Source organism: Gossypium raimondii, chromosome 10, assembly GCF_025698545.1.
Source record: "Gossypium raimondii isolate GPD5lz chromosome 10, ASM2569854v1, whole genome shotgun sequence".
Taxonomy (NCBI): Eukaryota; Viridiplantae; Streptophyta; class Magnoliopsida; order Malvales; family Malvaceae; genus Gossypium; species Gossypium raimondii.
This window is the reverse complement of record NC_068574.1, coordinates 18,283,738-18,355,826: the sequence shown is the minus strand read 5'-3', so window position 1 is coordinate 18,355,826 and position 72,089 is coordinate 18,283,738. Positions and strand designations below refer to the sequence as shown.

Sequence of the window (72,089 nt, the reverse complement as noted above, 5' to 3'; positions counted from 1 at the left end):
ATCAATGTCGTCAATATGAACAGAACTATCATCGAAGCAATCGCTTCAGACTCGCCTTTTATCCTTGATTTTTCCTAAAAATAAATCACATAGTTAAGAACGCAACATATATTAACAAAACAAATGCAACATAACTTAACAATATTTGCATTACAAGAAATGTAATAAAAACATTAGAAAATAAACAAGATAAATAATTAAAACAAGTCAAGTTGTATTAAGCAAACGTACCATAATTTCTGCACTTCAGAGTCATAGGGTTTCCATCTTTCTTCCTATAGTAATGTCAAAAGTTGAAGGCGTCCAACTTTTGACCCGACAACACTTCCTACAATACAATAGTAAAAATATTATTTGATAGAAAGTAATAAATATCGCCAAGATTAAAAATTCAAAATACCTCGGCTGAGCTACACACGCAAAACTTCTCGACCCAAATTGTGCGTGAATTTTGTTTCGCCTACTACTTGTTCCAACTCGTTCACGATCCTACGTTATGAAATTATTAGTACGTTAATTAGTAAATACTATAAACCAAAATAATTACAAGATTTTTGTAGTAACACATACCTCTCCTTTCTTCGAAGTCCAAAATCTAACGACTTCTTCCCACTGGTACCTCAGCATTCCCGGCGTGACATTTTGTAATCTCTCGTCGAGTGTTGTTTTTGTCTTAAAATAGTCTTTCTTTAAAGTGCTCTTATGGTCTCTCCATCTTTTTCCCAATGCCTTCTTTACATAAGCATCGGAGACCTCTAGAGCAAATCTCCCCTACAAAAAACACAACTTCAGAAAGTAAATGTAAACGAAACTTAAACTCAAGTATTATAAATGATATACACATTTTGTTACCTTAATGTTATCGAGAGCTTGGTTCTTGTTACTCTCGGGCACTTTATGCCATGACTCGAAGTTAATTTGCAACATATTTGCATTCTGTGCTAGAATGCCTATGTATCCTGCTACAATGCCTATGTATCCTGCTACAATGATCATTGTACTTAGGGATGAAACCAAAAAAAAAATTTGGGAGACAGAATTAAATTGTATATTTTTACAATAATAAAAATACAATTTTACTATTTTAATAGTCATCTTTATAATTTTTAAAGAAATAAATCAATTTTTTATCATTTTATGGGAAAGTAAAATTTTAAATTTTATAAATTATAAAGGTATATAAATGGAAAATTTTCTATTTTAGGGGGGCTAGATACTGGTTGTACTTCATTCCTTCTTGAGTTAAAGAATTTATTGAGAGCATTTACTCAAACACCTTGTATGCATTATTTTCTTGTGTCTTTTCAATTCTCTCATTGCTCTTTCGTTTCAAGTTACTTCCACTATATTTTTTGCTAACATAAAGAATTTTTAGGAGAATTCTCACTTTTCGAGTGTTAGGTTGATTTAGGTAAATTTAACGAAAAGAAATCACCACAATTTATCAAATTTAAGTTCTAATCCCGTAATAATAAAGTTAGACGTATGTTTGATGAAAATAAAAACAATGAGATTCACTCCTTACAATAAAATTTCTATGTTGCACCTAATTTAACATATTTGGACAAATGGTGGATGTTGTGTAAGAAGTTTACCATTCACAATATGATACTTATAATTAAGATGGGTTTGTCTTAATGTAACCTGAATAAGAAGGTAACATTTTTAAATAAAAATAATTAGAATCTATTTTATTAGTTCTTAATTTTCAATATTTTACTAGTTTGAAACGATTTTAATTATTATCGCTGATTAAATTTTTAAATTTAAATTCAACCGATGGATATAATACAATTCTAACAACATTGATGTATAATTTTGTGTTATAAATTCTTAAGTTTGTGAATTGTTTATTTTACACAATAATTTTATAATAAACTATATGCTAATGAGATAATTTATTTTACTAAATTATCATTAATGCTCCTGATTAGGAATGTGCATACCAATTTGAATATCTCATTAGCATATTCAAACACATTTTGAATACCTCATCATAAATTTCATTATCTTAGAATCTAAACACATTTTATATAAAAATGTTATTTTAAATTTAAGTGATGTTTTGATTGAAATTTTAAACTTAAGTTTAAATCTTATTATAGTATTTTTTATTTAAAATATGAAAAGATAAAACACCCTCGTATTAATATTTTTTTACTTTATATTAAAATTATTTAGTAAATTCTCAACTGAGTTAGTACCTAGTTGACTCTTGACTCCAACTCAAATAAGGCTTAATATAAGTATAGATAGATGAGTAAATTTTGAATATTTATTGTTAATGTAATTGTAAAAATTTTCCTTTACGGTGTAATGGATTTTAAAGGGTTTATTCTAAAATTTGACTCCAAATTTGCCATCGAGCTTTGCTCTAACAACACACTTAGACCATGGGATCTCTCCAACATTTTCGGTGAAATTAATTTTTTTTGCTACAAGTAACCAACGAGGAAAGGGTGGAGGAGAAGAGTCTCGATTCACCTATGATAGGATGAGAGTTCAAGATGATGAGTTAAGGAGGGAGAGAGATAGGGTGCATGGGGGTCATTTGTGAGCAATCCTAAGCGAAAGATCACAACAAATGGTTCTTAGCGAAGAGTCGTATGCAAACTGCTTCCAAAAGAGAGTTGTTTACAGATTGCTTCATGTCTTGCAACGTATCGAGATGGAAATATAACAATAACATTAAATTTTTTCACATGGCCTCAGAGAGGCTAATACAATCCCAGACACACTAGTTAAATCTGGCACCCTTAGGAGTCATTTATTTAATGTATTTTGGGATAAATTTGTGGTGCTCTTGTATGTGTTTTTTTTATAGTAGTGGTATGCTAGTGCAGCATTTGAACATGCCTTGCACGGATGCTTTTTATGAAACTGTAAGCCGACTAATAAAAACGAAGTTATAAATAAACCGTACATCTATCTACCCACCGTCTTCCCTATACCATTTATCCCCGCCTTACTTTGGAAAACATTTAGGAGGGTTTCAGATTTTAAATTTTAGATTTATATTTCAAAATCCATAATCATTTTTTAAATTTATGGATCTACTCTATTTAGTTGGATTTTTAATAAATCTAGAAATTCAATATATTTATGCTAATATACTCATTTCATTCATTAATTTAAATATCAAATGAAATTAAAATATACATGTTCTAAAACATATCATCATTAGGCTCATCATTTATAAATATTATTTGTGAGTTCAAATTTCATCTTCAAAAAATTTGGTTTAAATCTAAATATATTTCTGTTATAGTTAGTTATATTTATTCTATTTTAATTCATCAAATATGTATTACTTTTATTGCACTTGTAAACTGTTATTATTATTTCTTTTATTTGTTTGGAATATTAAAAGTTGAAAGCCTTTTTTTAACACTCCATATTCGTATAACTTTTTTTAATATTAGAACTATTTTATACAGGGCGAAATTAGAATAATTGTTTAGGGCAAATGAAATTTTAATTTTTATAGTTTATAGTTAAATTAATATTTAATTGGTTGAAGTTTAAGCGTTAATAACTTATTTTAAATAGATATAAAACATTCATATATTTGTAAGTGTTCATAATATTTTTATGCCATTTAATGTATGAATTGATTTTCCATATTTTTTTATTGACTCTAAGTTGTCTTTGTATTTTGTATAATTTTTATAATTATTTAAATTTAACACTAAATTTATTTTTTTTACAAAACGTTAAATTTTTATACCTATATGATATTAATATAAAAAATAATTTAATTTTCAAAAAGCTTTGAGCCGACATATTCAAATTAGTCAACAACCTAACAAAACAAGTGGTTGAGGTTGTTTGTTGGGGCCGATATAGGTCCGACTCATGTCGTTCACTTCGAAAATAATGGAAAAGACCGCCTGTGGGGCCAACAAGGTAGATATAACATGAATTGAATGACATGTGGCTGGTTGTAATACCCCATTGCATTCATTGCTTCATTCACCCCGTATTGAATGTGATATATTTTTTCTTTTAGGGAGATTTAACTTACAAATTCATACTTATTTTTTTTCATAAGCGGCGAGTAAACTTTTTTTCAGTTGGTATTTCGGTTTAATCAAATTATTAAGCTAAAAAAATTAACCCATCAATTAGTATCTAAGCTACATATTTTTTCAAATTGATACCTAAATATTTTTATCATAAATGATACTTAAAATATTTTTTTATTATCCATTTAACACCAAAATGTTACACTCATTAAAAAAATCTAATCAATAATAGATTGACATGTAAAATTTTAAAAAAATTAATTATTCTCTTCTCTCTTTTTTTCAATAATTTCCCTCATTTTAACTTTTTTCTTTCTTTTTTCTTCCTTTATAATGTCTAACAATGACAACAAATGCAATGCTCAAAATTCACCCTCCTAAGGTTGAGACTATGGAGATTAATTTTCTTTTCAAAATATCACCTGTTTGTTAGACCTGTCGCCATCGTAAAAGTTCTTTCATTGATCAAAACCAATTTTTTTCAGAATCAGACCAATCGGTCATACTTTGTAGGGGTGAGCGTCTAATCGAATCAAATGAAAAAACTTCGAGTTAATCGAGTTGACGAGTCTTATTTTATCATCCTAAAATGATTTCAAATTTTATCGAATCGAATCGAATATATTTGTTTCCAGTTAATTGAAAAAATTACTTTGGATCCTTGTAGCCACTGTCACCCATCATTATCAAATTTGTCCACCGTAATCAAATGTGTTATTAACTTTCATCCCTTCATAATTTATTTAATCTTTTATATACATGTTAGCTTTTTTACTTGCTTAGTTGCTTCAATTATCTTCTAATTCTTGTCACCATATATTTTGAAATTAAAAATATATTAAATGTAAAAAGTAATTTTTAATAAAATTTATTTTAAAGATAAAATGTGAAATTGATACCAATAGAAATTTTAACACAAATAATGTATGACATCATCAATGATACAGCTTTAATGAAATTGATAAAGATTCAAAATGATTAAACAATTTAATAATATAAATAATAGAAAATGTGAAATTTAATTTATAATATAAATAGTAGCCATAAATAAAATTATTACTATTTAGGTTTAAGGATTTTTTTGGGAGGATTTTGATTTTTGATTTGGGGGTAAAAGTGGGAAGTAAAAGTTTTGGGGGAAAAGTAGAAGGGTTTGGGAGGGTGAGCGAGAAAGAGAAAGGGTGGGGGAGTAAAAGTTTTGAGGGGAAAGTTTGGGGGTTTTGGGTTGTAACACCCCAAACCCGACCTAGATGTTAGGACCAAGCTTGGAAAGCTACAACAAATCATTTAAGAAATTCTCACTTTTAACTAATTAAAGTTTAATTGTCAGAAAATGTTTAAATAGTTGAACTAGTGTAGAAATATAAATTTGAAATCTGTAATTCAAGATAAAACAACTATAGCATAAGTTTAATTTAAACAGAAAATTACTAAATAAGGATGACCGAGCTCTCGCCATGCCGACCCGCCTAAGTCGATGAGTTACCTGAAATTCAGTCAACAGAAAAAATGAGTCAATAAACATAATGTAATGGCCTGAATTTTCAGTGGTGTCGGAATGGTAATTCTAGATCACTAAATCTGACAAATGAGTAGAAAATATTATTAATTTAGTGAGTATAAGTTAAATGCGAAGTTAGGAAAATTTTTGAAATAGTGAATAGTGTACTAAGAATAAATATTAAAATAATTAGAATAAAAAATGAGGTATCGAAACCTCAAACTCATCAATCAAGCCATAAATATTTTTAGAAACATTTATAGAGTGCCATTGAATTGATATTAAAGTTTCGTTAGAAAATTCTAACGTTTGGGTGGTTAATTAATTAAAAAGGACTAAACTGAAAATAATGTAAAATTTGTTAAAAGTGATTAAACAGCTTAAGTGGCAAATAAGGAGGGACTTAAGGCATAAATATGCTAATATGGAATAGTTGAGACGGCATAAGAGAAGAAAAATCTGAAAAAGTGATGTAATAAGGGCAAAATTGGAAATTTTGTAAAAGTTAACAAATAAAAATCTTAACTAAAAGAGTTTCTAGGCAATTCATCATATTTCTCAGCAAAAAACGCCATTGAAGAGTCCATCCAAGCTGGTTTTTCATATATTTGAATCATATTGAGAACCCGAAACAAGTCGAGGAAAAGAAAAAGTAGCTGATTAGTCCCTGAACTTTTACAAATTCAATAAATCGACCCAGGTAAGTTCATATGGCTGAAATTTAATGATTAAATGTTAATTTCATGAATTATATAATGTATGATGAAATATATATATTTATTGATGAAATGAGAATAAAATAAAAATGTGAAAACTGAATAAATGATCAAATTGAGCGGAACACCGGATTAGAGTACTTCTGATCAAGTGACAAAGTGATAAGTGATAGCTTAGCTACACTTATCTGATCAAGTGACAAAGTGATAAGTGGTAGCTTTAGCTACACTTATCTGATCAGGAACAAGTGATAAGTGGTGACAAAGTGATAAGTGGTAGTTTTAGCTACACTTATCTGATCAGGAACAAGTGATAAGTGGTGATAAAGTGATAAGTGGTAGCTTTAGCTACACTTATCTGATCAAGTGACAAAGTGATAAGTGGTAGCCTAGCTACACTTATCTTATCAAGGACAAGTGATAAGTGATCATACGTAAGACCATAGTTATACTATGGCAAAGTGAAAGTGAAGTACTCAATTTTCCGTAACCGTTCCTTAATTTTGATCAAGGATGGTAAGTGACAAATGGGCCCAAAGGAATTATGGTAAAAGAATAAGTAGTAGTGAGTTTATAACAAGGAACTCACCAAAGATTGTGGTTGACAGGTAAACTTAGTAATGGTGTATAATGTATAAGTGTATAAATGTTTGGTAAGATTTATGTTTGGTGCTTATGAACTTACTAAGCTTTCTATAAGCTTAATTGTGTGTTTATTGATTCTTGTAGATTGACGTATTTATACATTCAGAGGATCGGATCTACACCAAGAATCACACTATCTAGATTTACTCTGGTAGATTTTGTTAAACAACTTTTTGGATTTATATGGCATGTATAGGGAATTGAAGTAAAAAGTAATAGAATGAATGACTAAGTATGCAAAGTAAATTTGAATGTGATGGTTGTGTTAGACATTGAACTATACATGTTTTTAGTTTGAAATGGTTGATTGGTTGAACTTCATTAGTATTTAAGTGAAGTAGGTGAAATACTGAAATTGGTTGTGATTTGAAATTTGCAGGGAAGGTTAGATAATTATAAAGGGGTTATATTGAATTTTTTTAAAAAATTTCAATGGAACAGTTTTTGGACAGCAGCATTGATGTAACTGTGAAAAATCACCAAAAATAGTGGAAATAGAATTATAAGTTAAGTGAGATATGAAATTAAATCTGAATGAGTATACTTTCACATGAAAGCAATAGAGTAAGCAAAAGAGTTATATACTTTTAGATATTTGAATTTTAGTGAGACAGGGTCAGAATGATTTTGAAGTCCTCTGTTCTGACTTTAGAAATTCAATAAAAATTGTAAAAAAGTAATTATGAGTTATAAATTATATTTTTAAATTCCTTAATGAGTATATTTTAAGTAAAAATAATTGGAAGCACCATGTCAAGTCTGTATAAGGAGATAATTGAATTTTAGTGACGAGAGGTCAGGGTAGTCTATTAGTGAAACAAGGGAGACTTAAACTAATAAACTATACTAATTGGATAAACCAAAAATTCTTAAAAATTTATGGTGAATATTTATATGAGTCTAGTTTTAGGGAAAATTTACGGATCTAAATTTTGAGTTTCGTAGCTTGAGTTATAATTGATTTAGTGACTCCTGCGCAGGTGGACAGCTTTATTGTGAATGGTGAAATTAATTTTGAAAGTAAATTTTTATGCCCTGAACTTTTAAGTTAAGTCAAGTAACGCCTCATGCTCGACTCGGGCAACGGTCTTGGGTAAAGGGTGTTATATTTTATTGGTATCAGATCCCGGTTTAGCCGGTTCTCGGAATATGTGTGAAGTGTAAAGTGTTTAGAAATACATGCCATATAAATCTGTGATAGTGTGATGCGTATGATCCGATCTAATCTTTGTTATTTTCATATATATTCTCCAGTTATAAAGATGTCAGATATACCTGAACGAACTAAGTAAGAAGAAGTTAATAGTAGAATACATAATTCTGAACAAAGAACAAGCAGTGATGTTCCGATCTCCCAAATGCAAGAGCAAGAATTAAAGAATATGATTTATGAGATTATGAATCAGTGGTATATTGAAATGAGGCAGGAAAGAAATCAGGCTGAACCACCTCCTCCCCCTACTGCTCCATCGATGGTACCCCCGGTTACTCCTCCACCTCCTACAACGACTGAATCTAGTAAGCGTTCTCTATTGGAAAAGCTTAAAAAACTTGGAGCCGAAGAATTTCAGGAAGGACTGATGAAGATCCCGTCAAAGCTGAATATTGGTTACAGAGTTTAATAAGAATTTTTAAAGAAATGGCTTGCTCACCAGATGATTATTTGAGATGTGCTGTGTCCCTATTGAAAGAAGAAGCTTATAGTTGGTGGGAGACGATTGAGGTCATGGTTCCAAAGAGAAAATTTATTGGAATTTTTCCAAAATGAATTTAAGAAGAAATATGTAAGGCAGCGGTATTTGGATAAAAATAAAGGGAATTTCTCGACCTCGCCAGAAATAAATCGATTGGTGAATCTGAAAGAGAATTTGTTTACCTCAGCAAATATGCCCGAGACATTGTACCTACTAAAGAAGAAATGTGTATCAGGTTTGAAGAAGGGTTAAATGATGAAATTAGAATGATGATTGGGGGTAATGAAATCGAGAGTTCGTTGTTCATCGAATCGTGCTCAAAAGCTCGAAGAAGTATACAATAGAAAAATGCAGCGGGATCGAAAAAGTAAAGAGCCATTCAAAAGAGGTGCTTCTAAGTCATTTTTAGATTTGCCAGTGAAGAAATCTAGAGAAGAAATTAGTCGAACTACATTAATGTTGGGAAGATCGGGTAGAGATAGACCAAGACAATCTGATTTCAGGGTATTCGATAGACCTGCAGCAAGTGTGAGCGGTGTTCAGAATGCTCCCCGGCCTAAGTGTCAATATTGTGGAAGATATCATTTCGGAGAATGCAGGACCAAGATGGGGGCTTGTTAAAAATGTGGGGCTACTAATCATCTTATTCGAGATTGTCCCCGACTGTAAAAAGATGAAGTGGAACAGAAAGAGATACAGAGAACCATTCCCCAAAGAAGTAGACATTCGGGCGGAAGCGATTACTACGAGGACTACCGTTCGGTGCACGGGGAATCAGTTGGTCGATCAAAGAATAGAGCACCAGCACGTACCTACGCCATTCGAGCAAGGGAAGAGGCTACGGCTCCTGATGTAATTGTTGGTAGTTTCTATCTTTATGATGTTATTGTTTATGCATTGATAGACCCTGGATCTACTCATTCATATATTTGCACTATGTTAGCATCTGAAAAGAAATTATCTGTTAAGTCCACTGAATTTGATATACAAGTCACAAACCCATTAGGTCAAAGTGTGATGGTTAATTTGATATGTCGTAATTGTCCATTAAAAGTGAAAGGCTATGAATTCCCCGCTGATTTGATGTTGTTACCTTTTCGAGAATTTGACATTATTCTTGGGACGGTCTGGTTAGTGAGACATGATGCGGTAGTGAATTGTCGTGATAAACAGATCAATTTGAAATGTCAAACGGGAGATATAATCTCAGTTGGGTCTGAAAATATGGGTGATACAGTCAGAATTATTTCAGCTCTCCCTGCTCAGAGGTTATTACGCAAAGGCAACGAAGCATTCTTGGCCTATATCATGGATACTCAGGGTTCTGATTTGAAGCTCAAACAAGTGCCAGTAGTGAATGAATTCCCTAATGTGTTCCCTGAAGAGTTACCCGGTCTACCACCTGATAAAGAAGTTGAATTTGTAATTGATGTGATCGCCGGAACAACTCCTATCTCAATGACACCGTATAGAATGGCTCCAGCCGAGTTAAAAGAGTTGAAGGCGCAGTTACAGGAGTTATTAGAGAAATGATTCATCAGACCGAGTATGTCGCCCTGGGGTGCACCTGTCTTGTTTGTGAAAAAAAAGGACGGTTCTCTAAGACTGTGTATAGATTACAGGCAGTTGAATAAGGTAACAGTAAAGAATAAATATCCTTTGCCTCATATTGATGATTTGTTTGATCAGTTGAAAGGTGCTGCAATATTTTCCAAGATAGATCTTCAATCTGGGTATTATCAGTTGAAAGTTAAAGAGTGTGATGTGCCGAAAACTGCCTTCCAAACTCGATATGGTCATTATGAATTTTTGGTGATGCCATTTGGTTTAACCAATGCCCTTGCTGCTTTTATGGATTTGATGAATAGAATTTTTCAGTCATAATTGGATAGATTTGTGGTTGTTCATTGACGATATATTGATTTATTCAAAGACAGAGTCCGAACATGCACAACATCTAAGGATTGTATTACAGACTTTGCGAGAGAAACAATTGTATGCCAAATTCAGCAAATGAGAATTTTGGCTCCATGAAGTTGCATTTTTGGGTCATATTGTATCAGCTCATGGAATAAGAGTGGATCCAAGTAAGGTAGCGGCAATGGTAAATTGGAAAGTTCCGAAGAATGTTATTGAAGTGTGGAGTTTTCTACGATTGGCATGTTATTATTGTCGATTTATCAAAGATTTCTCAATGATTACCTTACAGTTGACTCGATTGCTACAAAAGAATGTTGAATTTATATGGTCAGATAAATGTCAGCGGAGTTTCGATCAGTTGAAAAAGATGTTGACAGAGGCTCCAATGTTGACTCAACCAGAATTGGGTGTACCATTTGTAGTATATAGTGATGCATCTGTAAATGGGTTGGGCTGTGTACTTATTCAGTCAGGCAAAGTGGTGGCATATGCTTCTCGGCAACTGAAACCGCACGATAAGAATTATCCTACACATGATTTTGAATTGGCAGCGATCGTGTTTGCTTTGAAGATAAGGAGACACTACTTATATGGTGAGAAATGTTACGTGTATACTGATCATAAAAGCTTAAAGTATTTAATGACTCAGAAAGAGTTAAATTTGAGATAGAGACGATGGTTAGAGTTGCAGAAAGATTATTATCTTGTCATTGACTATCACCCAGGGAAAGCAAATGCCGCAGCAGATGCACTTAGTCGGAAATCATCATTATTTGCACTACGGGCATTGAATGCTCATTTATCTATTAATGAGGATGGTTCTGTACTAGCAGAATTAAAGGCTAAACCCGTGTTCTTTCAATGGATTCAGGAGTTACAGGATGATGACCCAAAATTGATGATAAAACGACAGATGGTTCAAGATAAGTTAAGCTCAGAATACTCCATTGATGAAAATGGTATGTTATATTATCGTAATAGAATATGTATTCCGAATAATTTAAACTTGAAAAATGATATTTTATCAGAGGCTCACAGTAGTATGTGTTCTATTCACCGGGTTAGTATAAAAATGTATTGTGATTTGAAGAAAATGTATTGGTGGCCCGGAATTAAATGGGAAATCTGTGAGTATGTAGCAAGATGTTTGATCTGTCAACAGGTGAAAGCTGAGCATCAAGTGCCGACAGGGTTGTTACAGCCCATTATGATTCCAGAGTGGAAATAGGAACATGTTGCGATGGATTTTGTATCCGGATTACCAGTAACTTCGAAGAAGAAAGATTCGATATGGGTGATTGTTGATCGGTTAACTAAATCAGCATATTTTATTCCAGTCAGAGCAGATTATCAGCTTGAAAAGTTAGCGGAGTTATATGTGTCTGAGATAGTGAGGTTACATGGGGTACCGACATCTACTATTTCAGATCGAGATCCGAGATTTACCTCGAGATTTTAGAGTAAATTACAGGAAGCTTTAGGCACCAAATTAAATTTCAACACAGCTTTTCATCCCCAGACAGATGGGCAGTCAGAGCGAGTGATTCAGATTTTAGAAGATATGTTAAGGTGTTGTATACTTGAGTTCGGCGGTAGCTGAGAAAGGTATTTACCTTTAGCCGAATTTGCTTATAATAATAGTTATCAAACTAGCATTAAAATGGCACCGTTTGAAGCTTTGTATGGAAGAAAGTGTAGAACTTCATTATATTAGTCTGAATTAAGTGAATTGAAACTGGTGGAAGTGGAATTGACTCAGGAAACTGAAGAAAAAGTTCGTATTATTCGAGATTGCTTAAAAGCTGCCTCCGATCAGCAAAAATCATATGCAGATTTGAAGAGAAGGGATAGAGAGTATAATGTGGGTGATCGTGTATTTTTGAAAGTGTCACCGTGGAAGAAAGTTTTGCGGTTCAGCAAAAAAGGAAAACTCAGCCCACGATTTATCGGGCCGTATGAAATCATTGAAAGAATCGGTCCGGTAACATATAGATTAGCTTTGCCCCCGGAACTTGCAAAGATTCATAATGTGTTTCATGTGTCTATGTTGAGACGGTACAAATCAGATCCATCACATGTAATTCCTCATACGGAAATAGAGCTTCAACCTGACATGACTTATTCAGAGGAACCGGTGAAAATTTTAGCTTGGGATGTTAAAGAGTTAGGGAATAAACATGTACCACTAGTTAAGGTGTTATGGAATCGACATGGATCTGAGGAGGCAACCTGGGAAACAGAGGAATTGATGAGATTTCAGTATTCGAATTTATTTTCAGGTACGAAATTTCGGGGACGAAATTTCCAAAATGGGGGGAGAGTTGTAATGGCCTGAATTTTCAGTGGTGTCGGAATGGTAATTCGAGATCATTAAATTTGACAAATGAGTAGAAAATATTATTAATTTAGTAAGTATAAGTTAAATGCGAAGTTAGGAAAATTTTTGAAATAGTGAATAGTGTACTAAGAATAAATATTAAAATAATTAGAATCGAAAATGAGGTATCGAAACCTCAAACTCATCAATCGAGCCATAAATATTTTTAGAAACATTTATAGAGTGTCATTGAATTGGTATTAAAGTTTCGTTAGAAAATTCTAACGTTTGGGTGGTTAATTAATTAAAAAGGACTAAACTGAAAATAATGTAAAATTTGTTAAAAGTGATTAAACAGCTTAAGTGGTAAATAAGGAGGGACTTAAGGCATAAATATGCTAATATGGAATAGTTGAGACAGCATAAGAGAAGAAAAATCTGAAAAAGTGATGTAATAAGGGCAAAATTAGAAATTTTGTAAAAGTTAACAAATAAAAATCTTAACTAAAAGAGTTTCTAGGCAATTCATCATATTTCTCAGCAAAAAACGCCATTGAAGAGTCCCTCCAAGCTGGTTTTTCATATATTTGAATCATATCGAGAACCCGAAACAAGTCGAGGAAAAGAAAAAGTAGCTGATTAGTCCTTGAACTTTTACAAATTCAGAAAATCGACCTAGGTAAGTTCATATGGATGAAATTTAATGATTAAATGTTAATTTCATGAATTATATAATGTATGGTGAAATATATATATATATATATATTTATTGATGAAATGAGAATAAAATAAAAATGCGCAAACTGAATAAATGATCAAATTGAGCGGAACACCGGATTTGAGTACTTCTGATCAAGTGACAAAGTGACAAGTGATAGCTTAGCTACACTTATCTGATCAGGAACAAGTGATAAGTGGTAGCCTAGCTACACTAACCTGATCAAGGACAAGTGATAAGTGATCATACGTAAGACCATAGTTATACTATGGCAAAGTGAAAGTGAAGTACTCAATTTTCCGTAACCGTTCCTTAATTTTGATCAAGGATGGTAAGTGACAAATGGGCCCAAAGGAATTATGGTAAAAGAATAAGTATTAGTGAGTTTATACCAAGGAACTCACCAAAGAATGTGGTTGACAGGTAAACTTAGTAATGGTGTATAATGTATAAGTGTATAAATGTTTGGTAAGTTTTATGTTTGGTGCCTATGAACTTACTAAGCTTTCTATAAGCTTACTTGTGTGTTTATTAAGCCTACTTGTGCGTTTATTGATTCTTGTAGATTGACGTATTTATACATTCAGAGGATCGGATCTACACCAAGAATCACACTATCAAGATTTACTCCGGTAGATTTTGTTAAACAAGTTTTTGGATTTATATGGCATGTATAGGGAATTGAAGTAAAAAGTAAAAGAATGAATACCTAAATATGCAAAGTAAATTTGAATGTGATGGTTGTGTTAGACATTGAACTATGCATGTTTTTAGTTTGAAATGGTTGATTGGTTGAACTTCATTAGTATTTAAGTGAAGTGGTTGAAATACTGAAATTGGTTGTGATTTAAAATTTGCAGGGAAGGTTAGATAATTATAAAAGGGTTATATTGAAATTTTTTAAAAAAATTTCAATGGAACAGTTTTTGGACAGCAGTATTGATGTAACATTGAAAAATCACCAAAAATGTGGACTTAGAATTATAAGTTGAGTGAGAGATGAAATTAAAGCTGAATGAGCCTACTTTCACATTAAAGCAATAGAGTAAGCAAAAGAGTTATATACTTTTAGATATTTGAATTTTAGTGAGACAGAGTCAGAATGATTTTGAAGTCCCCTGTTTTGACTTTAGAAATTCATTAAAAATTGTACAAAATGAATTATGAGTTATAAATTATATGTTTAAATTCCTTAATGAGTCTGTTTTAAGTAAAAATAATTGAAAACACCAAGTCAAGTTTGTATAATGAGATAATTGAATTTTAGTGACGAGAGGTCAGGATAGTCTATTAGTGAAACAGGGGAGACTTCAATTAATAAACTGTACTAATTTGCCAAACCAAAAAGTCTGAAAATTTTGTAGTGAATAGATATATGAGTCTAGTTTTAGGTAAAATATACAGATCTAAATTTCGAGTTTCGCATCTTGAGTTATAATTAATTTAGAGATTGCTGCGTGGGTGGACAACTTTATTGTGAATGGTGAAATTAATTTTGAAAGTAATTTTTTATGCCCTGAACTTTTAAGTTAAGTCAAGTAACGCCTCATGCTCGACTCTGGAAACGGTCTCGGGTAAAGGGTGTTACATTTTATTGGTATCAGATCCAGGTTTAGCCGGTTCTCGGAATATGTGTGAAGTGTAAAGTGTTTAGAAATACATGCCATATAAATCTGTGATAGTGTAATGCGTATGATGCGATCTAATCTTTGTTATTTTTATAGATATTCTCCGGTTATAGAGATGTCAGATATACTTGAACGTACTGAGCAAGAAGAAGTTAATAGTAGAATACATAATTCTGAACAAAGAACAAGCAGTGGTGTTCTGATCTCCCAAATACGGGAGCAAGAGTTAAAGAATATGATTTATGGGATTATGAATCAGTGGTATACTGAAATGAGGCAAGAAAGAAATCAGGCTGAACCACCTCCTCTGCCTACTGCTCCATCGGTGGTACCCCCGGTTGCTTCTCCACCTCTTACAACGACTGAATCCAGTAAGAAGAAGTTAATAGTAGATATTCTCCGGTTATGGAGATGTTAGATATACCTAAACGTACTGAGAAAGAAGAAGTTAATAGTAGAATACATAATTCTAAACAAAGAACAAGCAGTGATGTTCCGATCTCCCAAATGCGAGAGCAAGAGTTAAAGAATATGATTTATGGGATTATGAATCAATGATATACTGAAATGAGGCAAGAAAGAAATCAGGCTGAACCACCTCCTCCCCCTACTGCTCCATCGGTGGTACACCCGGTTGCTCCTCCACCTTTTACAACGACTGAATCCAGAAAGCGTTCTCCATTGGAAAGGCTTAAAAAACTTGGAGCCGAAGAATTTCGGGGAAGGACTGATAAAGATCCCGTCAAAGCTGAATATTGGTTACAGAGTTTAATAAGAATTTTTAAAGAAATGGCTTGCTCACCAGATGATTATTTGAGATGTGTTGTGTCTCTATTGAAAGAAGAAGCTTATAGTTGGTGGGAGACGATTGAGGATGTGGTTCCGACAGAGAAAATTTATTGGGAATTTTTCCAAAATGAATTTAAGAAGAAATATGTGGGCAGACGGTATTTGGATAAAAATAAAAGGGAATTTCTCGACCTACGCCAGGGAGATAAATCAGTGGCTGAATACGAAAGAGAATTTGTCTACCTCAGCAAATATGCCCGAGACATTGTACTTATTAAAGAAGAAATGTGTATCAGGTTTGAAGAAGGGTTAAATGATGAAATTAGAATGATGATTGGGGGTAATGAAATACGAGAGTTCCCTGTTCTGTCAAACCGTGCTCAAAAGCTCGAAGAAGTATACAACAGAAAAATGTAGCGGGATCGAAAAAGTAAAGAGCCATTCAAAAGAGGTGCTTCTAAGTCATTTTTAGATTTACCAGTGAACAAATCTAGAGAAGAAATTAGTCGAACTACATCAATGTCGAGAAGATCGGGTAGAGATAGACCAAGACAATCTGATTTCAGGGTATTCGATAGACCTCCAGCAAGTGTGAGCAGTGTTCAGAATGCTCCCCGGCCTAAGTGTCAATATTGTGGAAGATATCATTTCAGAGAATGCAGGACCAAGATGGGGGCTTGTTAAAAATGTGGGGGTACTAATCATCTTATTCGAGATTGTCCCCGACTATAAAAAGATGAAGTGGAACAGAAAGAAATACAGAGAACCATTCCCCAAAAAAGTAGACGTTCGGGCCAGAGCAGTGCTACAGGGACTACCCGTTCGGGTACGAGGGAATCAGTTGGTCGATCAGAGAATAGAGCACCAGCACGTACCTACGCCATTCGAGCAAGGAAAGAGGCTACGGCTCCTGATGTAATTGCTGGTACTTTCTATCTTTATGATGTTATTGTTTATGCATTGATAGACCCTGGATCTACTCATTCATATATTTGCACTATGTTAGCATCTAAAAAGAAATTATCTGTTGAGTCCACTGAATTTGATATACAAGTCACAAACCCATTAGGTCAAAGTGTGATGGTTAATTTGATATGTCGTAATTGTCCACTGAAAGTGAAAGGCTATGAATTCCTCGCTGATTTGATGTTGTTACCTTTTCGGGAATTTGACATTATTCTGGGGATGGACTGGTTAATGAGACATGATGCGGTAGTGAATTGTCGTGATAAACAGATCAGTTTGAAATGTCAAACGGGAGATATAATCTCAGTTGGGTCTGAAAAGCTGGGTGATACAGTCAGAATTATTTTAGCTCTCTCTGCTCAGAGGTTATTACGCAAAGGCAACGAAGCATTCTTGGCCTATATCCTGGATACTCAGGGTTCTGATTTGAAGCTCGAACAAGTGCCAATGGTGAATGAATTCCCTGAAGAGTTACCCGGTCTACCACCTGATAGAGAAGTTGAATTTGTAATTGATGTGATCCCCGGAACAACTCCTATCTCAATGACACCGTACAGAATGGCTCCAGTCGAGTTAAAAGAACGGAAGGCGCAGCTGCAGGAGTTATTAGATAAAGGGTTCATCAGACCGAGTATGTCGCCCTGGGGTGCACCTGTCTTGTTTGTGAAAATGAAGGATGGTTTTTTAAGACTGTGTATAGATTACAGACAGTTGAATAAGGTAACAGTAAAGAATAAAAATCCTTTGCCTCATATTGATGATTTGTTTGATCAGTTGAAAGGTGCTGCAGTATTTTCCATGATAGATCTTCGATCCGAGTATTATCAGTTGAAAGTTAAAGAGTGTGAAGTGCCGAAAACTGCCTTTCGAACTCAATATGGTCATTTTGAATTTTTGGTGATGCCATTTGGTTTAACCAATGCCCCTGCTGCTTTTATGGATTTGATGAATAGAATTTTTCAGTCATATTTGGATAGATTTGTGGTTGTGTTCATTGACGATATATTGATTTATTCAAAGACAGAGTCCGAACATGCACAACATCTAAGGATTGTATTACAGACTTTGTGGGAGAAACAATTGTATGCCAAATTTAGCAAATGTGAATTTTGGCTCCATGAAGTTGCGTTTTTGGGTCATATTGTATCAGCTGATGGAATAAGAGTGGATCCAAGTAAGGTAGCAGCAGTGATAAATTGGAAAGTTCCGAAGAATGTGACTGAAGTGCAGAGTTTTCTACGATTGGCAGGTTATTATCGTCGATTTGTCAAAGATTTCTCAATGATTACCTTACCGTTGACTCGATTGCTACAAAAGAATGTTGAATTTATATGGTTAGATGAATGTCAGCGGAGTTTCGATTAGTTGAAAAAGATGTTGACAGAGGCTCCAGTGTTGACTCAACCAGAATCGGGTGTACCGTTTGTAGTATATAGTGATGCGTCTGTAAATGGGTTGGGCTGTGTACTTATTCAGTCAGGCAAAGTGGTGGCATATGCTTCTCGGCAACTGAAACCGCACGAGAAGAATTATCCTACACATGATTTGGAATTGGCAGCGATCGTGTTTGCTTTGAAGATATGGAGAGTACTTATATGGTGAGAAATGTTACGTGTATACTGATCATAAAAGCTTGAAGTATTTAATGACTCAGAAAGAGTTAAATTTGACACAGAGACGATGGTTGGGGTTGCTGAAAGATTATGATCTTGTCATTGACTATCACCGAGGGAAAGCAAATACCGCAGCAGATGCGCTTAGTCGGAAATCATCATTATTTGCACTACGGGCATTGAATGCTCATTTATCTATTAATGAGGATGGTTCTGTACTAGCAGAATTAAAGGCTAAACCCGTGTTTTTTCAACGGATTCGGGAGTTATAGGATGATGACCCAAAATTGATGATAAAACGACAGATGGTTCAAGATAAGTTAAGCTCAGAATACTCCATTGATGAAAATGGTATGTTATATTATCGTAATAGAATATGTATTCCGAATAATTTAAACTTGAAAAATGATATTTTATCAGAGGCTCACAGTAGTATGTGTTCTATTTACCCGGGTAGTACAAAAATGTATTGTGATTTGAAGAAAATGTATTGGTGGCCCGGAATGAAACGGGAAATCTTTGAGTATGTAGCAAGATGTTTGATCATCAACGGTGAAAGTTGAGCATCAAGTCTTAAACGAGGTTATTCTGACCCATTATGATTCCAGATTGGAAATGGGAACATGTTACAATGGATTTTGTATCTGGATTACTAATAACTCTGAAGAAGAAACATTCAATATGGGTGATTGTTGATCGGTTAACTAAGTCAGCACATTTTATTCCAGTCAGAGCAGATTATCAGCTTGAAAAGTTAGCGGAGTTATATGTGTCTGAGATAGTGAGGTTACATGGGGTACCGACATCTATTATTTCATATCGAGATCCGAGATTTACCTCGAGATTTTAGAGTAAATTACAGGAAGCTTTAGGCACCAAATTAAATTTCAACACAGCTTTTCATCCCTAGACAGATGGGCAGTCAGAGCGAGTGATTCAGATTTTAGAAGATATGTTAAGGTGTTGTATACTTGAGTTCGGCGGTAGCTGGGAAAGGTATTTACCTTTAGCCGAATTTGCTTATAATAATAGTTATCAAACTAGCATTAAAATGGCACCGTTTGAAGCTTTGTATGGAAGAAAGTGTAGAACTCCATTATATTGGTCTGAATTAAGTGAATCGAAACTGGTGGGAGTGGAATTGACTCAGGAAACTGAAGAAAAAGTTCGTATTATTCGAGATTGTTTAAAAGCTACCTCCGATCGGCAAAAATCATATGCAAATTTGAAGAGAAGGGATATAGAGTTTAATGTGGGTGATCGTGTATTTTTGAAAGTGTCACGTGGAAGAAAGTTTTGCGGTTCAGCAAAAAGGGGAAACTCAGCCCACGATTTATTGGGCCGTATGAAATCATTGAAAGAATCGGTCCGGTAACCTATAGATTAGCTTTGCCCCCGAAACTTGAAAAGATTCATAATGTGTTTCATGTGTCTATGTTGAGACGGTACAGATCAGATCCATCACATGTAATTCCTCATACGGAAATAGAGCTTCAACCTGACATGACTTATTCAGAGGAACCGGTGAAAATTTTAGCTCAGAAGGTTAAAGAGTTGAGGAATAAACATGTACCACTAGTTAAGGTTAAAGAGGAGGCAACCTGGGAAACAGAGGAATTGCTGAGATTTCAGTATCCGAATTTATTTTCAGGTACGAAATTTCGGGGATGAAATTTCCAAAATGGGGGGAGAGTTGTAATGGCCTGAATTTTCAGTGGTGTCGGAATGGTAATTCGAGATCATTAAATTTGACAAATGAGTAGAAAATATTATTAATTTAGTGAGTATAAGTTAAATGCGAAGTTAGGAAAATTTTTGAAATAGTGAATAGTGTACTAAGAATAAATATTAAAATAATTAGAATCGAAAATGAGGTATTGAAACCTCAACCTCATAAATCGAGCCATAAATATTTTTAGAAACATTTATGGAGTGTCATTGAGTTGGTATTAAATTTTCGTTAGAAAATTCTAACGTTTAGGTGGTTAATTAATTAAAAGGATTAAACTGAAAATAATGTAAAATTTGTTAAAAGTGATTAAATAGCTTAAGTGGTAAATAAGGAGGGACTTAAGGCATAAATATGCCAATATGGAATAGTTGAGACGACATAAGAGAAGAAAAATTTGAAAAAGTGATGTAATAAGGGCAAAATTGGAAATTTTGTAAAAATTAACAAATAAAAATCTTAACTAAAAGTGTTTCTAGGCAATTCCTCATATTTTTTAGCAAAAAACACCATTGAAGAGTCCCTCCAAGTTGGTTTTTCATATATTTGAATCATATTGAGAACCCGAAACAAGTCGAGGAAAAGAAAAAGTAGCTGATTAGTCCCTAAACTTTTACAAATTCAGCAAATCAACCCAGGTAAGTTCATATGGCTAAAATTTAATGATTAAATGTTAATTTCATGAATTATATAATGTATGATGAAATATATATATTTATTGATGAAATGAGAATAAAATAAAAATGTGAAAACTGAATAAATGATCAAATTGAGTAGAACACCGGATTTGAGTACTTCTGATCAAGTGACAAAGTGATAAGTGATAGCTTAGCTACACTTATCTGATCAAGTGACAAAGTGATAAGTGGTAGTTTTAGCTACACTTATCTGATTAGGAACAAGTGATAAGTGGTGACAAAGTGATAAGTGGTAACTTTAGCTACACTTATCTAATCAAGAACAAGTGATAAGTGGTGATAAAATGATAAGTGGTAGCTTTAGCTACACTTATCTGATCAAGTGACAAAGTGATAAGTGGTTGCCTAGCTACACTTATCTTATCAAGGACAAGTGATGCTTGATCATACGTAAGACCATAGTTATACTATGGCAAAGTGAAAGTGAAGTACTCAATTTTCCGTAACCGTTCCTTAATTTTGATCAAGGATGGTAAGTGACAAATGGGCCCAAAGGAATTATGGTAAAAGAATAAGTAGTAGTGAGTTTATACTAAGGAGCTCACCAAAGATTGTGGTTGACAGGTAAACTTAGTAATGGTGTATAATGTATAAGTGTATAAATGTTTGGTAAGATTTATGTTTGGTGCCTATGAACTTACTAAGCTTTCTATACGCTTAATTGTGTGTTTATTGATTCTTGTAGGTTGACGTATTTATACATTCGGAGGATCAGATCTACACCAAGAATCACACTATCCAGATTTACTCCTGTAGATTTTGTTAAACAACTTTTTGGATTTATATGACATGTATAGGGAATTGAAGTAAAAAGTAATAGAATGAATAAATTTGAATGTGATGGTTGTGTTAAACATTGAACTATACATGTTTTTAGTTTGAAATGGTTGATTAGTTGAACTTCATTAGTATTTAAGTGAAGTAGTTGAAATACTGAAATTGGTTGTGATTTGAAATTTGCAGGGAAGGTTAGATAATTATAAAGGGGTTATATTGAATTTTTTTAAAAAAATTTCAATGGAACTATTTTTGGGCAGCAGCATTGATGTAACTTTGAAAAATCACCAAAAATTGTAGAAATAGAATTATAAGTTTAGCGAGAGATGAAATTAAATCTGAATGAGTCTACTTTCACATGAAAGCAATAGAGTAAGTAAAAGAGTTATATACTTTTAGATATTTTAATTTTAGTGAGACAGAGTCAGAATGATTCTGAAGTCCCCTGTTCTGACTTTAGAAATTCATTAAAAATTGTACAAATAGAATTATGAGTTATAAATTATATTTTTAAATTCCTTAATGAGTATATTTTAAGTATAAATAAGTGGAATCAGCATGCCAAGTGTGTATAATGAGATAATTGAATTTTAGTGACGAGAGGTCAGGATAGTCGATTAGTGAAACTGGGGAGACTTCAACTAATAAACTGTACTAATTGGTCAAATCAAAAATTCTAAAAAAATTTTGTGAATAGATATATGAGTCTAGTTTCAGGGAAAATTTACGAATCTAAATTTCAAGTTTCTTAGCTTGAGTTATAATTAATTTAGTGACTGCTGCTCAGGTGGACAACTTTATTGTGAATGGTGAAATTAATTTTGAAAGTAAATTTTTATGCCCTGAACTTTTAATTTAAGTCAAGTAACACCTCATGCTCGACTCCGACCACGGTCTCGGGTAAAGGGTGTTATACATAGCGTATAACTTATATTATTATTAAGTGAAACAACAAAATAGATCTTCAATTTCTTAAAGTTCGAACAGTTCTCAGAATTATATACGGAAATAGAGTAGAATATGTCAATTACACACCATCTTCATCCAACCCTACACACCAAAAAGGGTATCGTCCCTACACACCACATAGTGACCATATGTCACGTTCAAAAGGTTGCAGACTAATTGCTAGGACAGAATGCGAAAGTCACCAAAATTAGATACATTTACGTGTCTTAGCCACCGGTCTTAGCAGATTATTTAACTGCCATAACTTCCTCCTTATTCAATCCCAACCCCAATGCAGATGCAATGTTACAGATACAGATATAAGCATACGATGTTACAAATTTCAGGTTATACTCAATTAATACAGAATACAACTACTCTCTAGTTTACAATTCTATGATGTATATAAAATAACAGTTTATACAGAAACAGATAACTAGTCAATGGGTTTTATAACCCAAATCAGATCATCCAGACCCTACAGTAGGCCTACGTTTGACTGGAATGATGTTTACGGCCCTAATAAAAAATTTGAAATTTTGACCCACACACTTGTGTGGATTCACATGTCCCGGAAGGCTGGCCCGTGTAGCACACGATCTATCACACGGCCTGGCACACGATCGTGTGGCTCAAAAAAGTGAGTTACACGGTCTATGACATAGTCAAGCACACGCTTGTGTGACTCAATTCATAAAATTTCCTTCACACAGTCTGGACACACAAACGTGTCCCTAGCCTGTGTGACTCCAATCCACAAATAGTAAGTTACACGACTAGGACACATGCCCACGTCCTTGGCTCGGTGACTTTAATACATAAACAGTAAGTTACATGGCCTAACACACGGTCGTGTGATTAACAGCCATGTTTTCTAGCATTCGTAAATCATAGAAAAATGAGTTTTCGTTACACACTTGATGTAGTTTCGATGTAGAAGCAACACACAAGAATCTGAAACCTAAAACGACAATTAATTGACCAATTAAATGACTAAATCAACTCAAAATGCCAAAATTAGCACTCAAAACTAACGTTCGTCGAAAACTTCGACGCAGCTATCCAAAATAGAAATTTTCAATTACTGACAAGCAAGCAACAACAATTCGGACCTAATCTCACAGGGAAATGTTACTTTTGAAACCTTTTCCTAAAAGAAGATCCATTGGAACTATTAACGAGATTTTACAACCATTAACAGTAATATCTAACCTCGACGAAACAGACGAAGTCTAGAAAAAATAGGTAAAAAACAAGAACATAACTTACGCAATATCCTTGCAATCAATGTAAGAAACCACACAGAATGCCCAATTAAGCACGATAGCAAACTTACGGAAGCAATCAAGCAAGAAAGGTGTAACAACCCATTTTCAGTGAAATCAGAATAGTAGTTTTGGGACCACAAATATGAAGTAAAAAATTTTATTTTATTATTATTTTATGGTCGAAAACATGATAATATTACCATATGAAAATTTCGTTAAGAAATTTTACCGTTTACATGTTCAATTTGATAAAAATGACTAAATCGCGTAAAGTGTAAAAGTAAAGTTCTAATAGCTAAAGGTATTAAATAGCTATAAAAATTTAAAGTAGAGGTCCTTATATGGTAAATAACCCTTAAATGTGTTAGTGGAATGTCATGGCTTAGTAAACTTGTAAATTGAAATGATTTTAAAGGTTAAATAAGTAATTAAGTAAATAACAAAATTTAGTAAAATAAAGCCAAGTATCATCTTTTATGTTCTTTCTTAAACTTGTAAATTGAAATAATTTTAAAGGTTAAATGTGTTAGTGGAATGTCATGGCTTGGTAAACATGTCATTAGGGTTATCGATTTCAGCTCTTATGAGCTTACCGATACTCAGCTCATATGAGCTTACCGATATTCAGCTTGTACAAGCTTATTGTTATTCATTTCAGAGGAGCTTACTGTTTATAGCTCATATGAGCATACATGTACATGAATTGATGAATTACAGTTCAGTACACCTCATGTGTACTATCCGCGTATCCAAAAATAATCTAAATGGTTCAACGGGCACTGTTCTGTTATGATATTACACGAGTTCAATACAAACTACTACATGTATTTACATGAGATATATGAAAATGATTTGTACATGATATGTAAATACATGATGTGGAAATTATATGTACATAGAAGTTTGATTATTGTTGAGCTCATACATGTTTCTTGATATTTATATGAATTACATGACTAACATGGTTGATGAGGATATGTGTTGAGGCTTTTATCCTAATTGAGTTTGGATATGTTTTGTATGCTTACCTTAAATGTGACTAAATGGTAAGTTAAATTATATGCTATATGAACTTACTAAGCTTGAATGCTTACTCTGTGTTATTTTCTGTGTTTTTAGTGATTCGAAAGCTCGTTCTGGTTGGAAGCTTGTCGGAGCTATATCACACTATCCATTGGCTCTTTTGGTACATTCGGTTGTTTAATTTCGGTTATAATGGCATGTATAGATTAGTTTGGCCAATGTTGGCTTATATGTGTTTTGTTGAGATTAGCCATTTGTTTTGTTTGTGTTATGGAATTTTGGATATGTGCATATTTTGCTTATTATGGTTGACATGTAGTTTGGTTCATGATTGAATAAAGAGTGGTAAAAAGGTAACCTAATGTGCATTTCATATATGTGTTTTGAAATGTGAAGAATTGATCATGAATTGGTGTCTGGATATGTAAGGCATATAAGTTAAATATGTTAGTATGTTAAATACATTTTAGCACCAAATAATATGTTTTGGAAGGTAAGTAATTTGGTAAGAAATGATGTAAATTTGCTTAATAAACTTTGGATGAAAATATGCATATAAGTGAGTTATACATTTGGCTATATTGAATACATGAATATTAATATTATAAGTTGTCATTTGAGGTGCCTAAGGGCATATTGGTTGTATGTGATGATATTACATGTTTTAAGCTTGATTTTGGCTGGTTTTGGGTGCCTATTTATGACTTGGTTATATGCAAATTGTTGTGTTTAGGTTGGTACCAAATTGGGCAGAGACACGGGCAGAGACACGGGCGTGTGTCCCCTGTATCTTTTAAAGAATACATGAATATTTATGACTTGAAAAATAGCCTATTTTTGTCCACACGGGCAGAGACACGGGCGTGTGTCACACACGGTCAGGTGACATGGCCGTGTGTCCCCTGTATCTTTTAAAGAATGCAAGTTAGTATGCTCACAATGCCTGGCACACGGGCGTATGGCTTGACCGTGTGGCCCAAGTTAGTGAGTTACACGGGCATGGACACAGGCTGGGACACGACCGTGTGTCCCTATTTCGAATACCCGCACGGTCTAAGACATGGGCGTGTCTGTTGGCCATATGAGTCACACAGCCTAGCCACACGGCCATGTGACCCCTGTAGTTTTAAAAATTTTATAAGTTTCTAAAAAATGCTCCGAATTTTCAATTTAGTCCCGAATTATTTCTAAGGTGTATTTTGGGCCTCGAGGGCTCGTATTAGGGACAATATGCATAATTATGATTGGTTTCTAACATGAATGCTATATGTTATGAAATGTTTAATTTTTCTGCCTGTTTAAATTGTAAACTTCGATAATACTCCTAACCCTGTTCCAGCGACGGATTCAAGTTAGGGGTGTTACAAAAGGAGAAAAAAGAAGAAGGAAATGAACAGTAAGGAAGGAGAAGAACCAAAATAAAAAAAACTAAAAATAAGTTTTAAATAAAAATAATTATTAAAATAAAACTGATTTCCCGATAGCACGCCAAAATATTTCTTTATTGCCTACGCAGAGACTCGAACACGAGACCATAGGTAATACAAAACTTAACCATTAAACTAGAAGACTCGTTCTTGACACAAATTAATGCAGATACAAACTTAATTCAAACATTCAAGGATAAGAGTTGAAACAAAAGAATAATAAAATTCTCTAAAAGTATAACTTGAACCCCCAATCCAAACACCAACACATAACACTTAACCACTGAAGCAAATACTTACTTATAAATAGAAACTAACAGTAACAATTCAAAATTTGGGGCGTTACAGGGGCAGACAAGGAGGAATGAGTAAAGTTTTGGGGGAAAAGTAAAAGGGTTTGGGGTTTGAGGTAAAATGTAAAATATTATAGTTTGGTATTCGGCTTAATCGAATTATTCGAGTTATTTGAATTCAAAAACTCAACTCGACTCGAACTTGAAATTAAAAAAAAATCGAGTTGATTCGATTAACTCGATTCGAATAATTCAAAATTCGAACTTTTTTAAATTTTTTCGAGTCGATTCAAATTTTGCTCACCCTTAATACTAGGAACCAACTGGGATACTAGTTTGGAGATAGGGCTTGAACCGATTAACCTACAAACTAATACAGATTGATTGAGTCGAGCTTAAAAAAAAAACTAGTTGAGCTAGTTTTCTCTATTTTTTAACATTTTTATTTTTATGAATTTTTAATAATTGATTTCATCAAACTAGATAAACTGATTAAACCAGGAACTAATGGCCTAGCTAGTTCGAATATGGTAATTTTAAATAGTTATCTTTTTTAAATAGACTTAACTATTTGAGTAATAATTAAACTAACAACTTAAGAAAAATAAATTACATACCACATGTGACAAAAATGTTTAAGTATCAAAATAAATAAAAAAGATATAATTTAAATAAGATTAAGGTTTCTTTTAACAAACTTAACGGATTAAGGAAATTATCAATTTGAGAAAAAATATAATTTCGATGACAAAAAAGGAATTAACTACCAAAATGAGAGAAAAGGGAAAAGATTGATATAATGTGAATTGAATGACATGTGGCTGGTTGTAATACTCATTGATTGCTTCATTTACCACCAGATTGAAAGAGATACAGGAGATCTAACAAGCTTTAACAGGTGTCACTGATTAAAATTATATCATATGTATTCTATCAAAATATATTATGTAAAATTATAATTTTAAATTTAATAAAAACAAATATATTAAAAATTTTAACTCCGGCCAAAACGAGAAATTAATCGTTTTTAACAGTGTTTTGAAAAAAATTAGGGTCAAGTACAGAAATGATCACTAGAATAATATCACTTGTGTTTTACTTTGATTACTAAATTTTTAATTATTTTTATTTTAATTATTAAATTATATGAAATCAAATATTTTCGTCACTAAATGTTAACGGCGTTTGAAAATTTTTCGAAGTGTTGAAATGGGTTATTTTTATTTGTCTAATAAAAAATTAACTTTCTTTACACATTCTATCAATTTGATTTTAAATATAAAATCCAATAAATTTAACACCAAATATTTACAAAATTTGTCACTTTAGTTTAGATTCTAAAATAAATAATAATAAATTTAGCTCTTAGCATTTACAAAATAGAAATTTTAATTTTTAAAATTTTGTAAATTAAAAAGAAAAACAACTGCCAAATCAAGTGTAATAATTGTAAAATTATTAACAATTAAAAAATTCATTACCATCTAAAAACACACTTAGCCATAATAGTACAAGAATTAATGAGAAAGTTGAGTAATATTCAAAACAATCAATCCTATCGGTCTACCTTTTCAAGGCTTTTAATGTAAACTAAAAATTCTTTTCCTATCTTCTTCTTCTTCATCTTTTTTCTACATTGGTTTGAATTATTATTTGCTATTAAGGCACAATTTCAGTATTTGTCTCATTGCTTGATCTTCACAAGAAATTCTAAAAATATAGTATTGTGTTTTTGAGAAACCGTGAACCTTGTTTTGTTAATCTAGGTTCACACCAAATTTCATTTTTGTACTCTACCCGTGATTCTTTTTTCAATTTCTTGTACTTGAAAATATAGTATTAATGATTTTTTAGTACTGCTGCTAGTTATGTATGAAGTTGTTCAAATTTATGTGTTTAGCCAAAAGGTAGGAGAATCAATGGCATCCGCTGCACTTACTTTCAATGTTTCGCCTTGTCTTGGGGTTAAACCGAAGTTGAAGTCTTATTTTAAAGTTGAGAGATTAGGTCGTGGTGATGATAATTATTCCTTCTTCTTTTTCAGTTTATTTAGGTTTGTGTTTTGGGTTTTAAAAAAAATTAAAATTTTAAAATCAAATCCTTTCATTTTATAAATGTTGAGAGCTAAATTTATTGGATTATTTTAGAATTTGAACTAAAATGAAAAATTTTGTAAACATTGAGGGCTAATTTTGTTGAATTTAATTTTTATATTTAAGGCCAAATTAATAAAATATGTAAACATTAGATAACTAAATTTATTATTAGAATCCACACTTCTTTTAAATTTCAAACTGCTCTTAACATTGCGCGAAGAAAATATTTAGTTTTATATAATTACCAAAATAAAAAAAATAAAAATTCAATCAACAAAATAATCTATAAATAGATTTAGAATGTTGCATGATATATATATATATATTAAAAAACCATGCATGTGTCCTAATCTTGTGAAGTTTTTTTTCCATTGAAAATAACAAAATAACCATTTGTTTATATTTTATATTAGTTCCATGGCATACCGCCTGGAAAAGGAAAATTCATGTAAATAATATATTTATAAAATTTATATTAAAACTAAATAAAATTTTAGTTGAAATAGTTAAGTTAAAAGAGTAAAATTTATGAGTCATAAGTTTAAATCTTATTATAGTTTTATTTATAATAAAAATAAAAATACATTTATATTAATATTTGTTATATGAATATTTTAACAAATTTTCAATTAAATAGATGCTTGGGTGAATCGTAATACCAATTCAATTAAAGACTTAATATATAAAAGTATATATACAAACAATTATAAATCAAATTACTTTTAATAAAATGGTATCATTCTGACAATAAATGCAGTTATAAATACATCAAATGTAAATCTCATGTTTATAAGAAAACACCTAGAAAAAAGTTAAACCAATATTTGAGTCCTAGCTGTGGAGGCATGATTGAGTGAAATCAAATGGACGCTGGTTTTAATTGTATTGAAAGAAAACAATAATCACGTAGGTTGGCAGTTGAACCTAATTGAATGGTCTCAACTTTTAATGTGGTGTGTTAATGTTTGGATCGGATAATCTCAACTTACCTAATAGCTAGGAAAGTAAAATTCAGACATCACCCGCTACTACTTTTGGCTATAAAAACCCTCCTACCCTCAAGCCCTAACCACGACAATCAGCAATAGTACTACTACTCCAAGCAAGCATTTTCCTTACAAGTTTGTTTTTCTTGTGATTAATCGATATGGCTAGCTCAATGTCCCTTAAGCTTGCATGTGTGGCGGTGTTGTGCATGGTGGTGGGTGCACCCCTGGCTCAAGGGGCCGTAACCTGTGGTCAAGTCACAAGCTCCCTCGCACCCTGCATTGGTTACTTGACAGGGAATGGTGCTGGTGGCGTTCCCCCAGGTTGCTGCGGCGGCATAAAATCTCTCAACTCCGCCGCCCAAACAACACCAGACCGGCAAGCAGCTTGCAAATGCATCAAAAGTGCGGCCGCCGGCATTTCTGGCATCAACTATGGTATTGCAAGCGGACTCCCAGGCAAGTGCGGTGTCAACATCCCTTACAAGATCAGCCCTAGCACTGACTGCAACAGGTTCGTATGAGTTGTTTCATTGCTTATGCTTATTACTTGCTCAACATTTAATGTTGTGTTTTTTGTTGTTTCATTTGCAGCGTCAAGTGAAGTTTTGGCATGGAAAGTTCACCAGCTAGTGGAAGCCAAAATAACGATAGCTACAGAATAAATATGGATGTTAAAATTCCAGAGTTGTGGGTTGTGTACTATGCCGCTTTATGCGACTACGTAATATTAACTTTATCTACAAATTAATATCACTCGTCTCCATTTCCCATTTTATATCAACATTCACGTGATCTATATTTCATTGCTTTAAAACAAAATTAAGAAAACAAAAATTATGAGATTCACTCCATATAAAAAATTTCAATGTGGCACATAGGAAGTTTATCGTTTCATAATACGATACCCATAATTTAAAAGTTCATTTATATTTGAAATTAGGGTCGAAATCATAAATTTATTTGTGTGCGAGTTTGAATTTATATTTTACTAAAAATAATCTTTATTAATTGTAAAACTTTATAAAAGAAAATATGAGTTTACCTAACCATATATCCTTATATGTTGCATGGTGGGGTTAAATAAATCCATTATCTTCATATATCGTATATTGTGGGGTTCAAGTCTTCGCATGATAAATCCATTATCTTAAAATCTTAGAAGAAAATGAGTGAATGTTGAAAGTTTATTCTTAATGTAATTCTAGAAACTAATTTAATTTAATTTTTTTTTTTTTACAAATTTGTGACTTTGTAAAATAAATATATACTTCTATTTTTATTTTTACAAAACACAAATCCTAAATTTTAAACCTTATAAACTTTTAACCATAAATTTTTAAATGTTAAACCCTAAATCCCGCCTCTAATATCAAACCCTTTGTCCACAAACTGTTCCAATCAACTGGGAAAGAGGAAATCAAACTGTAAGCCGACTAATAATATATTGTTATAATTATTTAACATTTGGTACTTAATTTTGACATTTTTCTTATAATTTGATACTTAATCATTTTTTATTTAATTTGACACTTAAACCTTTTAAATATTATACAAATTACCTCAAAACACTAATGATCTTCATTTTTTTATGAGGTAGCTAACGTATGGTTGTCATGTGACCAATGATATGGAATTTAATGACAGGGATGATTACATTTATTTGAAGTTTTCTCTATTTTTCTAAACAACATGTTCAAAATTTACATTTCATCAAGGCTAAGATTACTTTGACAGTTAATGGCAAGAATGTTACAAGAGGAACCACATGCTTAAAGCATGACCTAGTTTTCATAAAGCCATCAAATCCCACAAAAATATTGTCAGTATTAGAGGAAAATTATGTTAAAAGATTGTACTTTGAGCTACGCTTAATGAATGAATATTGAAAAAAAGTTTTAAAACCCAAAATAAAAAGAAATTCATTATTAAATTAAAAGGTAAAATAAAATAATTAATTAAAAGTAATTTAACCATTAAAATACAAAAAATCAATCTCATGTCATCTGTCATACGTTAATCATACATTGATTATTTTCGCACCTTATAAAAATAAAATTGTTATTATATTGGAGAAATTTGTAAAACCTTTAACAAGTTAGATACCAAATTGGAAAAAAAAGAAGCTTAAGTACTAAATTAAGAAAAAAATATTAAGTTCAGGAATTAAATTGAACAAAAAAAACTAAGGTACCAAATAAGCTAAGACCCACACTCAACCAAACTCCTAACACACTATCACACAGCCGTGTCTTGCGCATGGTCACACCCTCGTCAGTCACACGGTCGTGTCGTGCCACACAGTCAGGCACACACCCGTGTGGCATAAACAGACTCTAATTTCAGCTTTCATCGAATCTCATTTTCTCACGTTAAGGGTACACACCTGATTCGTTTTTGTAGTATAACCAATCCCGAGATCACCGAAACCTGTAAATAGTAACCCTAGCCCTGCTTAGCAACAAATTTACAAATTCATAACAAAAATTCAACAACGCTCACAAACTTACCGTCGATGAAAACCACCACTAACACGGATTAGGCCGTCGGAGTGAATTTTCTACTTTACAATCTTCTCCTAAATACAGATTCCACTAATTAATCGCTATAGCTTAACATCGCCAATATCCCAAACCAATTGTTAAAAAGATGCGAAGTTCTACTTACCAACCGATTAAAGAACTCGAAAATCATAGTAGCAACGAGTTGAACAAGGGATCCACAAATAGAATCAAAGAAAAAAGAAAAGGAATTTTACCGAGAAGGGAACAATGTCGAAAGAGGGAAAAAAGAGAAAAAAATTGACGTCAGAAACTTTGAGAAGACAAAGAATTAAAATTAAAATTAAAATAAAATTTGAAACCCCTAATATCTCAACTTCCCATTATCTCACTAACTAACCCACTAACTCCCCACCACCTCAGAATTTTACTTCCACCCAACCTCTATCTCACATCCGAAACAAAAATATCATCCACGCTCACACAGGGAATCAAACACAGGACTTCTAGCAAGCTAACTCCTTATAACTCGAACCCGTAAGCTTATTCTAATATAAGTTTACTAAAGATAAAACATAAGCCCACTTAACAGAGAGAAGGCTTGGATCAAAATAACAAAGTTTGCTAAAAGGGAGACTTGAACCCAAGACCTCATACACACACCCAGAACACTTAACCACTGAAGCAGATACACATTTTATGTCAAATTTAATAAAAACATACTTAAATTATTCAGGGCGTTACAACTCTACCCTCTAAAAGAAATTTTGGCTCGAAATTTACCTGATCCGAACAGATGAGGATACTGCTGACGCATCAAGTCCTCAAGTTCTCACGTGGCTTCCTCAATGCCATGATTCCACTACAGAACCTTCACTAACGATATGGACTTCCTCCTCAAAACCTTAATATCTCGATCCAAAATCTGAACCGGTTCCTCCTCAAAAGTTAAATCTGGTCTAACATCGATCTCCTCAATAAAGACAACGTGAGATGGATCAGACTAGTACCGCCTCAACATCGAGACGTGTAACACATCATGGATATAGTCCAACTCTAGAAGTAACTCTAGCTGATAAGTAACCAGTCCCACATGCTTCAGAATCTGGTACGACCCAATGAATAAGGCTTAACTTGCCATTACGACCGAATCGTAGAACCTTCTTCCACGGTGATACCCTAAAGAATACAGAATCACCCACAGAGTACTCAATATCCCTCCTTTTTAGATCTGCATAGGACTTCTGTCTATCAAAAGTCGCCTTCAGACAATCCCGAATCAATCTAACCTTATTTTCAGTCTAGAAAACCAACTTAAGACCCAAAATCTATCACTCACCTAACTCAGTCTAACATAGTGAAGTACGACACTTATGATCATACGAAGCCTCGTAAGGTGCCATATGAATGCTAGAATAGAAACTATTGTTACAGGTGAATTCAGCTAACAACAGAAAATCCTCTCAATTACCTCAAAAATCAATCACACAACTCCGAAGCATATCCTCCAGTATCTGAATCACCCTCTCTGATGGACCATTGGTCTGAGGATGAAACGCAGTACTGAAGTCCAATCTCGAACCTAGGGCTTCCTAAAGTTTCATCCAGAAACGAGAAGTGAAGCAAGGATCCCTATCAGAAATTATCGAAACTGAAACCCCATGCAGTCTTACAATCTCGGAGATATAGAGCTTCTCTAACTTTTGTAGAAAGAAGTTCGTCTGGACCAGAATCAAATGGGCAGATTTGGTCAATCGATGCATGATGACCCAAACAAAATTATTCTTAATGAGTGTCAAGGACAACCCACTAACGAAGTCCATCATCACTCGTTTTCATTTCTATAAAAGAATCCTAACGGGTTGGAGAAAACTCGAAGGAAACTAATGCTCAACTTTAATTTGCTGGCATATCAGACAATGAATAAAAAAATCTATTACCTCTCGTTTCAACCTCGGCCACTAGTACAGCTCACGAAAATCCATTACCACTAGGATGTATAGCATAAGGACTACTATACGCTTCCCTCAGAACAGATCAAAATCATTTGATACACAAACCCGTCCTCAAAAACACAGAACTCCATCCTTATTTAGTCTAAAATCAAAAGTATAGCCACTCCCAACCTGACAAACCGCAGAACCAGTGACTCATCCCCTTTCCCAAATCTGCCCAATCCAAGTCAGCTTAACTTGCAACTCGGCTAACAGACCCCCATCATCCAACAGACTAAGAAGAGCGAACACTACTATCAAATCAGTCATCGCTTTACAACTGAGAGCATCAGCCACCACATTAGTCTTACTGGGATGATACTCCATCGTGCAGTTATAATCTTTTAGCAGCTCAATCCATCGATGTTGCCTAAGATTTCCTTCTGAGTAAGGAGGTACTTGAGGCTCTGGTGATCGGTGTAGATAATACACCTCTCACTATACAGATAGGGCCTACAAATCTTTAGTACAAACACTACCGTAGCCAACTAGAGATCATGCATCAGATAATTTCCCTCGCGTGACTTGAGCTATTGAGACGCATAAGCCATAACCTTACTATCTTGTATCAGTACACATCCCAAAATAAGAGCTTGAGTCAAAATAGACTTGAGCTTTCCAAAGCTCGATTATTGCGCATCAGTCTAGAAGAAAGGAACACTCTTGCACAGAAGCTTAGTTAAAGGAGTTGCAATCAACGAGAACCCCTCAATAAACCTCCAATAATAACATGTAAGTCCTAGAAAACTATGGATCTCAGATACGTTCTTAGGTTGTTTCCAGTCAAGCATAACCTCAATCTTTCTAGAATCAACTCGGATCTCCTCAGTAGAAACCACGTGCCCCAAAAATGTTATTTCTCACAACCAGAATTCATATTTTCTCAACTTAGCGTAAAGTTGTTTCTCTCGAAGTATCTGAAGCACTACCCTAAGATGATCGTCATGCTTATCCTCAATCTTAGAGTACACCAAAAACTTGGTTCACCAGATCCACGAATCTAGTTGGAGCCTTTGTCAAACCAAAGGGCATAACTAGGAACTCGTAGTGCCCATAACGAGTCCTAAAAGCCGTCTTATAAATATCAGCTTCCTTAACTCTAAGTTGATGATACCCAAAACAGAGATCTATTTTCGAGAATACTGAAGCCCCTCAAAATTGATCAAACAGATCATCGATCCTCGAAAGTAGGTACTTATTCTTCACAGTCAGTTTATTCAACTGCTAGTAATCGATGCACATCCTTATGGTACCATCATTTTTCTTCACAAATAGAACTGGTGCCCTCCACGGAGACACGTTAGAATGGATGAAACCAGAAGCTCTTAAAGTTGAACCTTAAGCTCTGTAAGCTCCTTCAGTGCCATACAGTAAGGAACTATAAATACCAATTTTGTACCCGGTAGAAGCTTAATGTCAAACTCAACTTTTTGATTTAGAGGTAAACCCATCAATTCCTCAGGAAAAACATCCAAAAATTCCCTCACTGTTCTGATATCCCCGACAGCAGAGTCCCCATAAACTGAAATATTGACGTAGGCTAAATACGCCTCACAATTTTTCAAACTAATTTCTCAGCTACTGGAGCGGAAATTATATTAGACTGGTAATCTCGACGCTCACCAATCACAACCACCTCCTTATCATCTTTGGTCCTCAAAATGACCCTCTTAGTTACGCAATCCAAACTAACTCGGTGTTCAACTAATCAGTCCATACCTAGAATTAAGTCAAACTCCCCAAACGATAGCTCCATCAGATTTGCCGGAAAGATAACCCATTATACTTCCAACGAAACATTCCTATAAAGTCTATTTACCCAAACAGACTGTCCCAACAGACTCAGTACAATAATCTCACCACAAGTACACTCAACAGAAATTCTCAAGTTTTCTGAAGCAACACTAGCTACATAGGAGTGTGTAGAACCTAAGTCTATCAAAGTAATATATGAAATATCAAAAATTAAAAACGTATCCGTGATCACATCAGGAGCGTCTCTATCCTCTCAGCGTCGAGCAGTATAAACCAGTGCAGGTTGTCTCGCCTCAGTCTGATTAACACCTTTGTCTGGTACTCTCTGTCCATGACTCATACCATTACCACTCCTAGCCAATCCACGACCCTTAGGTGGCTGTTGTACTGTCCTCTGAGGCTGAACAAAACCTGGTCCCGTAGCTTGCATCTAATTGGTACGATGTGGATATTCTCTAATCTGGTACTCTAAAGACCCATACCGCAAATAAGCCCCGATCTCCTCCAACACTTACCCAGATGACGCCTACCACAGTCACCACAAGGCTGAATCCTAGTAAGAGCAATAATAACTCCCACCCTAACAGGCCCATCAGGTCTGGGCAATTTCTTAGGCCTCTGAATAGAACTAGAGGGCTCTGAATCCTTCTTATTCTTGCCTCTCTCACGATATCTGTTCTAGCACTCTACGTCCTTAACCTCCTCGGCGATCTTCGCCTTATCCACAAGAACAGCAAACTCTCGCTCTCTGTGAAGCAATTAATACCCTCAGACTATCCCTCAAGCCGTCCTTAAAACAAACATATTTCTCATACTCAGATGCCACAATGCCTTGAGCGTAGCGACTCAGTCTCAGAAATTTGACCTCATACTCGACCACAGACTTATCACCTTGCGTGAGATTCGTGAACTCACGCCTACAAGCATCCACAGAGCTTGCACCCACATATTTTCCCTAGAAAGCGGTCTTAAAGTAGTCTCAGTTCAGATGATCCGGTTGAATACCCTCCTCAACTGACAACCACTACTGATAAGCTTCGTCGTGAAGCAAAGAGATTGCACCTTTTAATTTCTACTCAGGAGTGCAGTAGATGTCATTCATAATCCTCTTATTGGCCTCTAACCAATACTCGTCCACAGTAAAGGTGACTCTAGTGACGCCTCTAAACAACTCAACTCTATTGGATCGAAGTCATTTTGTTATCGACCTACGACCTCCAGATCCCGAATAGGGTCTAGCAACCCTCTCCAACACTCTCAACATAGATTAGGACAGTGCATCGTCCCCAGACGAACGGCTTTCAAACCCAGTCTTTGTAGTAAGTAAAACCGGTGCCTCACTCGTATCTAAATTTGGCATACTGCCTAGAGAGGAAAACTCAACTCAAGCCCTACTACGGCGCCCGCCACGTCCACGATTACTATGACCATGAGTTTCATGAGTACTCATCATATTTTTAATTTTATTTACATTATAAAATTTTATGCCTCAGTTTCAATTTTTATTAACAAATATTTTATGCTTAAAATATCAAAAGTTCAGAAGTATTTCAGAGGTTTTAGTCTTTAACTAACTTATTACAATTTCATAAAGTACTATCTATTGTATTTTCAAAATTTAGAGATACTTATAAAATCGACACCGAAGACTTGGTGTATCACATACTTACTCAGGAATGATCTAAATTATTTAAAAACTAGTCTTTTTTCAAGACAAAATTTTGGAATCCAAAATTCATAACCCGAGTTTTACAACCTGGCTCTGATACCACTAAATGTAACATCCCAAACTCGACCTAGACGTTATGGCCGAATTCAGGAGTGTTACGAAGAAAGGTTTTAAAACCAATAATATTTCAATAAACGTCTAAGTTTTGTAAAACGTATTCACTTATATATTTATTAATGAAACAGTTACATGTTATCCCTTAAGGTTAACCAAATCATTTAGCAGCGGAAGTTTGAAAAGTCGTTTAAATAGAAACCAGGCTCGATGACATTTGATCACGTAAAATCAATATTTTGTCGAATTGTCGCAGTTTAGAAATCATAACCCAACCAAACCAAAAATTGAAACCAAACAGTTCAAAAAGTTTGGAGAGTGCAAAAATTACAAAACTCTCACGAAAATTAGAAATTTAAATAAAAACCATGAAATAATAAATGGAAACAGTTTTCTATCGAGTGGTCACCGCTGAGCCTCCGTCGCACTGACCCGCCTATGTCTATAGGTTACCTGAACAAAAAAGTCAAACAAATGTGAGTTTATATAAAGTCAGTGTGTAACCCAACAGAGACAGACATGCAGCATACACAATGTTTCATATACAGTCAGATACAGATTCGAACTTAAGTCCACAACAGTTACAGAAATCATATCAGATAAATAGAACGAATATACAAAATCCTACCCCCATCCTCTACACACCATCTCCGTCCATCCCATCACACCATGTGGGGGTTAAAAACACCCACTCATCCCTAGACACCATAGAGTTTTGATGCGACACATAATAGATAATACGCAGCCAAGCTACCAGAATATAGGCGAAAGGTCACCGTACAGATCACTTCCTCCATATATACAAATCCCACCCTAAACACAATACATAATACAAAATTAACATAATTAACACATGTTCGTATATAGATAACACATATATATATACTCAAACAGAACAGTCATATATACATATCAATGTCCTACTCAAATCAGACTATCAGAATATCAGATCACATGAATTAGAGTTTGATTAGCCCTTACCGACCCTATAATAAGTTCACATTCAATCAAAACGACCAGTGAGATCCTAGGGAAAATTTTAGAATTATGGGCCCACACGTCGATGTGGCTTGCCCGTATGGGCCCATTCGGCCAATCTCGCCTAGCCCGTGTAGTCCACACAGCCACACTAACACTGTTACACGGTCGTGTCTTACGCAGGGCCATACCCTTATAAGTCACACGACCATGTCTTGCACACGACCGGGCACACGCCAGTGTGGCGTCGACAAACCTAAATTTTAACTTTCGTCGAATCTCATTTTCTCACGTTAGGGTTACACACCTGGTTTATTTTTGTAGTATAATCAATCCCGAGACCATAGAAACCTGTAAATAGTATCTCTAACCCCGATTAGCAACCAATTTACAAATTCGTGACAAAAATTCAACAACGATCACAAACTTATCGTTAATGAAAACCACCACTAACACGGATTAGGCTGTCGGGGTGAATTTTCTGCTTCACAATCTTCTCCTAAACACTGAATCTACTAATTAATCGCTACAACTTAACATTGCCAATATCTCAAACCAATTGTTAAAGAGATACGAAGTTCTACTTACCAACCGATTAAAGAACCCAAAAATCACAGTAGCAATGATTTGAACGAGGGATTCACGAATAGAATCAAAGAGAAATGAAAAGGATTTTACCGAGAAGGTAAAAATGTTAAAAGAGGGAAAAATAAAATAAAACTGACGTCAAAAACTTTGAGAAGAAAAAAATTAAAATAAAATTTGAAACCCCTAATATCTCAACTTTCCATTATTCCAATAACTAACCGACTAACTCTCCACCACCTTAGAATTTTACTTTCACCTAACCTCTATCTCACAACTAAAACAAAAATATCATCCACACTCACACAGGGAATCGAACACAGGACCTTCAGCAAGCTAACTCGTTATTGCTCGAACCAACAGGCTCATTCTGATATGGGTTTACTAAAGATAAAACATAAGCCCACCTAATAGAGATAAGGCTTGGATAAAAAAATAAAAAAAATTCCAAAATAAAGACTTGAACCCAAAACCTCATACACACACCCAGAACACTTAACCACTGAAGCAAATACACATTTTATGTTAAGGCTCTGTTTGATTGTAGTAAAACATTTTCCGGAAAAGGTTTCCAGCCTTTTCCGGAAAAGAAGCCTTTAATTTTGGAAAATATCTTACCGTTTCTAATTCGATAAGACATTTTCAAGAAAATTTTAGACATCGATCTTCCCTTTCCCTTTCCCTTGCCCTTCCCTTTCTCCTATCCTTGACACCTGATCTTCTGCTTGCCATCAACCAACATCGATTCTTAACACTAGACACCGGCGTTCATCAACCTTTTTTCTATGTTTTGATTTCGGAGCAATAATTGAGGGAATCAGAAAATGAAAAAACTGATGGAATTGGGAAAGAAAATGGAAGCACAGAAGAAAAAGAAAGTTTCAAATATGGATCAATTTGTGGGTATAATTCGCTTCACCACCTCTTGAGCGTAAATCTCAAGCCTCAACTCTACCAGGTCTTTTCTTTTTCTTTTTTCCCACTTTCCGGGTTGTAATTTATTTGTCTTTCCTGTTATTTTTCTTGCTTATATATATATATATTGTAAAAGCTAATTTGATCATGAAAAAGGAAACCCATTTCATATTGTCTATTATGAATTGATTGGTTATTGTCATTTTAGTCAGTTTTTGCCACTGAAATAATCATTGCAGACGATCCTAGAATTTGTAAATGCTTATCTCATTAACAAGTAACATGTTTTGCCTATTAAAAGTCAAAATCTCTGATCTTATTCTTGGTGAAAGTAACAATCTTTTGGAATTTTGTTATGGTTTATTAACGTGAAGTCACCGATTGCTTCTAAATTTGAATTATGAACAACACTTGAAACTATTGTTCCACAGAATCACTAAAGCCCTCTCTTCAAAACATGAGTTTGATCTTCAAGTGCCTATTTATTTATCCAACATTCTTGCATTATAACGATTCATTGATATAGAGATCCATCATCTTAGCTCATCAATATTTATTTATCCGTAGATTTTTATAACAAATGAAATTAAATCCAAATGTTCAAATTCATGTTTCTAAATATAGCTTTAGAGAAATTTGTATAGTATATATAATGGTGCTTCTTCCTCTTTTGCTTCAGATTATTTATCTGAGTCCGGACTGATTCATATCTATGTAGTTGTCGTATGCGAGTAGTAGTACTTCTATCATGTCGAGATGCCGAGAAATTCAGATGGTTCGAGTAAGCAATGTAAAGTGGACTGATTTCTTTAGCTTCTATGCTTGTCAAATAGCTGACCTGTTGTTAGAAGATAAAAATACTCTGTCCAATTCCAATGCATCTGAGTTGTCTCAAGGGAAGTATATGGTGGTCAATGATAAAGAGTCTATGGATTGTAGTCCTAAAGATGTTGATTCACTTTTTGAAAACAACATTGGTGCTGAGCTTTCAGATTTCAAGAAAGGAAGATTGAAAGGATTACTTAGGCAAAGTGTGAATGATCTCTCAATGGAAGTTGATGAGGTATAGATTTTTGCAACTCGCCACTCCTGTTTTCTGAAGATAAATGAGTAATGGTTCTGACCATTAGAGACCTGTAGAATTTGATTTATTAGAAGGGCTTGTGGTTTTTGTACTCTGAACTTGTAGAGCTAGTACAGAATATAGCCTACCTTTTTTGTTTAACCTTTTGTAATATCTAGCAATCATATTCTCTCCCAAGACATGTGAAAACCATTAATAGATAAAATTGAAAGCTCTGTTGCTCTCATGCTTGTGTACTTGCACATTGTCTTGCTTTCATAAACAATTATTTTAAATTGTGCTACAACAAAGCACTAATCTTGTCTCTAATGATCAAGATAGATCTCAATTTAGGATACTTATAACAATTTTATAGGTTGTGTTGTTCTTCACCAATGTTGTCGAGGGTACAAATCATAAAAATTCTTGCGATGGATATGCCATTTTAAATTTATTGGAAGGTAAGGACATGTTAATGTCTATTATCACTTGCACCCCTTTCTAGCTCTTATCACCTTGTGCCTCAAAGTTTGTCATTTCAATACAAGTATATTGTAGAAGGCAGTTATAAGTGCTTTTCCATTTCAAATCATTCCAGGCTTTCAAATTTTCTGCTGACAAAGAGTTGTTAAGAGAACCCCGGGTACGGGTCGGTCTTTTTCAGAACTCTATTTCTGTTATAATTGGAAATCATGGCAACATAATTGGCAAGCACCGTAAGATAAATGCAGTAGTTTATCTAGGTTTGGGTTTATGTTTCTTGAATTTTTATTGATTTTGCTTAACTGACTAGCTTCTGGCAGAACAATATTCCTAGAGTTGGGGACTTCAATGAGAGCATGTATTAAATCAATAGATTTAAATTGGGGACTTCAATGGAGCCTGTTGCCTTTGTTGATTGCAATTGCTGATATTTCTAGTATATTGCTAGTTCATTTGCTTCATAGATATCAGATGGTTGTCGGCCTCTTTACCTGGTTGTATTAAATCAATAGGTGTCAGTTGAAAATTTTGATTGTATGTATCATTCATTTTGATTTTACTATCAGTTTTATGAAATTCTTTTTTGGGCCATGAGTGATTTTTTCTTACCAGTTGCATGAGCACGTTTCGCCATATGTCTAAGTAAAAAGTTGGGTTCTTTGCTTGTATTTTTTCCTCTCTATTGGATGGCAACCTATGGTATTGGGGCAATGCTTGATCTAGTAGTAGCTTTCAAAGAACATAGCTGATTGCATGCATATGGTTATGTATTTGTTGAATGCATACATATATACATATTTATTTCTGTAAATGTGTGCATTGGGATAATTTTTATAGGAGTTAGCTTTGTGTTACAATGTAGATTGGTTGGCTAAGGAATTGGTTATACTTGAGAGTGGCTGAAATTTGATAATGATGCTATCTCGTGTTGTTTGTAAGACAACAAAAAATTGCTTTTATCTTGGCGTAATTTCATCGGAGATCACTACAATTGATTCACTACTAATTAGTAAATTTGAAGTAGTTTGCAATGCTTTTATATTTTAATAATTGAGTATTATTATATATTTGATTTAGTTTTTTTAATTTAACGATTAATATTGTAGCTTAATAATTGAGTATTATTATAAATAAATCATTGCAATAAAATATAAAATTTATTAATATATATTAATATATGTAAAAATAACTTTTTGAAAAATATTTTGAAATCATAAGCAATGAGAAAATATTTTACACGGATTCAATCAAACACCGTAAAATATTTTCCGAAGAAATCATTTTACGAAAAGTAAAACATTTTCCAGAAATTATTTTACGGAAAACATTTTACTGGCAATCAGACGGACCCTAAATTTCACAAAAACAGACTTAAATTATTCAAGGTGTTACAACTTAAAATCCAATCGCATCATCTATGGTGTAAATTGCCCCATTCTAAAAGGCTCTTCACACCCCCTTATAGTGTGAATCACACCCATTGTATTATTCAACATTTTATATAACATTAATGTTATAACAATAATAATAATAAATCAAAAGCTAAAAATGCTCAATTTGAGGTCTAACCTTTTAGGGTAGCTCGTATAAGGATTAAATCTTTCAAAATTGTCATATAAGGCCTAATCTTTACAAAAGTGCTCAAAAGAAGGCTAAACTTTTCAAAATGTTCAAACAATGGCCGAACCTTTTCGAAAGTGCTTAAATAATAGCCAAACCATTTCAAAACTACAAAAATAATGGCTTCTTAGATATCGTATATTGGGTTTCAAATTATGTTATTATTCTTTTCTTTTCTTTTTAAATAATATTTTATTTAGTTGTTATTTATTTTATTCTAAACATATTATCATTTAACTAATTTTTAATATGAACTTAATTGAAGCGTATGAAAACTCTTATTTAAATACGTATATAAAAGTAACGCTCATGTGACCATTTTGAAAGGTTAAATCATTAAATAAGTAACCCATAAAAAGTTGAATCCTAATTTAATTGTTTAAGGGTGTTATTATATATATATTTAATAAAATGATAGAGGATAATGTAAATTTGTATAGGGTAAATAAAATAAATATACATCTATAATATTAAAGCAAATAGGAAATGTAAAATAACATAATTCAGTCCCAGCTAAGGAGCAAAGAAGTTGGAGGCATGGTTTTCAGTTCAGATTGGGGTCAAATGAAGTAGGGGGTGATTTGGCACAAGCCTTGTGGTTGTGGCCATATTAATTAATTATGAGACAGATGAATACCGTACCATTAATTGCTGTCCTTACGCGTCAGCTCTTTGCATTATTTTTCAAAGTGTAAATGCATGGGATGTCCTACAACTGAAGGACAATAATTTTGTCACTTTCTAATTACGTGTCTTCTGTAGATTGACATTACACAACAACTACCCACTATGTCACTCATGATCTTGCCAACTCTTAGGCCTACGATGAATCCAGAAGCACAACACTGTAAAATGTGGGTTTTAAATTTGATTATTTACAAAAATGATTTAAATATAAATTTTATTTATGAATGTAATAGGTCAATTTAGCCCGAGTTTACAAAAAAACCTAAAATAATAAAATAAAGTCTAACTCCAGTCCAAAATTATATCATTTGGTCCGATCGGAATGACTCATTACTTGAAAAGGTCACTACACCAAAACAGACTTTTAGCGGCGTTTTTAGCGGCGGTTGGATAAAAAACGCCGCTAAAGATCGACCATTAGCAGCGTTCCATGGAAAACGCCGATGAAATAAGCATTAGCGGCGATTTTGCGAAAGCGCCACAAAATACTTAATCCCAACGACGTCGTTTTCTGAGCTTTCGGGGCATTAGCGGCGTTTTTGACAAAGCGCCACAAAAAACCCTAAGACCAACGACGCCATTTTTTGAGCTTTAGCGGATTTAGCAGCATTTTTGCCGAAGCGCCACAAAAAACCAAAGCCTAACGACGCCGTTTTCTGAGCTTTCGGGGATTTAGCGGCGTTTTTCGGGAGGCGCCGCTAATACCCAAGACTTTAGCGGCGTTTTTGCTAAAGCGCCACAAAAAAACCTAAGTCCAACGACGTCGTTTTCTGAGCTTTCGAGGATTTAGCAGTTTTTTTCGGGAAGCGCCGCTAATACCCAGGACTTTAGCTGCGTTTTTGCTCAAAAGCCACAAATAAACCTAAGCCCAACGACACCGTTTTCTGAGCTTTCGGGGATTTAGCGGCATTTTTGGGAAAGCGCCGCAAAAGAAAACTAAGCCCAACAACACCGTTTTCTGAGCTTTCGTGGATTTAGCGGCGTTTTTAAGAAAGCGCCGCTAATGCTCAGGGCATTAGCGGCGTTTCTGGGAAAGCGCCGCAAAAAAAACTAAGCCCAACGGCGTCGTTTTCTGAGCTTTCGTGGATTTAGCGGCGTTTTTAAGAAAGCGCCGCTAATGCTCAGGGCTTTAGCGGTGTTTTTGGGAAAAAGCCGTAAAAAAAACTAAGCCAACGGCGTCGTTTTCTGAGCTTTCGGGGATTTAGCGGCATTTTTAAGAAAGGGCAGCTAATGCTCAGGGCTTTAGCGGCGTTTTTGGGAAAGCGCCGCAAAAAAAACTAAACCCAACGACACCGTTTTCTAAGCTTTTGGGGATTTAGCGGCGTTTTTAAGAAAGCGCCGCTAATGCTCAGGGCTTTAGCGGCGTTTTTGGGAAAGCGCCGCAAAAAAACCTAAACCCAACGACGCCGTTTTCTGAGCTTTCGGGGATTTAGCGGCGTTTTTACAAAAGCGCCGCTAATGCTCAGGGATTTAAAATAATTTAAAATATTTGTTAAAAATGGAAAATTTAAAATACTATTATTTAAAATAATTTTAAAGCTTTTTGGATACATTACTGATTTTTTTAGCTTATATATTAAACAATTTCTTATATAATCGTAAAAGAGATAGTATTAATTTAAAAATATTGAATTAATTATCACTATATTATATGGTTTAGAGTTTAAGGAGTAGGCCGAGGTATGGATTTTGGGTTTGTGAATTAAGGTTTAGGGGTTCAGTGTTATGCTTTAGAGGTTAGAGAGATTTATGGGTTAGGGGATTTAGGGGTTAGGGTTTAGGGATTTGGGGTTTAAGGTTTCAATAATTAGGTTAGGGATTTGGGGTTTAGGGTTTCAACACGTCCCCTGGTATCGCGCTGACGTGGACGCGATTTCGGGAAAAATGGCCCATTTCAGTAAATAATAAAATACCGGGCCCATTTCGATAAATTTTAAAAATATAGGGCTTTTTTGGTATTTTGCCTGAAAAAGAAAGCATTTTGAATCGTTGTGTAGAGTTGGAGGGATGTCAAATTTTGGGAGGATTAGAGGCGGGATTTGTGAAATCAATTGAAATGGTGCACGATGAAATCAATGGAAACGAAATGGTGAGTTTTGAAGTAATAATTCATGAACAGTTTATGTTTTTTAGCTTGGAAAATTTTGAAAGGCCATAACTTTTGGCTTGGTTGTCCAATTGAGACCATTTTTTTTATTTCGAATAACTTTTCGAGATCTACGCTACGACAAATTGCAAGGCGGTTTTATGATTTCGTCGAAAAAGATCCTTTTTTGCCTCTAAATTTTGATTTTTCGGTTTAAAATTGAATTTTGAAACATTCAAATCATTATTTTCCTTGTTTATTTGAAGTAAACACCGAATTTTTTTTTACAGAATTGTTGTATTATTTTTCTGATTTGACACGTGTATGGAATAGGTCCGATAAATCATTAGAATGTAAGTAATATAATTAAGATAATAACAGTATTTTTATAACATATTAAGATAATATGTCAATTAAATTTCTTACTTATTATCTCACAAAACACCTAATTATTAAATAAAATAACAAAATATTTTCGTAAATTCCATTGAAATTTGAAAGTCGAATGTTGAAACAGGATGGTGATTCATTTATATAGGACTGAAATTTAACAATTTGAAAATATATATATATTTAAAATGTTTAGATAAGATAGATTTTATTTGAATTTACCAAGAATTTATAATATCAACATTAAATCTACAATTCTTGATTTTCTTTTTTTTTTAAATAATTTAAATAATTAGGAATTATGGATTATGAATTATATAATAATTAAATACAAAATTATAAAAAAAATCAACCATTAGCGGCATTTATGAGAAAAACGCCGCAAAAGGTAAGCAATAGCGGCGCTTGGACAAAAAACGCCGCAAATATTTATTAAATTTTTCCAAAACGTGCCGTTTCACTACAAAAATTTAATTTTTTTAGCTTCGTTTTTTCTAAAAACGCCACAAAATCCATAATTTATTGTAAGGAAAAGAGGGGAAAGATATTTCAACAGAAATAATTAAAATTAAAACAACGAAAGAAATCCCTAGAAGCCTAAAGAAAAGGGGGGAAAGAAATCCCTAGAAGCTTAGAAGCCGATGGAATTCGTGACGGACCCAGACGACCAAGGTTCAGCCATGGAAGTCGACGATGTTGACACACCGGAGATCTTCGGCGAAGGTGTCATCGTTCCTTTGACATTTAAAATCAATGCTTGGAATTCAACCTTTCTTTCCTGCTTGGAATTTGATATTATTAGTAAGGCAAATGAATAAATAAATATAAAACTTTTTCTCTTAAATCGTCTCTTTTGAATCTGTGCTTCATTTTCGTTGTTTCTCCGTCTGCTTATCCACGTCCGAGAAGTGAGCCACCTCTTCTCTTTCTACAAGATTTCAGTTCCTTTTTCTGTATATATACATTCTTTTTCATTTTTGCTGCCATTGAAAATTTTGGCTACCTTAAGTGTATAAATCTGTATCTGGGCTTGTCCAAGTTTCTCCTAGAACCGTTAGTTCTGTTTCAACTATTATCTGAATTTTTATTTTTTTCATTATTTTCCTCATGGGCCTTGTCATTCCCTATCTTGTTCATTCAGTTTGTTTTTCTTTACTTGTATATCTTTAAAAAGCACTATTGGCTGAATGGCGGAGAGTGCCGTAATTTAAATTTTAAACTAAAGTCATTTCGCTTGGATTTGTTGTTTTACAAGTCCAAAAAGCTAGATTTTTGCGGGGAAACTATTTCATATAAAATTAACCCAACTTCTTGTGGGAATTGTTTTACAAGTCCATGTTGGTTTGGTGTAGGCAATTGTTGTCAGATATTCTTTGTGGTTATAATACTTGAGGCCATGCCTGCTACAAAGAAGGTTGCTTTACATTTTTCTGCCTGCTATAGGTTTCTTTAATTCTAGTAGTTCAGGGTTTTCTTTTTCTTTTTTTTTAATTGTTTTTCTTTTTGTTTGTTAAAATTTTTGAGGTGTGTGCTATGAAATATTGTCTACATTGAATAATTTTTAATTACTCGGTTTACTTTCCATTCAATAGGTTCGGAGTGGGAAGAACGTAAACGACGAAGTTAAATGGCTCTCCCAAGGTCCAGATCGAGTGGTTAAAAGATATAGTGCGTTCCTCATCAACGGATTCAGATTTCATACAAAATATAGCAAGAGGTTGAGGAGAAAGCAAGATTGTGGAATAGTTGTTAATTCCTCAATTACAAGTTATGCTAGTGCTAGGGACAATAATCTTGTTGAGGGAAATGTGGAATATTTCAGACTTCTTACTGACATAATTGAGTTGGATAACTACGGCAAATGGAAAGTTGTCTTATTTCGAGGTGATTGGGCCGATGTTAATACTGCTCGTGGAATTAAGCAAGATCAATTTGGTTTTACAGTGGTCAACTTCACCCGATTGATTTATACAGGACAACAAGTGATAGATGAGCCGTATGTATTCTCATCTCAAGTCAAACAAGTTTTTTACTCAAAATATCCAACTGATGAGGGTTAGTACGTTATACTTCGTAACATCCCTAGAGACTTGTTTGACATGGGCAGTGGAAGTAGAGATAACATCGACGACAGATCAGAAACTTTGCCCTTTCCAAAACAAAACTTAAACGATAATATCCCTAGTACTAGTGCACAATTTCAATGGGTTCGTCAAGATACGGATGAAGATATTTACGAATAATGATGGAGTAAGATTTTACGATTGTTTAATTATATGTAATATAATAATTTAAATCTTGGTCTTATTATATATTTCAATTATTTTATATGTGTTGTTATTGTTGTAATTAGTTATTAAGTTTTCAACTATTTTATGTGTATTGCAGATAAAATGCCTAGAAGAAAAATTCTAAGGGGAAGCATGGTTCAAAATAATCCAAACTCGACAGAAACAAATAGTATTGAACAACAGACAGCAATTGGATCTTCGAATGTTCCGATTACACCTGAGGATCCTACAGAAGTTCAAAGTAATTTTACATTTAATTTACATGCGTGTTGACTTATAATTGATTTATTTTTCAAATTCTTATATTATAATATACCATTTGTAGCTGAAAATGGTGGGACGTGCAGAGGTCGAGGACGTACGCTGCTTAGAGAGTTATACGAGTTAGATCCAGTCGAGCGTGTCAAGGTTGGACGAAATAGTTTTGGTCAGCCTGTTGGACCAGAAGCTCAACTTTTAGCAGGATACATGGACATTTTAGCACAAAATGCGAATATGTTGCCTATCAACTATAAGTCATGGCATCAAATGCCCGATAGCAACAAAAACCAAGCCCTCGATAATATTAAGGTAACAAAATGTTAATGTCATCTGTAATGCTTGGGAAATAGTTTCATTTATATTTACTTTATTAACTTGTGTTTTTTGTAGGCGAGGTTTGCTTTGGAGGTCTCGGATGCTTATGTAAAGAAGGTATTGGGAAAAAGATGGAGAGACCATAAAAGTACTTTGAAGAAAAATTATTATAAGACAAAAATAACCCTCGATGAGAAATTGCAAAATGTCCCGCCGGGTATGTTGAGGTACCAATGGGAAGATGCGGTTAGATTTTGGCATTCGAAGAAAGGCAAGGTATGACGTACTTCCAAACTATTGTAATTATTTTGGTTTATAGTATTTACTATTTACGTACTAAAAATTTCATAACGTAGGATCGTGAACGAGTTGGAAAAAGCAGTAGGCAGAAACAAAAATTCACTCACACAGCCAGGTCGAGAAGTTTTGCATGTGTAGCTGAGGCGGAGGTATTTTTAATTTTTTAATATTGTCAAATATGTATAACTTTCCATTAAATAATATTTTTACTACTATATTGTAGGAACTGTCGTCCGGTCAAAAAGTTTGATGCCTTCAACTTTTTGAAATTACACATAGGAAGAAAGATGGATCTCCCATGACTCCTGAAGCTGGTGAAATAATGGTACGTTTACTTAATACGATTTGACTTCTTTTAGTTATTTATAGTGTTTATTTTCTAATGGTTTAATTCATTGCTTGTAATGCGACTATTGTTATGTTGCATATGTTTTTAATATATATTATGTTCCTAACTATGTGATTTATTTATTAGGAAAAACTAAAGGATAAAAAGTAGAGTCTGAAGCGATTGCTTCTAGTGATAGTTCTGTTCATCCCAAGACATTGATAACCGGATTATTATCAAGTTTTGGGTCCCGAAAGGTATGGTCGGGTTCGATTTCAAGGATCTTTTGTTAGCCCAACCTAATATTTTGGATCCATTTCATGACAATACATGGCTTCGGGAGTCGGGCTCAAGTCAAGTTCAGAGGTTAAAAGATCAGATGACTCAGATGCAAGCGACCATAGTTGAGGTTCAAAGGAAATATGAAGAACTCCAGCTACAACTTAAAGCAGAGGCGACAGCGAGGGAAGCAGAGGTTCAAAGAAAATATGAAGAACTCCAGCTACAACTTAAAGCAGAGGCTGCAGCGAGAGAAGCAGAGCAAAGCAAAAAGTACGACGAACTCCAGCAGCAGCTTTAGAGTATGATGAAGATGTTTCAATCGCAACTTCTGCCGTCATAGTGTATTGCATAAATATTTCTATCATTTTAACTTTTAACATTTTTGCAAAAATAATATGAATTTACTTTTATTTATTGATATTAATATTATTTTATTCATTTAATTTGAAATATTATATAAAATTATTGTTTTTGGCTGGTTTAGATCTGGTTGCTTTTGACTTGTTGCTACAGGAGGGCTAAAAAAATGAAAATTTTAATATAAAAAAATCCCAAAAATAGTGGCGTTTTTGTATAAAAGCGCCGCTAAAGAACATTTCTTTTCGCGGCGTTTGTAAAAAAAGCGCCGCTAAAAATTATGATCTCTAGCGGCGTTTTTTACAAAGCGCCGTTAAAGAGCAGGTTCTTTAGCGGCGCATATTCACAAACGCCGCTAAAGATCATATTCTTTAGCGGCGCTTAAAAAAACGCCGCTAAAGAATATGATCTTTAGCGGCGGTTTTTTTTGTAAACGCTGCAAACGTTAGCGATGTTTGCCGCTAAAGGCCTAAAAAAATGCCGCTAAAGACTTGTTTTGGTGTAGTGGGTTGAAGGTCCATCTACAAGCTTGACGCATATGGAAACATAATCTTCCAGAATATGCAATCTAAGATATGATATGCACTCTTAGAAGATAAGATTTTGTAATCTTAGAGATTTAATTTGTAGATACCCTTTAATCTTAGTCGTTGATGTAATTGATCTATATCGTTAGATTTGGGGAGGCTCAACTATAAATAGAGGCCTCTCCCTTCATTGTAAAACACTGAAGTTTGGAGCAATAATAATTCTTAAAAGCATTCACTCAAATTTCTCCCTCTCTTGCGTTCTTATTTTCTGTGGCTTGTTCTTATCTTGTTCTTCATTCATCTTTGTTTCTTTTTAAGTTGCTTTCATTTGAGTTGGATTTTGATGGAGGAATTTCTTTGAATCTTCATATTGTAAGAGTTAAACTGACTTAAGCGTTTTTTAACCTTTTTATTTATCCATTTAATTGTTTAATCATTAATTATTCTTTTACTTTTATTTGTTTATTTATCCATCAACTTTCTTATTTATATATTGTTCATTCATTTAACCATTCTTATCATTCTTTTATTTTTTCTATTAATTATATACTCTATTTGTTTTAATATTATGTCACACATGTTATTTTTAAAACTCATGTTATAAATCATCCATTTTAAATTGTTTGATTATTTGCTTTAATTTTTTTCCATATATTATCAATTGCAATTTATTTTTTATACTATCTATTTTTTTCCATATTTTGGCCCTCGGTTTTGTTTTATTCTCATTTGTTCCTTTTAATTTTGCTTTAAATTCAATTTAATCCTCATTAGTTTGATTTAATTTGCTTGTGTTTTATTTATTTAAGTATCGATTATTATGCTATTTTTAAAAAAATTAAATCGATATTATTTGAATGTTTATGCTTATTATTATTAAATTAATCATTAATATTATCTAAGTGTATCAGTATATTATTATTTTAGATTTATCATGTTTTATTATTTGTAATTTATCAATATTATTATTTTAAATTCATTGTTAACATTATTTTAAATTTATCATGTATATCTATTTCAAATTTATCATTAATATTTTTAAATTTATTATATACTATTATTTTGGATTTATCACGTATGATTATTCTAGAATTATCATAAAATTTTTAAATTTTATATGTATTATTATTTCAAATTTATTATATATTATTTATTGTAAATTATCCAATTCATTTCAAATTGTAGATATTATTGGTATTAAATTGTACATTCATATATATTATTTGTTTTAATTCATGTATTGTTTTAAACTTCATCCATATACATACTATTTATTTTGAATTATAAATATTACTTTTTTTCTATATAATGGATATTCTAATTTTCTTCATACTTCATTTGCTTCAATATTTTTATATATTGTGTTTTATTAGTTGTTTTAAACAATTTATTAAATGAGAACATTACATCATAGTTAAAATTTTCAATTTATTTGCCAAAATTTGATTATTTCATTTCTTTTCATTTCGAATAAATCAAATTTATATCATTGTTAATATTGCATTAAACCTTCGCTTTGATCCAATTTCGTAAAAAAGGGAAAATGAAGTTTGCAATATGTCGTCTTTGGAACGATGAGAAATCGTGCTCTAACTTACGGGGTTTCGATTTTCTCATTGAACTAAAATGACTAAACATTTTAGTTTTCAAATGCACAAGGTTTCAATAAATATTTTTAAAAGGTTAACTTATGCTCGGGAATTCAAACGTTGCATCCTAACTTACGGGATACGACATCTTGTTGCCTCGGGATGAGAAATCATTTTACATTCGTTCAAATATATCCAAGCATTGTTTTAAAATATGGCATTAATAAAAAGGGGAATCGTTTCTAAACTTTTCAAATTTTCGACATTCGACTTTGAGACATTAATTAATCAATTAGGTACCAATTTTTGGGCGTTACGAGGGTGCTAATCCTTCCTCGTGCATAACCAACTTCCAAGCCCGTTTTCTCGAATTTTGTAGACCAAAATCATTATTTTAATAAATCAAAATGTTTTATTAAAATAATTAATCTCAGATCACACCTCGAAAAAAGATTGGTGGCGACTCCATTTTCGTTTTAAAAGTCGACCCCATTTTTCAAAATAAAAATGGTTTCGACAATGAAAATGAACTATTTTTTTATAGTACATGTTGGTGTCGGTTATCTCATCGTCGGTACCATCCTCCATCATCCTTTAATTATTATCTGATGATTGCCCAATCAATAAAAAGTCATAATGTTGAATAAGTCGATGATGGTCGCTTCAAGAACAAGAAGCAGGCGGAGGAGAGTGTCGTGTGATGATAGCAGCAAATAGAGGAAGAAGACATTGGCGGTGGAGGACATGCAGTTAACGGCAACAAATATGACAACGCCGTAGTCTTTTGTCAATGATAAAATGCCTTTGGCTTTTTTTTAAAAAAAGCAGTCACCGGTCCTAGTAATTAGAGCACACCGACAAAAAAAAAATCAAAACCACACTGATGCTGACAATGAGAACGTTAGTACCAACACTAAAAAACATTGTTTTTTAAATTTGAACCTATGTTGGCAACGTGAACACCGACACCTATTAAAATATTATTATTTTTTCTTTTTTTTTAATCTTAGAATACTGTATTTTTTAAGTGTATTTGAAAAAAAAACATATTGGTGTCAACAAACACAGTGCCAACACAAAAAAAATTATTTTTTATTTGACCGGGCAATCATCGGGTAATGATTAAGAGATCATGGAGGGTGGTGCCGACGGTGAGATGGCTGGCACCAACATGCACTATAGAACCAAGTCATTTCCATCAAAGATTTTTCACCTGGGTCATTTTCATAAATAATCTATTTTTTGGATCAATTTTGAAAAAAAACACCAGATTTTAGTTTAGTTAATTTATTGGATCATGCTTAAAATAAAATAAAAAATCGTGTATTAAGAGCAAAATTAAATTAATAAATTAATTCTTGTACATTGATTAAAAAGTAAATTAGTTCTTTCTATTAAAAAGTTTCTATTTCTATTGATAAAAATTGACTTGATTGATAGAATAATCAGACAATTACATATAGAATGTCACGTGTACCTTTAATATAAAAGACTAATTTACTTATTTTTAAGTAAAAGAGAAAATGTAATCTACTCTTAAAATAAGAGCCTTTATCATACTTTTACCATTTAAAATATTATATTTGTAGTGATTTTATAAGCTTTTTTACCCAACTAACCAAAAAAAATTATATGACATTGACCCAGGTTGAAAAACTATAACGAAAATTACCTGAAATCTACAGTGTCGGGCAGTGTCGGCACTCCGATGGTCGTCACCAATGTCAATCAGCGTATAATGATTGCTTGTTGATTGGGTCAGGGTTTTAAAAAATAATTTTTTTGGTGCTGACACTGCAATGGCTAACACGCGTATGTATTTTTGTGTACTTTTTTGAAAAATATGGGTATTTTCTGGTTCAAAAAATATTTTTTATTAGGTGTCAGCATCTAGGTAGTCGGCATTGGGAAATAATGAAATTTTACTTTTCAGTATTTTTTGGTGCTAACACTCGTGTCGGATTAAATTATTTTTTTTGGTGCCGACCTTCTCTCCACTAGCGCCGGCGTGGTTTTTTTTTATGGCATGCTCTGGTTGCCATGATCGGTGACCGTTTGATTCTTTTTAAAGCTTTGGAAATGTGACTCTTAAGCCTTCAATTACATGAGAAGAGAGATTTGAAAAAAAATAACACAATATCAGTAGAGAAGAAGCGCTGAATATTTGAGAAGAAAAAAAAAGATTTTGAGTTCAATTTACTGACTATAGTACTTAGGGCTGTTCATTAGTCGGTTAAAATTGAAATTTTTTGGTTAACCGACCGAGTTCGGTTAATCGATCGGTGAACCGAAAAACTTCGGTCGAGGGTCAGTTAAATTTTTTTGGTTTGTTCGGTTAACGGTTAAATCGGTTCGAAACGGACCGATTAACCAATAAAATTCGGGTAAACCAAAATTAACAGGGTTGGGCCTACACCAATTAAATTTAAACCCAGCCCAAATTTAAACCTACTGTCCAATGCCCATTTCTCAGCAGCACTGCAGCAGCCCGACTACTACGTCTCTACCCCCTCCCTTTCACTTTCAGTTTTCACTTTTCACTCACACACTTAACAGTTAACACCCAACCCCTCTAGCCCTAAATCCCACCCTAATATTCTCAATCTCAGTCGAATCCCACCCTAAATCACACACTTAAACTTTCACTCACACACTATTTCTCTTCCGCCAGAGTCGCCGAGTCAGAGTGTCGGACCACCACACCAATAGCTAGGTTTGCTTTCTTCTACTTTCCCTTTCTTTTTTTTTCCAATTTCTTGAATGGGTTTGTACTCTGTAGTTGACTGATATAGATAGTATTCGTTTTTTTTTCTAATGGAAAAAAATGGAAAAGAGGGTCAGCTCCAAAAGCTGTTTGGACAATGAAAGTAAGGGCTAATAGGCAACTCTTGAATAAGACATTGCAAAGATTGTATGTAATGTAGCTTATTTGTTTAAACCTTAGGGCCACGCAAAACTGTTATTTATAGGGAAAATTTATCCAGGTTTGACGGAGGAGGTTGATAGGCTAAGGGTTGAAGAGCCTGACATTTTCAGTTATTTTTATTGATGAAAAATAATGGGTTAGGCTGAAAGCGCACTTAAACTATCATGGGGGATGTGAGAATTACAATATAGATCCCTTTTAAGTGTATTCTGCATCATTATTAGGTTCTAAAAGGAATTAATTACTTAATTATAATAATTAGTGATTGGTTAAACGTGCATGATGCATGGATACTTATTAAATATTGAGTGTTGGAATTTATAATTTTTAAAAAATACTGAGTGTTTGTCTGTTTGATACATGATGCTGATTAAGTTCAAATGAAATACATTTAACATTTGGCACAAGGTTGTAACTATGTAGTGTATTAAATGGAATAAAGTTTTTGTTTGGAAGGAATTGGAAGCTTACCCTCTTTTCATGATTATTCTCCAAAAGTTATTTCAAGTAATACACCACAACTAATTATCTAAACATAAGGAGAAACCACTAAAAATAGTAACAAATTTTCATACTAAACTTAATCCTTTCCATAGATTAAAGCCAAAGGCTATAGCAAATCCTATCCGGAGAATTTACATTTTTATACATGTAGAATATTATATTTATACGTCTAAGAAATTGTGTTACTATTTTATGACGATTTAATATTCAATTGGGGAAACACATTTATTTCTTTTGTTCTTATCTTAAACGTTGCTTTTCTTGCCATCTTTCTTTATCTTTGTATTTTTTTAAAATCCGTCATGACTTTATTTATTTGTTAATAATGATAATCAGATTATTTCATAAAAAGTATATATAATCAGACTAGAATTATTATCATAATCAGTACAACTGTTTTCTTTATTTATATCATCATATTATAATCTTTGTGGCCTTCTTTTCTCTTTTTTAATTATTTGGTTAATTAATTATTTCAGATCTTTTGTTAAGAATAAAATTGTTTAGCATTAAAGATTCGATGTCTAATCATTATCTTCACCTATTTAAACACTTAATCAATCAAGATTTTGGAATAATTTAGTTAGTTTCATTTATTAGGTTTTTTTAACTTGGGACTTCATAAGTGTTTTTTCCATAAATAAATAAGTCTCGAACATATTTTATTTCGTATCAAATAATTGTGGTCGAATTTGGATGAATGAAGGACCCATAAGATCGTCATGCCTTCTTCCATAAGGTTTATTCTTATCTGTTAAACTATTTCTTTGGTGGTTTATCTAATGATTTCACTTGGTTTAAAATGCTATATTTTAGAATAATTATTGGAGAAATTAAAAAATGTAAATGATCTAAATAATATTGCATCAATTTATTAAGTTTTTGGATTTTGTAAATAATATTGTCCTTGACAGTTGACCCCAAGTTTGTCGTATTATTTTAATTTATTATATACTTTTTTTCTTGCAGAATGTCAACCGAACCAACATCTATTGAGGGTAGTGTTACACCTCCTACTTCGATAGATTCTGAAAATTCGAGGGTTGGAGCTTCAATCCAAACAAAGGGGACTACGTCCAGGAAAAGAAAAGCTCCTCCTCAAAGGTCAGAAGTTTGGTCTCACTTCACTAAGTTTATTAATAGTGAGGGTGCAAGTAAGGCTAAATGTAATTATTGTGAAAAGGAATTTTGTTGTGATATGAAAAAAAAGGTACAGGGTCATTGAAATATCATATTGGTTCATGTAAGAAAAATCCTAGTAATGTAGTTGACACTAGTCAAGGACAACTAGTTTTACCTAGCAAGGGAGTTGAAGGGGGCGGGGGAAGGGAATCTTTCAACTTGGAGATTTGATCAAGAAGCATGTAGGAAAGGATTAGCACAAATGATTCTGATTGATGAATTACCTTTCAAGTTTATTGAAAGTGAAGGTTTTAAGAAATTTATGTTTGTGGCGTGTCCTAGGTTTCATATTCCTTCACGAACTACTATGACTAGGGATGTTTATCAATTGTATCTAGATGAAAGGGTCAAGCCAAAACAAAATTTGAGAAGTTCTTGTTCTAGAGTTTGCTTAACTACTGACACATGGACATCTTTGCAAAGAGTTAATTATTTGTGTATCACTGCTCACTTTATTGATAATGATTGGAAATTGAATAAAAAGATTTTAAACTTTTGTCCAATTTCTAGTCATAAGGGTGAGTCGATTGGGATGGTGATTAAGAAATGCTTGTTGAATTGGGGGATTGATAAGTTGTTTACTATTACTGTTGATAATGCAAGTTCAAATGATGTTGCTATTGGTTATTTGAGAAAGAAATTTAACCCTCGAGGGGGTTTAGTTCAAAATGGTAAATATCTTCATATGAGATGCATGGCACACATTGTGAATTTGATTGTTGTTGCAGGCTTAAAGGAAATGAATAAATCTGTTGAACGTGTTAGGGGGCTGTTAGATATGTGAGACAATCTCCAACTAGATTACAAAAGTTTAAGGAGTGTGTTGTGGTGGAAAAGATAGAGTGCAAGAAGATGTTGTGTCTTGATGTTTATACTAGGTGGAACTCGACCTACTTAATGTTAGACACTGCTCAGAACTTTGAGAGAGCTTTTGAGAGATTTCAGGAGCAAGATACAAACTTTAGGGCTAAACTTGAAAAGGGAGAGGGTTGGCCTAGTGTGGATGATTGGGATAATGTTAGAAACTTGAGGGATTTCTTGGAACACTTTTATGAAGTCACTTTGCGTATATCTGGCACTTCATATGTCACGTCCAATAATTTTTTGATGATCTTTCCGAAATTGATATTCTTTTACGAGATGCTCAGTTAAATAGTAATATTGATTTCAATGTTATGGCCATCAAGATGAAAGAGAAGTATGATAAGTATTGGGGTGGTATTGATAAGATGAATTTGCTTATGTTTGTTGCTTGTGTTTTAGATCCTAGACAAAAACTAAAGTATCTTGAATTTGCACTTAGTGAAATGTCTAGTTTTGAAAAAGCTTGTGAAATGATGCAAAAGTTGAAGGAATCTTTGTATGAATTGTTTGATGAGTATAAGCCTCCACTTCATAGTACTTGTAGCCAATCGAGTGTGTCAACACATGTTTCTATTGGTGAACCACAACAAAAAATGAAAAGGCGAATGCAAGCTTTGTATAAAAAGCGTGAGTTGGAAATTTGTGGTGAGGATAAAACATCTGAGTTGGATAAATATCTAGCTGAGGCTAATGAAGAATTTGTTGAAGATTTTGATATTTTATTGTGGTGGAAAGTGAACAGCCCTAGATTTCCCACTCTTTCAAAATTTGCCAGAGATGTGTTAGCTATACCGGTTTCTACGATTGCTTCAGAGTCTGCATTTAGCACCGGGGGACGTGTGCTTCATCAATATCGGAGTTCTTTAACTCCTAAAATTGTACAAGCTCTTGTGTGTACTCAAGATTGGATTCGAAGATCATCATCACGAGAAGACATAAAAAAGATTGAAGAACAAATCCAAGAGCTTGACAAGATTGAAAATGGTATGTTTATTGTTTTATTTTAATAGTTTCAATTTTTTTACCATATCACCCTTATTTATTTAATTGATTCAATGTTTAGACATTTCTTGGAATGCATTAGAGCCTACCCTAGATTCATGAGCTTTCGTGAGTTAAAGGGTATGCTTACTACTATCTTATTCTTGTTAATTTATAATCTATTCGTTTGTTTATATTATTTAAGTTTTTTAAATGCGTATATTTCTATTATATGCTAAATTTTTGCTCATGTTTTTTTTTTAGGTTTAATGCAAATGGAGATATTTTGGAGAGATGAAATGAATATATTTTGGAGAGATGAAATGGATATAAATCGAGAATATTAAAACTTACATTTCAATTATGTGTTAATTCAAGACTTATGTAATGTTTTTAATTATGTAGTGATTCAAAGACTTATGTAATATTTTTAATTATGTAGTGATTCAAATATTTATGTAATGTTTTTAATTATGTAGTGATTTAATTCGGGTAATTCGGGTAATTTAGGTAATCTTCGGGTAATTCGGGTAATTTGGGTAATTTTCGGGTAATTCGGGTAATTTGGATAATTTTTGGGTAATTCAGGTAATTCGGGTAATTTTTAACCAAAAATGACCAACACATATTTTTCGGTTAAATCGGTTAACCGACCTTATTAACCGAAAAAAATTTCGGTTCGATTAATTATTTTTTAAAAAATTCGGTTCGGTTAACGATTAAAAAATTTGGGAGGTCGGTTAATTCGGTTATTACAATTTCGGGTCGGTTAACCGGCTGAACACCCCTAATAGTACTTAGTAGGCAAAGGAAACAAAAGAAGAAGATGAAAAAAAAATGGAGAGCTGTAAAAAAAAAAAGTGGAAGAGAAGAAGGCAAGACAAATTTAAATTTGACATCTATGGTTTCAACGGAAAAAAAAAAAGTTGTATATGAAATTACATTAATAATTTTTTATGATTTCAAGGCAAGAAAAATTTAATGCAATTCTATGGTTTCAATAGTAAAAAGTTGTAGATGGAAAAAATTTCCCCTCTTCATTATCACCTTTCTTAGAGTGCATTAATTAACTTTTAATCATGTGCAACTTTTTCTCTCTTAAAAAGTTAATTAATATCCTTTTATGATTTAATAACTCTTAAAATACAAAATTTTACTATTTTAACCCTGCATAAATCCTTTAAAATGGCTCAAATATTTTATTTCACAAACATAAACGGGATACATGATTATAATTTGATAATGTCTTTTAAACATATATAATATAACTGCATTATTATTTTTAAATGATATGATTTGAAATTTTCTAAATAATGTATTACAATTTTTATTAAGTTTAAAAATCTTAAACAAAGTTTTTAAGGTTATTAATTAACTTTTTAAGAGAAAAAGTTGTACATGGGGATTAAAAGTTAATTAATACACTTTAAGAAAGGTGATAATAGACAGAGGGAAGAAATTTTTTCTATACACAACTTTTTTTCATAATGAAACCATAAAATGACATTAAATTTTTTCTTACTTTGAAACCATAAAAAAACCATTATTTTTTTTTGGTGAATATAAAACAAATCAAAGTGTTCACAAGGACTTAAGCTAAAACACCTAAAAGAGGTTGTTCAAACAGAAGTAAAACGTCTTCATTACTGCGATTCATTTTGCAAGAAAATCCGCATCTTTATTATCTTCTCTAGATACATGTTGGATATGCCATTGAGTTGTCCTTCCCAATAGTTGATGTATACGCCTCGCCAAAGTTGAACTTGAGTTCCTTAAGTTGTTGTCTTGAATAACCTAAACTGCTTCCAAGCTATCTATATTAATCAACACTCTGTCAAATCGCAACCCTTAAAAATACCCCATAACTCAGCCTCCAGCATTGAACATACATACTTCCAAACACCTATTGAATCCTAAGATCCAATTCCCTTTCATGTCATGCATAACCCCTCCTGCAGTAGTAAAACTAGAATCCACCCAGACGGCACCATCCGTGTTTAACTTAATCCAATTACCTGTCAATATCAGACAGGAATTTGTTGTATTCCTTTTGGACACATACACCTTGCATGTAGAAGCATACTGTTTAGCCCAACTATATGATTCTTTAATCACTTCATCAACACTCCACGATACTCTTTGAAACATATGTAAATTTCAATTTTCCAAATACGCCAAGCGATTAACCCAAAAAGGCATGACCATTCCACCTCCCCAAACAAAATTTGTGGCTGATTCTGCAAGTTAGCCACTAGCTATGCTTTCAAGTCCCCAAAGAAAAACCATTTGCACTTATCTTCAAGAATCACATGTAACCAAATACGTTAGTTGCTCTACAATCTCTGATAACATGTAAGCCATCCTCAGAGTCATGGTCATAAAATCCACATAAACTGTTGCTCCTTCTCCCCCTCCTTACACGCTCGATATTAGTTAGAAGACGTTCTTTAATCATCATCCAAATGAAGAATCTAACTCTTTATAGACCATGAAATTTCCACGGAATCTGCCATAATCCATTTTTTGGATTCCACGTCATCTCACGAAGTTTCCTATAAGCATTTTTAACAGAAAAGGCCCCAATAGTAGACCTAGCCCATATAATTCTATATTGACGTGCAGAAGGATGTGGAGGGGATCCCCACAATCTTTCTAAATATATCCTTCAATAACCAGAGATGAAAGAGATCCAAATTCTATCTGCCATCTTCTATAACCATATCCAAAAGTAAACAATCCCTCTCAAGATTAGAATTTGAATGGATTTTTTCTACAAACGGCCAAACATTTGGAAGCCAGGGATCCAACCAGCATTTAACACTGCAACCATTTCCCACAGACCATATTAAGTTTTCACAGATTAGAGGCCAGGTCTTTGAAAGGGCCCTCCAAAGAAACGGGCATCTTCCCCTCAATATATCCTTTGGAGTCTCATCTTGAACTTTGTACTTTGTACTTCGACTTCAGGAAACTTACCCAAAGAGAATTTGCATTCATCATCAAATAACCAATCTTAGCCATAAAGGAAGTCTTCTGATCCTGCAGATGCCTAATGCCCAGCCCCTTACAAGATCGGGGTTGGCAAATATCTTCTCATCTAACCATTGTTATTTTCCTTCCCCCAACTGAGGATCACTAGATAAATTGTCTAACTATGATTTCTATTTCTACACAAATATCTTTAGGGACCATCATGGACTATATGAAATAGCTTGGAATCGACAATAAGACAGATTGAGCCAAAATGAACCTTCCTACCAGAGACAAATGTCTCACATCCAAACTATACAGCTTACTCCGAACCCTATCCACAACAAACGTTAAAGTACTATTAGTAACTTTATCATCAAAAGGGGGTACCCCAAATACGTACCGAGGTTTTGAACCTTATGATAACAAAAAATACTACTGATCTGCTCCCCCAACTCCTTGTTAACACCTTAGAAAAGAAGATGTTCGTCTTTCGAGAATTAACTTGTGGCTGGAATAACCACAAAAACTTTCCATCATACCTTTTATGATTTTGGCTTGCTACACCTCCACTCACTCGAAAATAATGAGATCATCTGCAAAAAAGATGTGAGAAAGGGTAGGCCCTATGCGCGAAAACTTGGTAGGCTTCCACTGATCCATGGTAATGGCAAACTTAATACCATGTCCTAACCAATCCATGCTCAAAATGAAGAGGTATAGAGGAAGCGAACGCCCCTATTGGATGCCCCTAATAGGTCGAACCTTCTCAATTGGGACTATATTTATCATGATCTGCAAATTAGAGTTCGTAATAGTAGACATAATAACATTACAAAGAAAATCAAGGTATCTGTAGCATGGAGAGAAGTATCGATAAACTTTCATCTCAACCAATCATAAGCTTTTTCCAAATCAACTTTAATAACCATCCAGTTTCTGTTCTTCTGCTTGTTTTTCATGGAATGAATAACTTCTTGATCTATAATAATATTATTCATGATGTTTCTTTCAGAAATGAATCATGCTTGTTCTTATGCAATAATCTTAGGAAAAATTACTTTAAATCGATTAGCGATGATTTTTATTACCAGTTTGTAGAGGACTGAACATAAACTGATTGGCCAAAACTAAGAAAAGCTTTCAGGATTATGAACCTTGGGAATAAGAATAATTAAAGTGTTATTTCAAATCTGAATTAATAGCTTTCTCGAAAAACACTAACCTAACCCAATTACAAATAATTGTACTAATGTGGTCCCATTGAGTCTGAAAGAATAAGGCATGAAACCCTCCGCTTCTTGGAGCTTTAAGCAAAGCCATATCAAATAGGGTAGTTTTAATTTCCTCATCTGTACCTTCATTGCTCAAAAATGAACCTCCGCATTCTCAAGTTTAGGAAACGCACTAGATGGAATTCCACTCAAAGGTTCAAGAACCTCTCCATATAGACTCAGAAAAAACTTAATCGCCTCAACCTACAGAGCGTTATCGAAAACCCACTCTTCGTTCTCATTCCTCAGAGCAGTAATCCTATTATGCTTTCTCCTATGAATTATTCGTCTATGGAAAAAATTAATGTTTTGATCCTTCAAGACTAACCAATCACATCTTGTTTTTTAGCTCCAAAGAAGTTCCTCATGCTGGACACTCTCCAAGTCTTCATGCACCTCTATTTCTTGCTAAATTAACAAATTAGAATCTGACCTTCACATAGCCTTTTGAATGCCAGTAAGTTTCTGTAACAACTATCTTTTACGATATCAAATATGACTGTAGACAGACTTATTCCAATTTTTAATATCGGAAGTTAATTTAGCAATAGAAGTAGTCATATCCCCATTATAACTCCAATTATTATTAGCCAACTCTGAGAATTCTGGATGTTCAGTCTATCTAGTAAAAAACCTGAAAGGTCTACCTCTAGATGGGATAACATCTGATCTTAGAGACATGAGTAGAGGCCTGTGATCAGGCTTAATTCTCGGAAGGTGGGACACCAAATAATGCGGAAAGGCTTCAATCCAAGCATTATTACCTATGGCTTTATCAAGGCGCTCATGAACCCCACCTCTATGCCAAGTAAATGAGGGACCTTTATATCCCAAATCATGAAGGTCAGGTGACTCCATAAAATCCCTAAAATAAGGACACCTTCTTTCATGAATATTCTTTCATGAATATGTCCACATTTCTTTTCACAGAAAGAAATAATGACATTAAAATTAGCAAAAACCATCTAGGGCATAGAAACATCAGACACAGTCAATTTTAAACCCTCTCAAAAAAGCCTTCTCTTCTATCTATCAAGACTCCCATAAATGAAAGAGATAAAAATAGGAGATTTCACAACATTGGAAATGACCCAAACCAAAAGAAATTGTGAATGATTCTGGATAATCTCAACTTGTATAAAATCCTTCCAACCAACCCAAATACCAACAGAAAAACCAATAGCTTCTATCCGATAAGAGAACTGAAAACCTAATTTAGCAATGATACAATCTGCTTTACTTCCATTTACTCTAGTCCTTAACAATCCCACGATATCAAGCTTAAATTCTCTATTGTACTCGCGAAAAATTCGAGTTAAATCATCGATAAGCGTTAGTCGTTGAAGTTCCCTCGTGTCAATTTATTCGGCATAGTTGATTGTGTATTATTGTTGTGTTAATTGGTCATTTAGTCAATTGATTGATTACTGAATGATCAATTAGTTTTCAAGTAATCTCTGTATTATTTCCCATCAAAGAGAAACTAAGCGCGTATCAAAATCCTTAGCTTTTGCAAGTTTTGTTCACCGAAAATGGTGGCTGTCGACGCCACACGGCCAAGCACATGAGCGTGTTTCTAGGCCGTGTGGATCGCTAGGACGTGTGGGTGGCCGTGTAACTTACTATTCATCGATTTGAGGCCACACAAGCATGGCATACGGGCGTGTGTCTAGTCCGTGTAACTCACTATTTGTGACTTAGAACCATATGGGCAAGCACACGGCTGTGTGCCCAGACCGTGTGAGTCACACAGGCAAGGACATGGTCGTGTGTCCGAGTCGTGTAACTCTCTGTTTACGTTTTAGAACCACACGGGTAAAGGACATGGGCATGTGTCCAAGTCGTTTGAGCCACACGAGCAAGGATATGGGCGTGTGTCCAGGCCGTATGGCATCGTAAAAGGGGCCTGAAACCCTTTTTGAGGTCGTAAATGTTGTTTATGGCTGATATTGATTCCTTATTGTATGAATGATTTGAATTTAACTGAACGAGAACTCTCTGATACTCTGTAACGGACGTATGAATATCATAATTGTAAGTGTATTGTAGATAATTATACTCTGTATTTGTATGGGTTGGGATGTATGATGAAGGAAGTAATCCACTCTGAATCAGTGGTTAAGCCACCATGTGTATAGTTCTGATTCTGGCACTTCGTCACATTATGATCCAGCAGCTAATATGTGTTTCTATAAATGTGTCAGAGAAACACTTTGTGGTGTGTAAGGTTGATTGGGTATTGGATGCACTTAACGGTGTGTTGGGATGGTTGAAGATGGTGTGTAGCAGATAGGGTTAGGAATATCTGCATCTAAATCTTACCTGCATTGTATATGAACTGAAATTGCATATCTATAGGTAACTGATCTGTCGTGAATCTAAACTGCAATTAATTTTGTATCGAACTAATTCTCTGAATTTGGAACTACCTTATAAGTGGACATTAACAGAATAAACTTCTTTTACGAACTGAGTTTACAACTCATTTTGTTTTTTATTGGATTTCATGTGGTTCCCAGTCTTGAATGGGTCGGCGCAACGGATGCTCTGTCAAGCGTTATCTTTCTATAAGTAGTATGAGGAATTTCGGTAAACTATAACAGTATGAAATTTAGAAGATTATATAATTAATTAGTTTTATGATAAATGTGATATGAAACATGGTTTAGCTTATTTATGTTGTTGTGTGACGTTTTATAATCGATGAGGTAACTCTATAAACTTGGGTTGGACGTCTAGGCCGGGTTTATGGTGTTACATCAGACATATCCCTCTTTTGTCCCAAGACTATGCCCTTTAGGAACTAGAATGCTTTTACTAGAATCACTGAGTCTAACTTCATCTTCTTGCTTATTAGTAACTAGGTTAGAATTTTCTTTGAAGATAACAACAGAATGCGTTCCTAGATCCAAAACACTACCACTAAGTGATACTGTGGTTTCAACTAGTCCCTCAAAGGTAGGATTAAAGTGCGATGTCGTAGCCCAACAGGGACTAAATGATAATTTTGCCCCATTATCAATATACATCTCCTTCATTAAAAGATCATTATCGTGAGAATTTCCAGAATTAGCATCCACTATACCATAATTATTTTTCGAATTATTAAAGTTATGCAAAGATATGACACTTTCCAATTTTCGCCCACCCTTATAATTTGCTAGCCCGAATTAAATTTGCTTTTTCTACCATTGGCCTAGTTTCCCCAATCTACCTAAAATCACATGTAACACCATTTTTTTTAGTCTAGGCCCTTTCTTTACTAACCCATAAAGGTTTTCATTTCCATTTGGCTCACGATCACCTACCAGGCTATCTATAAAAATCTAATTTACACCTTTCTTACCTGGCCCACTTCTAACATCATCATATCCCTCAACCCTAACATTACTCTTAATAAAATCACCTTTCTAAATAGTGATGCCCTATAGATCTGCTAAATCTCCATTAATAGCGTCGTTTCCATCTTCCAGAGGGTTCAAGATATCGAATCTTGATCCAAAAAATCCTCTTGATTTCTAGCATTTTGATTCTGATTCTCCCTAAAATTCTGTCGTATTTTTCTCTCCAACACCATCCACGACCCAAATGCCCCCGCCACCTTGGTCGACGTATTTTCTCCTATTGATGGATCTGTCGTCTCGCCCTTCTATATGGTGGAATTATAGTTACCAAAAATGTGAGGGCATAGATTTTTCGTATGGCCGTACCTACCACATCCAAAGCAAATCGACGGCAAAGCCTCATATTCCATGAGTTGAGCCTTACCATTCACCAAAACTTGAGGGATCAATGGCTTGTCAAGGTTCACGAAAATCGTCATTCAGGAAAATCTTCCTCTCGATTTACTGTCAATATTGTAGTCGAGTTTTGCTACTCCGCCGACCAAATTGTCGATCTCCTCAGATATTTTCCTTTTGTATAAAAAACCAGGCAAACTTGACAATCTGATCCATGTCATTACAATGCTTGGGTATGGTTGGAGAGGGTTAAAATCCAGTGTTTATGGCTAAACAGTTAGGTACTGTCCAAACACTACCCACGGTCCTTGAGTTTACACTTTTTCAAAGTCGTCATTACTTTGAAATTTTACCAAATAATATCCATGTTCAACGTCCATTAGTTGAAATGGCCTAGGCGGCTTCCACAAGTTGAAATTCTTGTTTTGAAAAGTATTATATCCAATATTTCTCCCCAATAGCTTGACTACCATCGTAGTTGCCATTTACTTTTCCAGCATTTGTTGTACCCTATTGGAAAATTCAATCGACAGAATCCCATTAACTATAGATCTCGTAATACCTCATTCTAGAAAGTCGAAGTCCTCCTCAAGTCCCTATCAGGAACACCCGATGAGTCTCGAGATCTAGTAGCACCTCTCCCCAAAAGTTTTTCATTCCAAGAAAGAGCCCTCACTGGTGATGAATCAACCACTATATCCATGCCTTTACCTCCCTCCTTTCCTTTAAAATGCATCTCTTTTGTGACCCGGGCCTCCGACTGACAAGTTTACAAAAGTCCATCATCAAAACCATAAACAAATTTTTTAATGTAATTCCATTACTTAAATTTGTGAATGTAATTCCATATACAAATTTTTTTTTCTATTAAAACCATAAATGTCAAATTTAAATTTGTCTTGCTTTCTTCTCTTCCACTCTTCTTTTTTTTTATACAACTCTCCATTTTTCTTTTCATCTTCTTGTTCTCTTGTTTATTTTACATACTAAGTACTATCATCAGTAAACTGGACTCAAAATCATTTTATTTTTCTTCTCAAATATCCAGTGCTCTTCTCTACTGATATTGTGTTATTTTCTTCAAATATCACTTCTCATGCAATTGAAAGTTTAGGAGTCGCATTGTCCAAAGCTTAATGAAGAAAAACCAAACAGTCACCGTTCCTAAAAACCAGAGAACGCCGGCAAAAAAATTAAAAACCACACCGGTGGCAGCACCAAAAAAAAATCCATTCGACACGGGTGCCAGCCATCGCAATGCCAAAACTAAAAAATGCCAAAACATAAATTTTGGATTATTTTTCCTGGTGTCGGCATGTCAGCCACCTAGATGTCGTAACCTTATAAAAAATACTTTTTAACTGGCAAATACTTGTATTTTTGAAAAACTTATATCAAAAAATTAGTTTTTTAAACCCCAACCCAATTAACAAGCAATCAATACACGATGATTGACTTTGGTGTCGGCCATCGGAGTGTCGGCACCACTCGACACTATAGAGTTTAAGTCATTTTCGTTATAAGTTTTCAACTTCGATCATTTTCGTAAATATTAATTGTGGGGGTTAATTGAGTAAAAAAATTGATTTTATAACTAGCTGATTCACCATACATGACAGTTTCGTCGTCTCAAAGTTCAATCAGGCCTTTAAAGTAGTGTCAAATCAAAGTACCCCATAACATACTTAACTTTTCCCTGAAAAAGGGCAATTCAACTAAATCTTTCAATGCAACTTTTAGCTTTATTCTTAAATTTTTGGATAAACTATTGTGGTAGTCACTCAACTTTTAAAGCGTTTTCATTTTAGTCATCCAAACGTTAAATCTCTAACAACGGTTGACTGTATATACCACATCATGTTTAAACTTTTATTTTAGTCACTCAACTTCTAGGCCGCTTTTATTTTCGTCACCACAAAAAATATTTTTTAAAATATTTATGGGGGTAAAAACATTAAACATTAAAGTAAAAAAGCGATAAAAACTAAAATAATGAGTTAAAAAACTGTCATATTATCTTTGTTTACCTCCTTGCCCAAAGTTCTAATTTTTTTCAATACTGAAATTTTAAATTTTAAATTTTAAAACATTACAATCAATTAAATAAATTACTGAAATTTTGTCTTCCCTTGATAGTGTCAATCGATTTGGTACTATAATTTTGAAATTAACTAATTTAGCCTCCTTTTAAATTTTAAAATTTTATTTTATGTTTCCAAATTAAAATCAAATAAAATCACTTATTTTTAATAATTGTCTACCGAACTTAATTTTTTTATATGATCTTGAATATTCAATGTTAAGAAAAAATAAATAATTTTTCTCTTATATTAACTAACTTTCTTACATGCCAAACAAATCCAAAATTATTTTCATTTCTTTACCCAAACGAAGAACAAACAATTAACTTAATTAATTGCAATGATTTTTTCCTTAGCTTTTAGTTTAACATGGAAGATTCGATATTATATAATCAAAATAGATTTAAGTTTCATAGAAAATTAATAAATATGATTTATTGGAGTTGATTTCATTAAGGATAATTTGGAAACATAAAACAAAATTTTAAAATTTAGGAGATTAAATTAATTAATTAAATTAATTTCAATGTTATGGTAACAAATCGGTTGACATTTTCAAGGGATAAAAGTTTCAACAATTTATTTAATTGTACAATTTGACAAATTTTTAATCAATCATTTTAGTTTCTACCACTTTTTCACTTTAATCCTTAATGGTTTTACCTAGATCAAAAATTAAAAAAAAATTCAATGACCAAAATGAAAGTGACCTAGAACTTGGGTGATCAAAATGAAAGTGTAAACACGATGTGGACATGATTCGGCGTATACAGTTTGTCATTATTACGGATTTGACACTTGGGTAACTAATATGAAAGCGCCCTAAAAGTTGGGTTGCCAACTGAGTAATTTACCTTAAACATTTCTAATTAAACCTCTTTATTGTTTTATTATAAGGTAACATTTAGTCTTCGAATTGGTCAATTTTTATTAACTTAGTACTTGAATTTTTTTGTCAAATCCTGGTTTGGCAAATCGGTTTGGTTTGGGAGACTACACTAGCGGAGGCCACCTAAGTTGCAAGACTTAGATCGGATAAGGTTGGTAACTTTGTGGTGGAGCACTACAAAGAACTTCGCCAACGCTGCGGAGTGTCAATTTGAGCAATAAATGAGGATATAGTTAGGACGAACACCTTGTTAGGTAGACTTTCCGACTAATAAGATAATCACTCGTGTTTCAATATCATTCCTTAAGTAAGTCCTATGGCTTGTAAGACATGTTTAAGTCATCTGACATCCTAGTGGAGGGAACGAGTCAATAATTAGGACACTTATAGAGCCTCGTCAGATGTTATTAATTAGTGGAAGCATGCGAGAACAAGTAATGATTAGAGATAATCCTAATTGGGATTTGGACATTGGTTATCTATAAATAGGATAGAACGATAGTGGAGAGAAGATTTATGATTCACCTTCTCCACAAAACTGTTGGAAAAAAACTCATTTTGAAAACAGTTTTCTTGCATAGCAGAAAATTAAAATTTTGAAAACTGACTATATATGTGGTATTTATAGCATTAAACCTTGAACCGAAATCATACATGTCTTTTCAGATAAGCAAATCCTTGATATTTTCTGGCTTTCAATGAAAAGATATTCTTCACTATTCTCGTACCACAAACTACTTCAAGTATAGGCTTGAACCAATTGAAACAAAACACGGAACTAGAAAAAGCTTTCTTTTCTTTTTGGGGTGAAAACAAAAATTCTCTATTATTTAATAGTAATTGTTAGAATTATTACTCCGGATAAATATATGTAATAGTTGAGAATAAATTCTCTCTATTTTTGGCAGAATAACAATTATGTAAATAGCTCTATCAGTGTCATCTATTTATAGGAAGAGAATATAGAACCCTTCTTGGGTTGTAGTGGTTTATTTCAAATAGAAAAATCACTTTCTACTTAGAGTAGGAGAGCGGTTGACATTTCAAATAGAAAATGAAAACAAACTATTCAGTCTAAATAGAGTAGGAGATCAAAATAGTGTATATTTTTTTGTTGAATAGTTTGTTCTCCTTTTCGGGCTTCAAAATAGTCTAAAAACATGAACTCATTATTCCCATCATTTTTTAAGTAATCCATATAGGATTGCAAATTTCCATTTTCATTTCCATTTTTGGAAACCTACATTCATTTTCAAATGATTCCATTTCTCCATTTTAAAGAAAACCATAATCATTCTCGAATGTTCCCAATTTCACTTCTTCTATTCATTTCGTTCATTTCTATTCAAACATGAAATTATTTTTTTATTTCAACGAGCTAGCGGAGGGACTGATTGGACATATGTAGTTGACGCTCAAATGTTTTATAATTAAGTTTTGACTTTTTGCCTATTAATTATAGGCTCATTTAGTCATAAAGTCAATCCACTATAGTATCATGGTTGAACTCTCTCCGACGACATACCATTACGAAAGCAACTACTCAGTAATCGTCTAATGACCTTGTCATTAGTGTGTTACCCTCATAGGAAATCCTTGATCTCTTTGGGATAATATTTGTTCTCCCAATATGATCCTATTTTATCTTACGATAATCATTACATCTTTCTTCATGAAAATTCAATCACTATCAAATAGTGATCAAGTAATGCTAATGAGAAGATATCATTTACCCACGTTTTGGGCTATGAAATCCACTATTTTCAATGACATTACATACTACAAAAGTCGTACACCCAACGCACCAA

At 33.6% G+C, this 72,089-nt stretch overlaps 1 protein-coding gene across 1 annotated transcript; it reads left to right on the top strand.

Annotated features, from left to right (window-relative positions):
- The first annotated feature begins 29,846 nt into the window (after positions 1–29,846).
- Positions 29,847–30,533, top strand: LOC105776310 (non-specific lipid-transfer protein). The gene is made up of 2 exons (XM_012598895.2): positions 29,847–30,291; positions 30,372–30,533. The coding sequence occupies exons 1-2, from the start codon at positions 29,939–29,941 to the stop codon at positions 30,379–30,381; spliced, it is 363 nt and encodes a 120-aa protein (XP_012454349.1). The 5' UTR covers positions 29,847–29,938; the 3' UTR covers positions 30,382–30,533.
- The last annotated feature ends 41,556 nt before the right edge of the window (positions 30,534–72,089 follow it).

Bases quoted from the DNA above. Each gene is read 5' to 3' on its own strand.
- LOC105776310 (XM_012598895.2), top strand. From the start codon at position 29,939: ATGGCTAGCTCAATGTCCCTTAAGCTTGCATGTGTGGCGGTGTTGTGC.